Source organism: Prionailurus viverrinus, chromosome A2, assembly GCF_022837055.1.
Source record: "Prionailurus viverrinus isolate Anna chromosome A2, UM_Priviv_1.0, whole genome shotgun sequence".
Lineage (NCBI taxonomy): Eukaryota > Metazoa > Chordata > Mammalia > Carnivora > Felidae > Prionailurus > Prionailurus viverrinus.
The window spans coordinates 47,281,283-47,353,371 of NC_062562.1; the positions used below are offsets into that span (position 1 = coordinate 47,281,283).

The 72,089-nt window shown below is 39.0% G+C and overlaps 1 pseudogene; it reads right to left on the minus strand.

The window, feature by feature from the left end:
- Window positions 1-52,800: 52,800 nt before the first annotated feature.
- LOC125153253 (cytochrome b-c1 complex subunit 7-like) lies at window positions 52,801-53,165 on the minus strand (annotated as a pseudogene).
- Window positions 53,166-72,089: the final 18,924 nt, after the last annotated feature.

The following is a 72,089-nucleotide window of genomic DNA, read 5'->3' on the forward strand; positions in this document are numbered from 1 at the left end:
CATGGAAGTGGGCTACAGAAAAATGGGTGCCTCTCAGGGTAGTATAAGCAGAGTTTATGTGTGAGAAGACATGCAAGGGAGGGAGAGAAGTTCAGAGAACTTCTGAAAAAAAAGGTATGGCTGATGGGTCAAACATAGGAGAGAATACTTTCGTTTCATATGGGCTTTTCAGTCCTCCCTTCTGGCATTCTAATTTTGTCTGCAGTAAATTCTGGAGTCCTCTACAACCTAGTGGCAATCAAGTATTAGCGGTGCTTGAAGAAATAAAGGAAAAGCTTTGTCCAAAATGAATCAGGAAAAAAAAAAATAGAGACGTGTGGTGGCAATTATGAGATGGCCCCGAGTGATGAGAGAAAAAGTTGGAAGTAGAAGTGTGTCCCCAGAGATGGAAAAACAAGTGGGACAATGACTTGTTTTAGGGTAAGAGCCCAAAGCACTTTGGGGAGCATATGGACTTTAATCAGTCACATGGCAGGCAGAAGCTAATTGTGGGGTTTTTTTGTGTGTTTTGTTTTTGTTTTTGTTTTTGTTTTTGGAAAATTGAAGAGAATAGGCCACTTAGTGTGGTAGGTTTTCCCTCCTTCTTTGTTTATAGGACTCAAGATACAATGTATGTTCAATAATCGCTTGTTGGGAGAGAGATGAATACAAAAACATCAATGCTGAATTTCCAGGATGTCAAGGCAAGCTGAACAAACCTTTTAAAAATTTTTTTAAACAGAAAGGAAAAGGGTTGTATTCAAGTCCAAGTCAGGAAGGCTGCCCATGATACACAATCTTCACAAAGAAGAGGGTGCTCCAGGGGAGGAACATTTGGTGCAGGCTTGTATATGTTTTTTACATGGTTACAAATCATGACATTCCATAAAGTTACGTACTTTATGTTTTTAGTATAGGGCTGTAGTAGGGAACCAGGGAAGTTTCTTCTTCTTCTGTTCAGAATGCTCTTTTTTTTTTTTTTTTTTTTTTTTTTTGTTAAAAGCAGATATACAGTGTGTGCTCGGGGCAGAAATAGAACCCATGCTTTGAGGTTTTGCCAAGTCGTTTTGACCTTGGTTAAAGTATAGCTTCCCTCAGAGCCCATGAGCAGGGCGTATAAACATTGAAAGCTGAAATTTCCTTTTATCAAGAACTATTTCCAGTCATTAAAACACTGCTGATAGTGGGAAGTTATTTCTTTAGACTCATTGGCCATGTACATAATTGATTGCTTTCAGGAAATCAGTCATAATAAGGAACTAGGGAGGTTCAAATAGGTATTGACACTTACCAGGTTTTCAGAACTACGAATGGAAGAGGAAAGAATAAAATGGAAATAATGCAAAAGGCAAAGCAGATACTAAAGAAAAAAATGAAGTAATTACATTTTGGACTGATTTCTTGGACATCTAGAAAATGCAAAATTTCGTCAGCCATATAAAAAGTGCTCTCTAGGAGTGGGTAAGTCAAATGAATGTATCTTTAAAAATAATTTTTAAAAAATCAACAACAATAACAAAGAAAGAAAAAAGAATGTATGCTTACCTGAAATCAGCTGACTGTATCATGGATTGGATACACTATAAAATTATCACTTTTCTGTTTTGCTAGTGTGGCAGAACCTGAGAGACCAATCTAAGCTAATTTACATCAGGTGAATTGCTAAGCAGCAGCTAATTACTAATCACGTAACAAAATTAAGATGGCCCCTAGAATATCTATACATCATTTTACTAAAACTTTAACAGTTAAATACCTATAGATGTTTTCTACTTGAATTTCCTAAGGGAAGGGCCCATGTCTTGTGTGACCTTATTATCTAGGCCAGGAGTGAGAAAACTACAGCCTACCAGCCAAGTCTGTCTGGACTCCTACTTTTGTAAACATTTTATTGGAACACAGCCATGCCCATTCATTTACTTACTATAGTGGCTGTTTTTGCATGAGAAAGGCAGAATTGACTAATTGTGACAGAGACCATATGGCCCAACAAACCTTGAATATTTATAATCTAGCCCTTTACAGGAAATATTTTCCAACTCCTAGTCTGGGTTCCATTTAGTCCAAGTTTGGTTCATTGACCAACAGCATCAGTATCACCTGGAATCTTGTTGGAACTAAAGCAGCTCAGGCTTTAACCCAGACTGATTATATCAATATCTTTTTTTTTTTTTTTAAAATACCCAGGTGATTCATATAAAGTTTGAGAAGCTGTGGTCAGGAATAAAGTCTGGGTCTTAGTAGATCTCAAAAAATAATTGTTTAAGGAGTGAGTAACTAATCAGTATGCAGTCATTGAACTCAATTAATACATGCTTTTATTTACTGTGTATAATATACCTGACCTTTGGCTAAGTCTGGAAAAGGAGCCAGAGAAATGGTTCTTGTCTTCAAGGATTAAAATTTATTTAGGATAATAAAGTAGCAGATGTGAAACAATTAGAGAATGTTAGAACACAGCACACATGGTAATATGCTGATTGTATGTTGCAAATGTTAAGTGGTGAAGCAGAAATTATATTGGAATCTGAAAAGGAACCTAAAAGTGTGTCAAATATGAATGGCTTTGGACTCATTAGTGTGGTGTCTCAGATATGGTTCATTAATATGAAACTGAGGAATGAAATCCCTTCATTTATCCAAGGGCTTTTTGAATTACAAAATGTGATGGAGTATGCTCAAATGGTTCCAAAGCCCTCCCTGAAATAGATGAATGCATGAGCACACGTGTTTATGCGGCAAGTAAATTAGGTTGTAAATCAAAGAACAAAAGATAGAACTGAACATGCCAGCAGTTAAAATGTGACAAGAAATACCTGTACATCCTCCGATGAGTTAATTGACAATTACATGGTGAAAGGTAAAAAGGAGACCACAGGCCCCAAATGCAGTCACTTGTAGTAAGCCCTGCATCAGCACACCGAGACTTAACAGCTAACCTGACTGCAATTTCAGTCTCTCCTGGGAATGTAACCTTTACCTAGTCAATCGGGATTACCTGGTCAGCCCCAGTGAGGTAATAGAGGTACCCCTTTTGTCACCCATAGGAAGATGACCCTGTCGGAAACAACCCACTCTGCTAGAAACTACCTTTCCTGCCCTCTTCTGCCTCACTTTGTACAGCTTTCTGGAACTCTTTTCTGTTTGCTAGACGGGATGGGTGATGCCCTCATCGAATAAAGCCATTTAGATCTTTAAATTTACTCAGCTGAATTTTGCTTTTTAACAATTATATATCTACAGTGGAATTAGCAATGGTAAACCTTATCCTTTTTTCCACGTCACATGCTAATTTCATAAAAGTAAGGCAATTACAGAGTCACAATCCTGCTGCTTTTTTTTTTCTTTTGCCATTGGACTGTTTGTAAGCACTTAATTTATCAGTCTGATGTCCAGTCCTTTCCTATCAGAATAAATAGCATTTCTCAGAAAACCCAGATGCATTTTAATTCTCTGAAGATTATCCTCTACTAGATGCAATAAATAATATTCAAGGAAAACAGAACACCCAGTCTTTAGATAAAGAGGCCCCCACTAATCTATTTGTTTTACATTTGTTTAAGCACCAGGACTGCAACTTTCCATTTAGAGTTTCAAAATAAAAGAACGCTAATCAGTGTGACCTCCAGTTCACTTTCCGAATTGAGTGGCGGGGTGGGGGAGGGAGATGTTGCTTTCATAATCACAATGGCGGGAAAAAGTAATGGGTACTGGTAGAAAGACAAAAGCGATTCTTAATTACTTCTGTGGATTTGGCAGTTCCAGTGTTTTGATTCACAGCCTTCCATGTCTTGAAATTTAACATTCCAGAATTCTTTGGGGTACTTACTATGCCTTTACTCTGGTTTTATTTGCCACAAAAACACTAAGGCTGAGGCAACAAGGAGAAGGAGTCAATGTTTATAAATGAGGGGTGTGATTTTACACACTGAGTACTAAAATCAGGATGGGGTATCACAGTATCATCGTGTTTCAGTTTGACTTATGTCCCTCAGCCTTGCTCCGTGTGTGTGTGTGTGTGTGTGTGTGTGTGTGTGTGAGTGTCTGGGGGTAAGCGTGGGGATGAGGGGTTGAATATGGTGGCCTGAGACTCCTACTTCATTCTTATGACTGAGCTTTGAAGTCAGAGGGTGTGGCCTCAATTTGAATAGTAACTTTAGAGATTTAGAATCTTCAATTCAGGACGGGATCCAAGAGTTCTGCTTGTGCCATTCAGGTCTGTATTTCTTGCCCTCTGTGTTTGAACTCTGGAGAATAAATGGGTTGAGTGGACAGTGGAAATCATGTCGTATAACTCCTAGCACATATCCTAACCTACAAAAAGCAAGGTCTGAGTGTTTTGGGTACTGACCCAGAGTTTGGTAGTGTAGTATCATGGAGAGAACACTAGATGGGTCTGAGCCCCTGAGTTCTGATCCTGAGAACAGTAAAACCATACTTTATTACAGAAGCCAGCTTTGCCTGGGTATTGGTTTTCTTATCTGTGAAATTAAGATCGTAGATAAAATGCAGAGATTCCCAAAATGGCGATTATCAGAATCACCTGGGGGAGTTAAAGATACAGATCCTTTGGCCTCATACCTCTGCCCAGAGGTAGTGATTTACTAGGTCTAGGTAGGACTCAGGAATCTGTATTTTTAAATATTCCTGGAGTATTCTGATTTGCAGAAGTATTTGGGAACCCATGAATTAGATGACTTTCATGGTTTATTTTATTGATTAAAAAAATCTGACATGATTGGATTACAGTGAATTGAGTAGGTCTAATGAGTATAGCTTTTTTCTTTTTTTTTTTGAGTGTGGTTTATATTCCCATGTTATGTTGATTTCCATCCTTTTTCTTTCTTTCTTTCCTTCCTTCTTTACATAAAAGTTATTTACTAAACTGCATAACCTAGTTTCTTGATATTCGATATCATTTTATAGTTCAGACATTGTTTGACTTTCTTACATTGAAGAAATTAAAGAATGAATAAAACATGGTAGCTATAATATTGTGATTGCAGAGTAGCTAGTGGCTTACGTTTTCTATACAATTCTGTATCTTTTCATTTATTTAAAAATGCTTATTGGGTGCTTAGTATGTGCCAGGCACTGTTTTAGGCACATGGGCTATAGCTGTTAATAAAATAGACCAAAATTACTATTTTTACTGAGCTTATAGTTTAGAGAATTTAGTTTCCCCACATAGAGAGTCTATGCACAAAAAACATAGACGCTGCCATTTTGCCATGAAATACTCTTGGCCTATCTCTTGCTTACTTGTTTTAACCATGATTTGATTTTGGATTCTTTCAATTTCTATTCTCCCTATTTTCTACTGATTTTATTTTTCCATGATTGCCATGGAAGTCTCTCTCCATCTCTCTTGGGCTAAACTTGTGTTTCAGGCTTTTCCTAGGCTTCTGCTTCAGGGGACTGTAGTTACTTTCAGTCTGTATCTACCGAGTAAAGCAACTAATCGCATTTTAAAGTGTTAAGCTATATAAGCCAATCCTATCTGTAACCATAGTTACAGTTAAAAGAAATGTCAGCTCAAACTGATTTAAGCCCCTAAGTAAATTTATTGGCTCAGATAACTTAAAAGTTCAGAAATTAAATTTGACTTCAGTTACAGCTTGATCTGGGTGATCAGAGAATGCCAACAGGCATCTGTCTCTCTGCATCCCTTGATTGCTGTCTTCTGCATTAGCTTTGGTCCCAGGAAGACTCCTTCCATGTGTTGATGTATTGAGGGTCCGAAAACCAGGTCTGATGACTGATTTGCCAGGAGGACTCACAAATCTCAGCATATCGTTGTCCTCAAGGCTATGATCTATTATAGTAAACAAATACATAACAAATTAGCAAAGGGAAAATCAACATGGAACAAATTTCCAAGGATAACGGATCCAGTGTTTCCAGAGTTCTGTCCCAATGGAATCATACAGGATGCACTTGATTCTCCCCAGCAAACTGTAACAATACAAGTGAAATGCTCCCTATCAGGGAAGCTCTTTAGAAACTTAGAGCCTTAGATTCTATTAGGAGGTGGGAGGTACCACGAGGAAACCCTCTGCATAACATGTTCCAAAATCTCAGACTCCCAGAGGAAAGCAGATGTTGAAGATAAACCATATTGTTTTTACAAACAGCTGAAGCACTGGGAGCCACTCTTTCTATTAAGTCAGTGTGAACCCTCTGAAATTCAAGTTCCCTGATGCACTCCAAGTGTCAAGGGCCAGTGTGGCAAACGGGTCTTTCTAAGAATAAGCAGCCTCAGGCCTGCCATGTTAACTTTTTCTACACAAGTGGTAACAGTGGTTACCAGCTGTTCTGCATGTATAGTTTGGCCACTCCTCCGAAAAGATACATGCTTTTTCTGTTAAATCTGGAAAGGTCTTTGTCAGGGACTTACTAGATGGTCTCCAAATCCAATTTCTCTCCTTCCTGGGCCCATGAGAAGACTGTATTTCCCAGCCCCTCCTTCAGTCAACCATAAAGTAGTGTTCTGGTCAACAGAATGTGAGCAGAAGTGATTTGTGTCACTTCCACATTAGCCCATAAGATATTTGTACATGCAATTTTCCATGTTAGTTCCCTTTTTAAATCCAGCTTGAGGCTGCACATGATGACTGTGGATATCAAGTATTAAAGATGGCAGACCCAAAATGTGGATAGACCTCAAATCCCTGAATTACTATTTGGAAAGAACCACCCAACAATCAAGAATACCCATTTTGGACTTTATTTGTACAAGAAGTAAACTTTAGTTTATATGAATTGTTCTACATTTTTGGTTAGTTTGTAATAGCATTTAGTATTACCTTATTTAATACATTTGGGAATCCCTGTCAGTGCACTGGCTTGGGTCATATAGCGCTCCTACAACAGTTATTGTTTCCCTTATATGTGCGTATGTTGGGGTGGTTCTCTCATCAGCCAGGCTTAGGTCATGTGCTCATCCCTGAAGAAGGCTTTGCCCTTCTCAAGGCATCTGGACTGAATAAGACTGAGCAGGAAGGCTATTTTTCCAAAAGACCATTGGATTGTGTTACATATATTAAAAAAAAGCCAATTCAGTATAGGCTTAACAGAAAGTATCTAACATACAGATTATACATTCTCTGAGTCGCCCAAAGTTTAAGCTCTGTTCTGCCCTGCAGCCTTTAGCAATTCTGGCATTCGGTAAATTTGTTGAATGCATGAGTGCACGTATAGAAGGAAACCAGAAAATCAGCTCAAAAAAACCTTGTCTTTTCCTCAAGTGCAGCATTATTTAAATTATTTGAATTTTTTTCAACTCTCTCTCTCCCTTTGCCCCTGTTCAAGCGTAACCTGAACTGCACTTTAAACCAAGCATGGATTTAATGAGGCAACATAAGTCCCTTTGCAATCTGTTTACATTCTGGCTGTGTCTATAGAATATTCAGATCCTCAGGTGTCCTCTGAACTAAGGAATCAGGACAGACATTATAAACAACTACAACAGCAAATTATGGTAACAAACCTAATGGTGGTGTATAAAGCAGTTGACCAAAATATGTGTTCTGACAACTTATGGTTTAACTTGTAAAAATTATTATCATTAATATACTGAGGAAAATAACATTCGCAAACTCATTGCCATAAGTAAGTAATATGAACGTGTTAGCCCATTTCGTACTAGTCCTAATTGTGTGTGCGTGCGTTTGTGTGTGTGTGTGTGTGTGTGTGTGTGTGTGTGTGTGCGCGCGCACGTGCTTACTGTTATGTTCTACCACATCTGGGAGTTAAAACTGGCACTTTCTGTTACCATAAAAATTCTGCTCTCCCTAGGACCCAACAACTATCCTAGATCTCAAATTATGATACAAAAACATTTATTTACTCTTTCTTTCTGGAGTTTTTCAATTGATACTGAATTCTTTTAATTAGGTACTCAGGAGTCTTCTCCCAGCTGGTCTTCCTTTTCTACCTCTCCATCTTTCTCTTTCCCAAAGAATTCTTGGGATTCTGGATCTTTCTGATCCTTTGCTCTTCTCTTGTGTCCATGTAATCTCCTCCTGAAATGTTCCTTCTAGGGAACTAGGATGGCAGCAGTAAATATCAAGTTTTCAGAGTAGGGCGTCTAAAAGGTAAACATATCAGATAAAGATAGGACTGGGGCGCCTGGGTGGCTCATTCTGTTGAGCGTCTGACTTCAGTTTAGGTCGTGATCTCACAGTCCGTGGGTTCTAACCCCACATCGGGCTCAGTGCTGACAGCTCAGAGCCTGGAGCCTGCTTTGGATTCTGTGTCTCCCTCTCTCTCTGCCTCTACCCTGCTCATGCTCTATCTCTCTCTGTCTCAAAAATAAAAATAATAATAAAAAAAAACATTAAATTAAAAAAAGAAGATAGGACTTATCTCCTAGTTTATCTTTGGTAATTACATGTAAAGCGTATAGAATAGTGCCTGGCCCTTGTAAGCACTTTGCTGTTATTATTGTTGTTGTTATTACTCTTTATTTCCTTTTATAGCAATTTGAATGCATTATTGTTTTAAAGGCTCCCTCCCTATCTGTAATTGACAGTGATGAAACAAGGTGGTAAAAAGGTCAGAAACTATCCCGCTATGAATTTATATTTTTACACACTTCAGTTCACACTGAATACAAAAATGTATTTCATGTATTTTTATTTAAAAATATTTATGAGCATTTTCTCATGTCATTAAAAAAATTGCTATGTGAAGTGACAAAATCCTGCTAGCAACAGTGGTGTTTTAGATGTGTAGCTAGGACTATGAGTTCCTATCAGTTTGAGGATCAGATATTCTCTATTCCCCAGCAATAGGGATCCACTTAGGAATTATTCTTTACCTCAGCCTTAATAAAAAACCCAAAGCATTTGTTCATTTAATTCATTTTTTTCATGTATTCATTCAACTAATATCTATTGAGCTTTTATTATGTGATGAGTACCACAGCAGGTACTTAGTATATTAAAGAGAGCAATTTAAATGTGGCTTCTACTTCCATGAAGCTTACATTCTGGAGAGAGAGTCATCAAATAATTATACAAATATATTGGTGTAGTCTGCAATGAAGGAAAAACATAGAGTAATAAGAGATAATACTTTAGGGAGCTTATCTAGCCTTAGACCTGCCATCATGATGAAGGTGAGTGATAAAGAAGGAGATTTTGGAGAATTGTCTCCAGGAAGAGATTTGTGAACTGATAGTTGAACGATGAATATGTATTAAGCAAAGAAGGGTCAGGAGAAGATACCAGGTAGCGGGAAGAGCATGTGCAAGGGCCCTGGGGCGAGAAAAAGAAAACTTGTTTTGACAGCTGAAAGAAGGCCAGGGTAGTTGGGATTTAGAAAGCAAGGACAGGGATATGGGTGGATGAGGGGGATGCATGAGGAGGAAGAGTCCTTGTTAGCTCTATAAAGGATTTTGTACTCTATTCTAAAAGCAAAACAGTTCTCTGAATGTTTGGAGCCAGAGACTATACCTGTGCAAGACACTATCAGCAGAATTAGGAGGGGAGAGATCTATTTCTTTTGAGATTATATAGGTCATATTGGGCAAAAAGGTTATTTCCACTATATAAAAAATTCTGTAAGAAACTGTAAGCATTCATACATACATACATACATACATACTGTCAGCATACATGAGCTAGCCACACACACACACACACACACACACACACACACACACACACACCTGTCATTGTAAAACAAAATGCTAGGGGAATAATTGGTAACTCGTATGGATCAGAAGTCTGACTGACCTCTTAATTATGCCTTTAATGAATCTAAGAAAACAAAACTAGTATTGCTTAATAGACGTTGCTAGACAAAATACTGCAACATCTGAAGTCATTTGTCAGAATAGGAGAACATAAATAAATGGGATGCTCAATGATGAACAGAGTTTGGCAACTGCCAATATACAGTGGGAATCCATTTGGGGAAGGAGGTTGAACAATATTAGGGTTTGGCTTTTTTTTTAAGTGTTTAAAGGGAGGTCAACTAGTGGAAAGCAAATAGATGAGAGCTACTCATAGCTACATGCAATTCCCCAATGCCAAAGGATTTCGGGATTTTTCATAGGCCTGATTACACAGTTCTTTAAAAAAGAATGCCCTCAGGCCGAATTAATACAGAGGATGCTCATGGTGTGTACATGGTGACGGTTGTCTGTTATAATGAATAGATTAGCAAGAAGTAACTTCATTTATATGATTTATGATAGATGAAAAGTCCATACCATCATCCAGATGTCTACACTATCCAATTAAGAACACCTGGATATCTGGAAACATCTGGTAACAACATGTTGTACTATTTTCCTGGATGTGTGATTTACATACCTAAATATGCATGTTACCTTAGATCATTTTGCTGTGTAAGAGGACATTCTTGGAAGGATCCAAGTTCCTAGTTCCTTTCAGAGATCCATCTGATCCCAGTGGTTCACACTTTTTGGTGTGCATTGGTATTACCAAGAGGAGTTTTACACCACACATTACCGAGCATCAGCCCTACAGCTTCTGATATAGTAGGTTTGGGGTGAAGGCCAAAGACTTGCATTTTTAGTAAGTTCTCAGGTGATTTGCTAGTCTGAGGACCACACTTGGAATACCACTCTCCTAGAACAGACACCCTTTACATTTTCAATTAGGGGAAAATATAAGGTCCAGGTAGAAGCAAGCAGATAAAATCAGAGGGTATCAATCAAATGTTCCCATTAGTCTTAATTCTAAAATTCAGGGAAGTTATTCAGCACAGAAATGATTCACATTCTAGATCAAATTCTCCATTCAAATGTAATAAGACTTGTTTTACCAATTGCATTTGCTCTAAAAGTGTACATTTTAAAAATGGAGATGAACTGAAGTAAAATTTATTTTGAAAATTTCATGGAACATTACAGAGGTGTTACAACCCAAAGTCTGGGAATCACAGTGACAGTGAGTCAGCTTCCTGTTAAAGGAAATGAAATGCAAAACATTTGTCACACATGTCCAAATTTGGGTGATTTTTTTTGAATCCCAAAGCCAGTGTTTTTATTTAGAAGCATTTGGATTACTTTTGTTCTGAGGCATTGGACAGACAGCCCAGACAACATAGTTTTGGTTTATTCGTTAACTTGACACATGAGAAGTCTAAGTTAAGATGTATGGAGATGGACTGAAATAAATTATGTGTCCACAAGCTATATTGATTTTTTTCCCTCTGAAAAGCTCTATTCTAACATCATTTTAGACAACAGAGAAAATGAGGGAGACTAGGAAAATGCAGTGGCTTTGGAACTATAAATATACATCACTCTGCTTTTGCTATAGATTACAGAATATTTTTTTTCTTTCTTCTTTTTTTAAACAGCTTTCACCACTTATTGAGCACTGACTGGACTATGCCTAGAACCTGACATATGTTATCTTATTTAATCCTCACAAAGAAGAGCCATTACCTATGGGGAAGGGGGAGGCATTACCACATGTCATAGATTCTAAGATCACAATTTTTATAGTCTTACCATTTCTGAAATCAAGATACATTTGACCATCCCACTTGGCCATTTTTTTTCACATTTTAAAAGCCTCTATAATGAGGATGAGTCTTAAAATTGACATAGTCTAGTTTCTATGAAATAGGGTATTACCATTATTTTTTTTTGCTACAAAATAAAAATTTTATTTAACATTGTATGTTACATTAATTTAGATAAAAATTATGAGAAAGGTAGATTCCCCATATATAAACAATAAAAGTATAAAAAACAATTGGTCAAACAGACTGGGAAGCCAAAAATTAAAACACGTCTAATAGTTTTATTATGATAAATGGGCAAATGATATCTTACGTGGAATTTTTTTTTGGAAAATTGTTTGATAAATAATCTGAGACCCCAATTCTGTTGGCTAGTGGAATTAGACCACCCCCTCCCTAACATCTATCTGCACTGTAGCTGGATCCTTAGCTCATCCTTCTGAGTATTGATTTTCGACCACTGATTTACACACAAGATTCAGAGCCCACCTAAGGGGAAAGGATTCCACAGAGAAAGGTCACATGTCTGATGGAGTGACTGTGGATGGAGGTTAGATTGTATGGTATTATCATTATTTTACAGATTAAAAAAAAAAATGTTTCAGTGAGGTTGTCTACTAGCCAAACTGGAATTAAAATCCATTTCTGTCCAACTCCAAAATGTTTAATTAACTATACCATACTATCTCCATAAAGTCAAATTTATCTGACTTTGACATTTTCTTCTGAGTGTAAAATCTCACTAAATTGTTATTCAGTTTTCCTGAATGTTTGGCCATGATCCCATGTACACAGCAAGAGGCTCAGACTATACCCTAGCTCATGCATATATAGCCCAACCAGATTAAAAGGGATATTGTAACATGATTAACAATAGGTCATCTTTTGAACAATGAGGCTCAGTTGCATAAGCAAGTGGGGTCTGAAATACAGCCTGCCCTTATCCTCCATTCTGCATGCACCTGTCTTTGGGAAGGGGTGACTTTTTCTAGTTTGTAGGAAAGTGCACTAAGGGCTGCAAGTCCACATGTGTCCCATGTGGGTTTCAAGTATATATTTTTTTCTTCCTTTAAATTGTGTGTGTGTGTGTGTGTGTGTGTGTGTGTGTGTAGTTAACACAATGTTGCATTTGCTTCAGGTATACAATATAGTGATTCAAAATCTCTATATGTTAAACTATGCTTACCACAGTGTAGCTAGTCACTTTGTTTTATTTTTCTTAAGTAAGTTCTATTTTTGCTATTATTTAACTGTATGAGCTGAGCAAATCTGGGATTTGGCTCTCATCTGTACGTTGTTGAAATTGAGTTAGACAGATTTTTAAGTCCAACTTTATTCTTAGCTTTCTGTATTTCTTTTTTCTTCCTTTTAAAAATGTTTGATTGAAGTTAACTCCCAAGTACCCTATTGTTCTGACCACATTTTGTAAAGAAAAGTTAAACGTTGTTACCCTGGGGCACCTGGGTGGCTCAGTCAGTCAAGTGTCTGACTTCGGCTCAGTTCGTGATCTCCATAGTTTGTGAGTTCCAGCCCCTCATCAGGCTTTGGGCTGACAGCTTAGGGCCTGGAGCCTGCTTCAGATTCTGTGTTTCCCTCTCTCTTTCTGCCCCTTCCCCACTCATGCTCTGTCTTTCTCTCTCTCTCTCTCTCTCTCTCTCTCTCTCTCTCTCTCTCAAAAATAAATAAACATTTAAAAAAATTAAAAAAAAAAACGTTGTTACCCTTAGAGAATTTACAACCTAGCCTGATATTACAACTATGTTCTTTCTGAATATATTTTCTATAAATTCTCAAGTCGAACGTGCATCCTCTATATGGGTGCAGATCAGTGGTGTGCTTATAAATGTCTAGCAATTGGCTCTCTGAAATAAAGAGGTGGTAAAAACAAACACATTCTGATTTTCAGCACTTGATTTTCATGGCATAAATACCCCTAGTATGTAGTGGATTTCAAGCTACCAAAGTGACATCACTACCCACAGAAAGATGTGTAGTAAAACATGTTAAAAAGAAACAACAGGTCCAAAATGGAGATATTTACATTAAACCTAACCAAGACTTAATACATAACCTAACTACAGTTTCAGCCTCTCCGGTGAATGGAATTTTAAACCAATCAATCAGTCTGGAATATCCTGATAAGCACTGGTTAGGTCATCCGAAAAAACCCTCTGTGCTGACCCCTAAGGGGTGGTGACCTTGACTGAAACAAATCTTTCTTTTCTTATGCTGGGCTCCACACTGACAGCAAGGAGCCTGCTTGGGATTCTCTCTCTCTCTCTTTCGCTCTCGCTCTCGCTCTTGCTCTCGCTTGCTCTCTCGCTCTCATTCTCACTCTCACTCTCTCTCTTGCCCCGCCCTCAAAATAAATAAATAAGCTTAAAAAAAAAAGCTTTCCATTTTGCACAGCTTCTCAGAACAGCCCTCTATTTGTTAGATGAGATACTGCCCAATTCATGAGTTGCCGAATATTCAAGGCAATTAGAGCTTTAAATTTACTCAGTTGAATTTCTCTTCCTTAACGTATTTGGTGGCAATGTCAGGATCTGAAGAACAATTCTGACAGCTTTGGAGACAGTGAGAAACATAGGCACTGTACCCATGAGCGCTCTGAGTTCTCTGTCTTGCTGTTTCTGAGAGCCTTGAGAAGTTCCTTTTGGTTCTGAGCTCTACCCTCTTTAGTCAGGCTGGGTTTGCATGGGTCCCACCTTGATTGGAAGCCCTAGCTGTTGGGTCTATCCCCAGATTCCATGTTGGAAACTGCTGATGGGAGCTGTAGTTCCTCATTTGTTTGGAATCAGTCCCCACTCTTTGGGGTCTGCTGGTTCAGTCCCTTCCCTTACCCCTTATTCCACATAGAGAACTGTTGTTGTTTACCAGCTGGAGTTGGACTGCATGCAACTTAAAACCTGGATGGGGTCCCCAGTCTCATTAGGTCTGATGTGGGCCACATTGGACCCAGTGGGAGGCCTCAGGTGAAAATTAAATAAAGTCTAGTTGCTAATAAGAATCTCTGGAGTTCAAAATACCACAAACATTGGTGGGCACAGGTTGAGCATTGAAATGTTGTTAGAGTGCTCACCACCTTAAGAAGACCCCCGTGATAGGCTGTCTTATGTATCAGTTTAACTCCAGAAAACTCCAACGCCCAGCTAAAAGAAGTGGCATCCTTTATATCCAAAGAGTTGAGCATGCCACCGTCCAGCACACCTGCGTATTTTATGTTTAAGAACTACAGTCCTGGAAGCTGCAGATACCTAGCAAAATGGCACAATTTTACTAAAAATAGCCTAGAATTACAGTGGCCTTTATGGGGAACATTCCAATTAGACAAGATCGCTCATTTAAGAAATGCAGTTGAGAGCAAGGGATCCCAAGTTGAACAAACAGAATGGGATGCTTACTTTAATTGGTATGCAGAAGCATACCAAAAGTAATAATGATTCCAAAATAACTTCATTAAAAGAGTCATTTACAAAAGGCTAATGAAAAGTTAAAGACACAGAAGCACCTGAGACAAAAGATGATGGGACTGATATGACTCATGCTCTCTGCCTTTTTCACCTGAGTACCCACGTTTTACTAATTCTCTCTGCATTGCCTTGCCACACTGGAGAGACTATTAGTTTTTTTTTTTAATGTTTATTCATTTTTGAGAGACAGAGACAGAGTGTGAGCAGGGAAGGGGCAGAGAGAGGGGGAGACACAGAATCTGAAGCAGGCTCCAGGCTCTGAGCTGTCAGCACAGAGCCCAACGCGGGGCTTGAGCTGACGAACTGTGAGATCATGGCCTGAGCCGAAGTCGGGCGCTCAACCGACTGAGCCACCCAGGTGCCCCGATAGTTATTTTTTTAAAATAAAACTACCCAAGATTGCAAACAAACCTCCTCAGCTTATCCTTCACCCTTTGGTCAAAGACTGAACTAAGAGCCATAGTTAAAGAATTTCCTAACTTAAGGAGGAAACCCAAATGTTTTTAATTTAGATTCACTGTTGGAGATTATGACCCTGGCCTGCCAGATCTTTATCAGCTTGTACACAGGTTGGCAGGACATGATGAAGCCCAAAAAGGGGTAGAGGAAGCAAGATGGTTATACCCCAAGAATGATACTTGAGATCTTTGGTCTTCAACATCTCAGGAACCAGTAAAAGCTCACAAAATAGCAGCTGGATGTATACAAGGCATTCCTAGAGTCTTCACTGCATGCACTGATTTGTCTATTATACAAACTTGCAAACAAACAAACAAAAAAGATGAATCTGTGGCAGACTTTGAAGCCCAGGGGAGAAGCCCTTTTTCTACGGTGTTTAGGTTCCATGCAATAAATAAGGTCACTCAGCCTGCTCTGGTTGCCCTCTTTGTACATGGATTATCTCCTGGGATTGGTGGGTTGATTAAAAAAAAAAAAAGGCAGAAAATAGGGTGGAAACCTGCTGGCTTGATTGAACTCATGACTGTAGCTGAGAACTCTGGAGCAAGATTGAAAAAAAAAATCCACCAAACTATTAGCTTTATAGCTGTAACAGCTTCAAGAGACCCCAAACAACATCTGGGTGGTCTGTGTTTACCCTCCTAGGGGTCCACCATTAAAATGCTGGTCCAAAGATCAATGTCTCAGCTGTAATGAACTGCAACACTGGAAAAGATTGTTGTCAAAGCCTCCATGCAAATTCTTCTTCAATGCTCTCATACTTATTTCCAAAGGAGGGTACTATATGGGCCCCTTCCACACTTAATGGAACTCCAAGAGATTCTCCGGTAAACTATTACCAATAATTCCTTTAAACAGCCATGGGGAAACTAACATTAAAATTAATAGGAAAGCCTATCAAGTTTTAGATGATTCTGGAGCTACACTTTCTCCTTTAAACTGCACCATCATAGGACAACAAATCCCTCAGAGTAAAAATGTTTCCACAGTGGGGGTAACTAATAAAGTGCAGGAAGAATTTCCGTCTCAATCAGTACAGATGACTATGGGCCCTGTTAGTGGAAAACATTTTATTTTGCTGTGTGATATAGCCCCAAACAGTCTATTAAGTAGAGATGGCCTTTCTTTTTTTTTTTTAATATGAAATTTATTGTCAAATTGGTTTCCACACAACATCCAGTGCTCATCCCAACAGGTGCCCTCCTCAATACCCATCACCCACCCTCCCCTCCCTCCCACCACCCATCAATCCTCAGTTTGTTCTCAGTTTTTAAGAGTCTCTTATGTTTTGGCTCCCTCCCTCTCTAACTTTTTTTTTCTCTTTCCCTTTTCCCATGGTCTTCTGTTAAGTTTCTCAGGATCCACATAAGAGTGAAAACCTGTGGTATCTGTCTTTCTCTGTATGACTTATTTCACTTAGCATCACACTCTCCAGTTCCATCCACATTCCTACAAAAGGCCATATTTCATTCTTTCTTATTGCCACGTAGTATTCCATTGTGTATATAAACCACAATTTCTTTATCCATTCATCAGTGGATGGACATTTAGGCTCTTTCCATAATTTGGCTATTGTTGAAAGTGCTGCTATAAACATTGGGGTACAAGTGCCCCTATGCATCAGCCCTCCTGTATCCCTTGGGTCAATTCCCAGCAGTGCTATTGCTGGGTCACAGTGTAGATCTATTTTTAATTTTTTGAGGAACCTCCACACTGCTTTCCAGAGCAGCTACACCAGTTTGCATTCCCACCAACAGTGCAAGAGGGTTCCCGTTTCTCCACATCCTCTCCAGCATCTGTAGTCTCCTGATTTGTTCGTTTTAGCCACTCTGACTGGCATGAGGTGATATCTCAGCATGGTTTTATTTGTATTTCCCTGATGAAGAGCGACGTTGAGCATCTTTTCATGTGCCTGTTGGTCCTCTGGATGTCTTCTTTAAAGAAGTGTCTATTCATGAGATCTCCTTTCTAAATTCAGAGGGCTTAAACATTTTGCCTCCAATGGAGACTTCCCCTTCACCTACCTGAACCTGATCTTTTATGCTCCTTATAGACTGTCCTTGACATAGAAGAGGAAGAATTCCAGCAAAAGTCCCCTAATTTAATCATGGTGCCTCAAAATCTATAGGCTACCTCTAATACTGACATTGGAAGAATAAAAAGTACAGAACCTATGAAGATTCAGATAGATATAACTAAACCTTTCTCTAAATTACCTGAATAGCCATTAAAGCCTGAGACCACATAAGGCCTTCACAGCCACTGCAGAAGACCTTCTAGCCCAGTCACTAGTCATTCCTTGTACTAGTCTCCAAAACACAGATCTTGCCAGTCCAGAAACATAATAGGAGGGGTTGATGATTTGTCCAGGATTTGAGAGCTATTAACAAGATATTCTGTTTTCCAGTCATTCCAAACCAGAATACCCTTCTGTCACAGTTCCCCTGATTCACAATGTTTCACTGTTGTAGACCCATGTTAAGCATTTTTCAACATCTTTGTAGACCTCAACAGTCAATATCTATTTGTCTTTTCGTGGAACAGCTGACAGTACTCCTGGACAGTCATGCCTCAAGAGTTCACTGAGGCCCCTTCTTATTTCTCTCAAGTACTTCACTGAGATTCAAGCACCCTCCAGTTCCGTGGGAAAGCAACCCTTTTATTATATGTAGATGACCTCTTGCTGTGCTCAGCTAAGAAAGAGGCTTTCATAAAAGATCCCATTTATTTGCTACAAGGGTTAGCTTAAAAGGACTTGAAAATCTCTAAGGAAAAGTTACAATTGTTACAATTATCTCTAGACCCTGTTCATTTCCTAGGTCATGATCTAAGCACTGAAGGAATTCAACTGTCTCCAAAAAGAATTAAGCTAATCTAGGAATTTCCTAGACCCATAACTAAGTGACAGTTTTGTAGATTTCCTGGTTTGACTGGTTATTCTAGGTGATGGGTTCCTAATTTTTCTCTATTAGCTTCCCCACTATGTGAACTTACTAAAATTGCAGTTTGAACCCTTACCTTGGGAAGACAAACCTGCATAGACTTCTGTAAAACTGAAGTACTTGCAAGAACTGCCTACCTTAGGGCCATCTAACTATTCAACACTTTTCTCATTATTTGTGCATGGAAGGAATAATCAGGCCCTGGGAATGCTCATGTAAAAGCATGGTAATAGACGTTGGCCTGTTGCCATTACATCAGACAACTTGATTCAGTTGCTAGTGCCTATCCCGGCTGTCTTAAAGGGTATAGCCACAGCTGTAAAAGTTAGTGGAAGCTTCAGTAGATTTAACCGTAGGAAATGCCACTTATTTGCAAACTTCCCATGCTGTCCGAAGCCTTCTTAACTCTGCATTAACTCAACATTTCTCTGCAAAGTAGACTAACTTCCCATGTGATCCTTCTGTTTTCACCATCTGATCTACGTCTTACATGTTGCCATGTCCTTAATCTTGCTACATTATTACCTCTACCTGACAAAGATGGGCCCCGTACTGCTAGGTCGTAACGTTTCATTTTGTTTTACTGCATTGTGAAGTATGAAATACTCCTTTAATCCTGGTATAATAATGAGTCATACTGTAAAAAAATGAAAAAAAGGAATTTTCAGATTTTATGCTATTACTACCCATTATGTCCTACTCAAAAGGGGAAATCCCCACAAGCTAATCCACCCCAAAAATAGACCTCTACACTCTTACCTTAGCATGCCAGTTATCCAAAGGACAAACTAGACAATCAGTATGCCTTTGTGGTTGTCTCTGATTTTGATATGTTATGGAAACAAAAGAGTTTCTTACATGCTCTTGGACCACAATAAACAATGGGCAACATGTAAATCATCTTCTTACTGCTATTCTCTTACCTTGTGCAATTGTTGTTATCAAAATTGAGGCTCTCACTAAAAGGATTGAGCTAGAGCGTCAGGGAAATGACTCAGCTGGCTTTTGTGCAAAGGCAGCAACAGCAGAACCTATAAAGATTGTGGCACATGTGGATGAGGTCCATTCTGCTTCTGCAAAAAATGGCTCTTCATTGACAGATTGTTGCCACCCTGATGTCCCTGTAACATGGCAACAGTCTGCTCCTGAATCAGATAAATTAAGATGGGTAAACAGTGGTTGTAAGTTAAACAAATAGTTGGAGCTATGGGAAACCCAAGACAGCTGCTTGGTTTTTCCCAGCTCCCAAATCCCATTTTTCAGTTTTAGCATTCCTTCACTCGCCATAGTGCATTTAAAATGACTCAAATTATGAATAGACATGGGGAGATGTCTGTAAAATTGTGAAAACAGTCTGCTTGCCAGTTCCATAATCCTGGAAAAACTGTTGTTGTCCCCAGAGATCTCAGACCTCGTCCATCTGGATGCTTGAACACCTGCTAGACTTTAACTGTTACTTAGTATGGGTTATCATACTTTTGTTATTGTATGTGTGTTTTCAGCTGCAAGGCTGATGCACTGGCAGTAGCAAAGAAACTGTTAGAGAATGTGTTTCCCACTTGGGGTTTACCTTCCACAGTCTCCAGTGATCAAGGAGCCCATGTCACTGAGAAAATCAGATGAGCCTTAATCAAAATCTTGCAAATTTCTTGGAATTATCATTGTTTTTATCACTCTCAATCATCAAGCAGGATTGAGAGAACCAATGGGATCCTCAAACTTAAAATTTCTAAACTTTTCAAAACCACTGGACTCCCTTTTTTTTTTAATTTTTTTTTTCAACGTTTTTATTTATTTTTGGGACAGAGAGAGACAGAGCATGAACGGGGGAGGGGCAGACAGAGAGGGAGACACAGAATCGGAAACAGGCTCCAGGCTCTGAGCCATCAGCCCAGAGCCTGACGCAGGGCTCGAACTCCCGGACCGCGAGATCGTGACCTGGCTGAAGTCGGACACTTAACTGACTGTGCCACCCAGGCGCCCCTGGACTCCCTTGACCTAAAGTATTGCCTTTGGTCTTGCTGACTACTTCCAGTATCCCCTTTGGGAAAGTAAACTCACTGCATATGAGATAGTCACTGGCAGACCAACATCTATTGGTATACAACCATCTGCTGATCCCTTGTTGTCCTAAGCTAGTGTGATAAGCTACTGTAAATCTTGAGTGTCTTATACTCAAGCGTATCATCAACAGATTAAAGAAGCTTTCCTGGATCCTGTTGGTCACAATTTAGAATCCACTGAATGAGTATTCTGAAGGCATCATCAGAGGAAGACAGCCCTCAAGCCCTGTTAGAAGGGACATTACCAAATGGTCCTGACCACTGATACTGCTGCAAAACCAGAAGGCATTGAAGCTTGTATACATAGTTCATGGTTAAAGGGTTCATCCACCTGATATCTGATCCTGTACGGATGCTAGAGACCTTTGAATCAAATTGATGAGGAAGAGAAGTAGCTGACCTCAAGGTGAACTCCTTCCACCCAAGATTCCAGATCAAGACTTCATGCTTTAAACATGCAACAGTTTCTTCTTTTCTTTACTCTGGCATTGGCCTGAAGAGGTAATGCCCTCAGCTTTATCTCCCAGGCCACTGCCAAGGGTGTGGTAACCTTTCAGATGACTGGATTTGTCATGAAAGAACCCCCCCCCCCCCCAATCCCCAGTGACCAATTTCTCTTTTGTTGCCCATGTCACTGCAAACTTCAATCAACCCTTCTTGGAAGTATGTAGCCAATTAGACACACTTACCTACAAGAATTTTAGTGTATTTGCACCCCCATGTTCCCACAATTTTCCCGATCAAACTTGCTTCTCCTTACTGAGATCTCACCAGCAGTACCCATCTTTGTAAGGCATTCAGGGTGACTTTTTTATTTAAGGTTAAGACATTCTTTTCCCATTCACACTTAAAACCTGGCTGACCCTAGGATTAGGAGTAAATACAAATGTGAATATAATTAGAAGGCTCTTAACCCTTGGAGACATTGCAGATTCAACTGCTAAGACAAGAGCTGCCCAGCAGATCCTTGGACCCTTGGCCAAAGTTGTTCTTGATTATCTTTTAGCTGACCCTGGAGATATCTGTGCTGTGGCCAAAACCACCTTCTGTACCTGGATTAACACTTCTGGAGTAGCTGAAACTCAGTTACATAAGATCATGTGGCTTCAATGGGTGACTTCTCCGATGGGGTCTTTCTTTGATTAGTCTGAGTGTTGGGAATGCTCTGAAGTACACTCCAAACATTAGGAATTATAGTTACCATAATATAGTTACTGGTTATAGTTACCATAATGATCTTCCTGGTGCATTGCATTCTCTGAAAACCTTTAAACTTCAATTCACAGCCACTAACTACCAAGCAAATGATCTCCCTAAGACTGGAATGTCAGAAAAGTAACTGAAAGAATGACTGATTAGAAAACTGTGAGCCTGAATTCAGGGCCTATGAATACCACAGAGACACAGCAAAAAACAGGATCCAGGAAAGCTAGGAAAACTGGAGTGATATCTGAGAATAGTGCTAATGCCTTAAATTTTGATCACATCTTTTAGTTAGGCTGAGATTTTGATCAAAAGAAGAAAATTGTTAAGAAGTAACAACAAGACCAAAATGGAGTAATCTATGTTAAGCCCCACCAAGACTTAATACCTAACCTAACTGCAATTTCAACCTTTCCCAGGAGTAGAATTTTAAACCAATCATCTGGAATTCTCAGATGAGCATTTATGAGGTAATCTGCATGATAAAATCCTCTGCTCTGCCCCCTAAAGGAAGGTGACCTTGCCTGAAACTATCCTTTCTTTTCTTTTGCCAATAACTTCTTTGTTCCACTGTGTTCTTTAACAAACACCATTATATAGGATCTGTAGCATTATAAATAAGTCACTTCAAGAGTAAAAGTAATAGAAAAATAGAGTAAAATAATTAGAAAATGGTAAGTGTTGACTATTTGTTACTTTTATTTTTAATATAATTTATTTAATTGTAAATTTGTAATTTTTGATAATGGGGTGTTTGAAAACTGGCTTGCAAAATTCATGAATATTTAATTATTGGCTCTCATGAGCTTTTATGAGTTGGGTCCAGCACACCACTGGTCTGTCCTTTAAGTGAATGCCAAGACATGGTGTAATGTGCAAGAAGTTTATTAGAAGACATGCCCATGAAAGGAAATTGGGAAGGATCCAGGTAAGGCTGGGAGAATCATCAGACCATGATGCAGATTTGACCCTGAGTGAAAGAGAGAGAGCCTAGAGGTTGTCCAGAAGTGTCCTAGTTAGCATGGAATCTAAAATTAGTTCAACAAGCCCATCAGAGTCTGAAGCAAAGTGAGCCATCAAAGTTGTTAGTGTTTCCAGGAACAGACTTGCTGAGTATTCCTGCCAGGCTCATTCATTCATGAACAGCCTATGGGAAGGATGGATTCAGGTGAAATGCTGGGAAGGATTTCAAAGGAATCTGGGTCCTTGTCAATTCAGTTTCCTGTTCTTGGAGATGGTCCAAGAACAGTCCTCTGGCTGCCATATGCTCAATACTGCTGTGTCTTATGTCTTCCTCACCTGGTTTCTTTTTAATACCCATGTGTCATCACGTTATTCTTCCCCTCAAATTATTGAGTGGCTCCAGTTACTTTCACATCAATCTTCAAACTTTCCAACACAAAGAACACAAACCCTGCAATCTGGCCTTAGCTTTCCTTACCATCTTCTAATCTCTACACCTTCTATGCTCTAACTTCACCAGAATTCCCATTCTCCATTATACCACTCCCACTTCATCCATCCATCCCGTAACAGGACCGAGGTTGGCATAGAGAGTCATGACACCAAGGCTTTTCTTTCCAGGAAGCAACTTTATTTGTGCCTGCGCATGCTCAGTGGGTTCATGCCTGAAAAACTGAGCCCTGAGTGCAGCAGGTTGTAGCCTTTTATGAGATTTCTACTTATCTCCCACACATGGTAACATACAGACATACAGTCTGATTGGGTGGTCTTATGTTACAGTTGTGAGGTATGTTAAATACATAGCCAGGTTGCCTTCCCTTATGTTGGGGTTTTTCACCACATTCCTTGGAGGGGGGACTCAACCACATTCCCCCCTTTGATGCTCAGATCCCCCTATTTTGGGTCAAAGAGCATCATCTTGGTTTAGAGGTTTATATTTCCATAACATCTGCACATGCGTGGCCGTTTTTCTTTCAACCATTGTCTCAATAAGGCTGGAGATCTCAGAGGGTATAACCAGGAGAGCTAGGCAAGATAGGATTAAGCAAACTCCCAAAATGAAGAGGATAATTCCCATGAGGGATTTGAATCCCCTGAGAGTTGAAAACCATCCTCCAGATAACTCCCCAGGGTTCCAACCTTTCCAGGTCTGGACTGGGACATGAGCAACCTTTCTCATTTGATCTGTGTTCTCTTCTATGACTTTTTCTTTATCATCTATCTGGAGGCAGCAGTTGCTCAGGTTAAACTTTCCACAAACTCCTCCCTCAGAAGCAGGCAAGTCATCCAAGGCCAAATGATTTTGATACATAGCATTGTGCATTTTAGTTTGCTGCTTGGCTAGTAAATTAAAGAGCTCTGGAAGTTTCATTGGTTATAATCTCTACAACTGTTTGCAGTCTGTTTATGTGGTTTAGCATGTAAATAGGGGTATGATAGCACTAAGACCCATCCTCTGCCCAGGTGGCAGGGCCATAATATTGGATTATATGCTCAGAAGGCCATTCATCATCTTTCCAATTGCCAATTTGTAGGGCACAATATTTCCTTTGAGTTTCCCTGCCCCCATACACTTGGACTCCCAAATGTTCCCCTCTGGCAAGTGGGAGCAGGAAGAAAGATGGATGAATAGTTCCCAGCACACATGACCCTGACCAGCCTGAGGGAAATACTGTATGGGCTGTCCTTCCACATATCCCGTATAGTCCACCTGGGGTCTGCCATTCAATGGCTGCATCCACATTGTCCCAGGCCTTTCGGAGATGAGAGAAGTTACACAAGGGGTGGGGATCTGGCTCAAGGTGATTTGAGGCTCCCACCATTGGGTTTCCCTGGGCAGTTGAGTTATAAAATCTTTGGCCTAAATTTCCAACAGGGCTGGTGAACTTTCTTTCCCATCAGGCAAAGCAGTTTTTTCCTGATAATTGAGGTTTCAAGGAGCCAAACCCTGGTAGTAGAACTGGGATATTCTGTTCCATTATAAGGTTCGTGGGGATCTAATTCTCTAGCCTCCCATGGCCATTGATCCCCCATGTCGGTTCCCCTGAATACATAGCAAGAAGAGATCTTTAGGGTGTGGGCTATAGATTATACTAAGGCAAGGAATAGATTTCTTGTTGTGGCGGAGATGGGGTGAGGGCTACTTTTTATCTCCTCATAAAAAGAATGAAAGGCTTCATGAGTTGAGGCTCAGAGTGAGACAGAAAGCCTCTTGAAGTACAACACGGTTCTTGGATCAGCACCTTGCTGTGTGTATATATATATATATATATATATATATATATATATATACACACACACACACATATACGTATATATACACACACACACATATATATATATATATATATATATATATATATATATATATATATATATAGTCTTAAGCCCATTTTCCCATTTTGGGTGTCCTGGATTAAAGATAGTAAAATTAACAGGGTTACAGGCTTCCAGTTTACAGTTGGAGGTTGCAGCCCTCCTTTGAAAGAGTGCCGCCTTATCTTTTCCTTTCCAAGTGGTCCATGAGACAGAGCTCCGATAGGGGCAGTAAGCCCATTCGTCACCATAACATCTGGATTGGGCCAGGCCCTGTTCACACATATACTTGTCATTGAGCCTGTATTCTCATTCCCATGATAGACTTCCGCAGTTTATAACCCAAAAAAGGTTTTTGTTAATAGCTGCACATATGTCAAAAAGTACTGATACCGACAGGTAGGGATTAGTATCCTGGGTTTGGCTGATTAATTCCCCTACTTCCTGGGAGTGTTGGACCTCCAACAATTTCTCCACTGGGGAGTACTGCAGGTCAAAGCAGGTGTATTGACTCCCCTGTTGGCAGATAGAATAGGTGGTCTTAATGTGTCTGCAGGTCCCCAGGGACTTTTCCTGGCATGAGAAGTAGGTATGGCATAGTAAGGTCCAAGTGACTCCCTGACCTGACCTGGTTATGCGAATAACATGGGTCACATGATGAGGAATCTAGGTCTACAGAAGGGGTCAAGATTAGAAGTAACCAATACTAATGAAGGTAATCCTATTCACAAAAGGAAGGTGGGCGCTAACAGAAACCTCTCACCACATTTCTAGCCGACCAGTGCAGCCATTGCCCATCCTATGGCAACAAGTAAAACGAGAATCACAATAACAGTGAGAGACAAAGGATGACAGTGCATCACAGTAAGGAAACATATAGAAAAGGATACTGGACCGTCAATTCCTCAAGCTTCTGCTGTGTGTAGATTAGTCAGCTTCTGGGGTGACTAAGACAGGGCTGCAATCTCCTGGAGCCTCTGGAGTTGCACCTTGCTTCTTCTGTATGGTCATCTTGCATGGCAGGGTTGGTGGATCAGGAATGCACTCCCGATTTTGAGATGCTGGCCTCACTCTGCTGTAGTGAATCCAGGGACCCACCTTGTCCACCTTTACTGCAGTAGGGGTGGACAAAATGACAGTGAATAGGCCCCTCCAGAGAGGTTTTAGGGGGTGGACATTCTATTAATTCACCCATATAGTATCTCCTGGTTTAAAAAGGTGAGCATCTGTCATCAGACTCACAGGTAATTGCTGTCTAACCCAGTGGTGTGAAGTGTTTCGGGTAGAGCCAAGGGCCCACATCTGTTGCCTTAGGGTTAGATTGAAGCCTTGAGGCAATCTGGTCCAAGTCAACTGGACCTTGTCACCATTTTCAGGATTCTTCCAGTGGAAGGCAAAGATTGGTTGGCTCTGGGGGGCCAGGTGGATGCAGAAGAAGGCATCTTTGAGGTCCAAGCAGGTAAAGAAGGCAGTTTTGGCAGGAATGAACCCCAAAAGTGTATAAGGGTTTGGGACTACTGGGTGTATGGTGACAGTGGCCTGGTTTACTGATCGTAGGTCCTGAACTGTGCCAGCCTTTTGGTTAGGTAAGAGGGGTGTGTTCCAAGAAGACTGGCATGGCCGGAAGATCTCGAACTTTAAATAAAGCCGCTGCAAGTGCTTCTGGATCCTGATCTGTGCCTTGTGGGAGATGAGGTATTGTCTCTGGCAGGTGGGTTCTGCCTTGGACTTCAGCTCCACAATCACGGCAGGTATGTTTTAGGCCAGTCCTGGTAAGTTGTCTTCAGCCTACACCCCAGGGATCCTAAAGAGTTCAGGAAAAGGCTGTGGTTCCTCCTTGAGACTGGGGAATCGTGACAGTCATAATCTTTGCTTCTGGTTTCCGTTGTGTCAAGGCAGTTTGTCCCCGAGAGTTGAAAGTTCTCTGGGACTGCAGCTTTCCCAATAGGTCATGGCCCATTAGAGCCACGGGCCTGTCGGGGAGGTACAAGAATTCATGGATGACTTCATGCAGCCTGAGGCAGCAGAATGGGTGATGGCATGTCTGACTGCCTGTGGCCCCCACAATGGTGGCTTGTCTCTGTGAGAGGGGGCCCACGGGTTGGGTCACCACTGAGTGTTCTGCCCCATTATCTACCATGACATCAGTGGGACAGCACCCCCACCCCATTCACTTGGACTATAGGCTCTTAGGAGCCTAACAAAATAAAGCCCAGTCTGTCCTAGTCTTCCTCATAGTTCTCCATGGTGTCTAGCCCCAGAAAATCATCTTTGGGGGCCCCATGAGGCCATGATGCTGGTTGGTATCGGCCCTGGACCACATGGTCTTTTTCTTTCTGCTTGGACCCTGCTGGGAATTACCCAGCTGCAGGGGGCCCTCATTTTTCCAGTTGCCCTCCTGAGGACAGTGAGCACACTGGTTCCATCCTAACTTTGGTCCTGGGTGAGATGATCCTCCCCGCTGTTCCTCTTTATAGCCCCATCCCTGTTCCTATGGGCACCTTTCTAGCAGTGTTCCGACCACTCCACCAAAGCAGCAGTTAACAAGTCTGCCTTTTTTTTTTTTTTTGCATCTTCTGGCATTCTTCCCTCTGCACCGCCTGGTCACGGTTGACAAACACCTGACAAACTGACTGGCATTCATGCTGGCAAAACCCTCTAGCTTTTGCAGCTTGCGTCAGATGTCCCCTTGGGCCTAACCTACGAAAGCTGCATTGACCGTCTGCTGGTTAACAGGGCTCCTACAGATCAAAAGGAATGTAGAGATGAAATGTCTCATATAGTGTCTCATAGAACTGGCTCGGCCTCTCCTTGGGTCCCTGAAGCACTTCTGACATTTTACTTATATTTATGGCCTTCTCCCCCCTTCCTTCGTGCCATTTAGAAGGGCTTCTTGAGGGGCGCCTGGGTGGCGCAGTCGGTTAAGCGTCCGACTTCAGCCAGGTCACGATCTCGCGGTCTGGGAGTTCGAGCCCCGCGTCAGGCTCTGGGCTGATGGCTCAGAGCCTGGAGCCTGTTTCTGATTCTGTGTCTCCCTCTCTCTCTGCCCCTCCCCTGTTCATGCTCTGTCTCTCTCTGTCCCAAAAATGAATAAACGTTGAAAAAAAAATTAAAAAAAAAAAAAAAAAAAAAAAAAAAAAAAAAAAAAGAAGGGCTTCTTGATACCCTTCAGTCCTTGCAAGCACTCCATCTACCACTGAGTCATTTGGATCCCATTTGGGGTCCTCCCCAGGGAAGTGAGCCTGAGGGTGTCTAGCATCCCAGCAGGGGCATTCTCCTCTAACCATTTTGGGGCTGCCTGGGTAATTTGGCGATGCTCCTCTGTGTTGAAGAGGGTCAGAAGGAGTTGGCAGCAGTCCTTCCAGGTAGGTTTATGGGTTTGGATTATGGACTGCATTAGTTCAATCATAGCCTGGGGCTTCTCCATATAGGAAGAGTATGGTGCTTCCAATTTAGGAGGTGTGTAGTGGTAAAGAGTTGGTACACAAAAAACGCTGGCCTCCTCAGATCTGGCCTTCCTGATCATAATAGATGTGTTCCCTTGGTTTCCCTCAGTGGCATCTGAGGGGCTCCCTGGTGTTGCTGCAGGGAGGGACTGCCTCCACTGGCCTGATCTGGTCACCTTCCAGGAGGGATGTATGTGGTTAGGACTGGTGGTCTGGGTGAGCTGGTCACATCCAGAGAGGTCCGTGGTGCTAGAAGCAGCAAGGCCTCGGGACTATGGGCAGGCTCCGGTGGGGCGGCTGGGGCACAGGTGGCAGAGCAGATACAGTGGGGCATATGCTGGTGGGGTTTCCTCAGGCTCTCCCGACAGTATGGGTTTTTCAGTTTCTGGCCGGCATTTGGAGGATGCCATGAGGCGACTTTACATTTCTCTTCAATACAGACTTTTAACCAAGGCAGCCACTATAGGACCAGGTATTGCCAACAGTCAATGTAAGGAAATTGGTTGGGGTGGCCTGGATCCCCCACAATGACCCCAAACAGTTGGCCAACTAGTTCCTTATGAAATGAGCCTTGAGAGGGCCAGCCCAACCCAAATGATGGCCAATCAATTTCACAGAATGTCTGGAGCTTTCCTTCAGTTAATTTCACACCATAGTCTGCTGAATATCCCTTTTTGAAAATCCTCAACATACACTCTAAGGGAGTCGGTTTACTATGCTTTCCACACACTTCCTCCCCCTAAGGGACAACTTGCATGCACAAGAGAGGAAAAAAGAGAAGGGAGGGGCTGATTTGGAGAGGGCACAAACTCCCTTCATCCACTTCCAGCCGTTCTCTTTGGAGATATTTCAGGCACCTCGTAGCATTGGCAGGTTCAGTTTTAATCCCTGACCCCGATCACACTCCTGAGGAAGTCTGACACAGCTTTAAACGGTATGAGGTCGACGCCCCCATAAGCTATATGTGGTCGCTAGGGAACTGAGCATCAGGACTCAACACTCGCTTCAGCTCTTGGTAAGGTCAGGACCTTTCCGCTGTCTGTCTCATTCACACACAGTCGCACTAAGACTCCAACCCACTGCCCAATGCCTTAGAGTTGCGGTTTTGTACCTTATTCCTTATGGAACTACTAGGGCAACTGTCGGAGGTGGTCAGGCTCCCCTTCTGTGTCTTAGGGGCAGGTCTACCAAAACGAAGCTGGGTTTTTGCCAGTCTGATGGGCGGCGCTCCCTGAGCTGGTTCCTGGGCCTCGCCAGTCCTTTGTGCATCCGGGACCCTCGCCCTGGCGCCCTGGGAGGGGCTGGTCTTCTATGGATCAAGCAGTCTGCTGGCACCAGGCAAGGTAGCCACTCCCGGTGCCCTGAGGTTCATACCCAGGTAACAAGAGAGGTAAAACACCCGTCTCTGCATCCTGGATGAGCCTCAATGTCATGTGATGGGATTTGAGGCTCATACAGAGTCTTGACACCGAGGCTTTACTTTCCAGGAAGTAACTTTATTCACGCTGGCATAGGCTCAGCCTATGGCTCAGTGGGTTCCTACCCAGAAATCTGAGCTCCGAGTGAAGCGGGAGTAACCTTTCATACAATTTCTAGTTCTTTGTCTCCCATACATGGCAACATACAGACATATGGTCTGATTGGGTGGTCTTATGTTACAGAGTCGTTAGGTATGTCACACACTTAGCCAGGTTGCCTTTCCTTATCTTGGGGTTTTTCACCACATTCCTTAGAGAGGAGACTCGACCACAATCCACCTATCCATCCAAAGACTATTTTGTCAGCATTGCATATATGTTAACACCTTGTTAATCACATGAGCATCTCATGGGAGAGAAATACAAGCAGATAAATTTGAGAAATGTAGAAATGTAGAAACATTGATAGCCAACAGCCAAAGTGATTAGGATGGATGCTTAGTCATTTAAGTAAATTTTAATTTTTTTAAATTTTTTTAATGTTTATTTTTGAGAGGGAGAGAGACAGAGCATGAGTGGCGGAGGGGCAGAGAGAGAGGGAGACACAGAATCCGAAGCAGGCTCCAGGCTCCGAGCTGTCAACACAGAGCCCAACGCAGGGCTCGAACTCACAAACTGCAAGATCATGACCTGAGGCGAAGTCGGACACTTAACGACTGAGCCACCCAGGCGCCCCATCATTTAAGTAAATTTTGATTAGAGAGTGTATTAATAAAAGTTATATATATATATATATATATATGTGTGGCATTTTATTTCAGGTTAAAATAAACATGTGAAATCATTTTTTGAATATGAGTCTATTAATTGGGATTCCATGTCATTTCCAGTTGTCCCACTCTTATCTAACTTTAAAACATGTTTCCAGCATTCATCTTTAATTATAATATCATGGATTTGGCATTTTTCTTTTCACATTATTTTCTGTTTTTTTCAGTTTATCCCTTGAGTCAGTTAGGTAGAGGTTGGCTAGAGGGAAGTGTTAGAAAATACAATATAGAGAAGTGGCTGAGAGTAGACACTGGAGACCATGTTTGAATCATGATTCTCAGTTATTAGCTGTGTGACATTGGGAGAGGTATATAATCACTCTATGTGCAGTTTCTCTTCCATAAAATAAGGATGTGCTACTAGGAGTAGTTACCTCACAGGTTTAGAAGGATTAAATGAGTTAAGGTATATAAAGTTGTTTTAAAAAGTATTTGGCACACAATAAAGCCTATGTAGTCACCAACACCATCCTAATTGCAATACAGAAAAAAAAAAACACAAATTGCTATGGAGATACAGAGGCTGAACAATTTTAGAGTGTCAGGGAAATCTTATGGAAAGAAGAGACATAAGAGCTGAGATCCTGAAACATCACAGCAAGAATAAATGTTGATTGCATCTGTGGCTGCACAGTGCCAAACAAAGAGCATGGCACACAACAAAATGTGTGTGAATGCCTATAAATTGTGAATTGACCAAAGCTGGAAACCCAGCAAAGGCTACTGGATAAGACAGGACCAGAAGAAAACACAAGTCCTAAACAGCAACACAGAAAAATAAAATAATGAAGGAGCAGGAGACAAACATTGCAATTATTCTGTAGTACCAAAGCAAGGCATTTTACTCAGGTGTTTTCAATACATTTTCTCTCTTTTGCTAGATGCATTGTTAGACATTAATTGGTGCCATACACCAATTAGAAGCCAAATTGCACAATGCCACCTCCTAAGAAAACTAATTTTTCACATGGATAATTGCCATCAAGCTGGATTTGTTCTTTTTAGCACAATTAGTTGGCCTATATTAGCAATTCAAATAATATTTCATAATTTCTTTGCCTGTGCAAGCATATGAAATGAACAAAAGAGAGAAGAGGTTTAGTGCTTGATTGAAAAAAATATGCTTTTAAGGGATTTGGACTGTAGTTTTATTGTTTAATGGTATCTGTTTGACCAAAAACTTTATTTTACATTTCAAAGTAAATCCAATAACTGACAGTAAAATTTATTTATTTTTCCCACTGCCTTTTTTGTGGACACACCAAATGGGAAAAGTTATCTTTTCTAAATTTAGGCAACATAAGAGTAAAAGATGATTTTCTTGTACTTCAAAATATAATCTTTCACACAATGTTAGATATTAATTAATTTCCATTTTAGAGTCAATCTTCCATATCTTCATCTCTTGTTCTTAGTTAAAAGAGCTTAGGGTGGAATTAAATGGAAAGAAGAAGTCGATAGAATCTAAAGTAGCTGAGTAATGATTCTGAGTAATCTTACCAATAGAACAATATCAAGAATAGGTTGCAAAATTATAGCAGACCATTGTCACAACTTACTTTAAATTTTTAAATTTCTAAAACTTTTTTCTGGATACAACAATTGTATTAATCTTTAAATCACTGAACACATAGAGCCTCACTCCATTTGCTGTGGTCAGGATGTGTATTAAGGGTAAAATTATGCCCTTGCCTTTGTAAAATCTTATATCAGAGGCTGGTTTAGATAGACTCTGTTTAAGAGTGAGTTCTCTTGTCAAATGTTCTGAGTTTTTACCACAACTTTTTTTTTTTTTGCCTTCAAGAGCCTAGTTTATTTACTTTCAGCGAGTATTAAAAGTAAGTTGGCCAAGGGGTGCCTTGGTGGCTTAGTTGGTTGAGCATCTGACTTCAGCTCAAGTCGTTGTCTTACTGCTGGTGAGTCGAGCCCTGCCATCAGGCTCTGTGCTGACAGCTCACAGCTAGGAGCCTGGAGCCTGCTTGAGTCTCTGTCTCTCTGCCCCTCCACTGCTTGCTCCTGTGTGCTGGTGCTCTTTTTATCTGCTGTCTCCAGAGCATGGCAAGTTCTCTCATGTTTCGGAATGGCTGTAGTAAATACTGATATAGTTCAGTTGTGGCTTCTGCAAGGCTGCTATATGCTTCATCCTTCATTTGATACAAGTCCAGAAGCTCAACCATGCTTTCTATATTCTTGTGCTTATCCAACAGCTCCTGGATGCGCTTCCTGGCCCACTGGGTGGCCCTATAAAACATTATGTAAATAAAAGCTGGTATTATAAGTTGTTATCATTATGATTCTTGTTATTTTAGATCAGATACATAAATGTCTTAAAGCAAAATGACTGTGCATTTAAAATATATTGAAGTAGTTGTGGTAACATAGCATCTAGTCAGGGTGGGAGCTTTAATTTTTAGGGCATTTAATAGTCTAGAGCATATTTTCTATTTTGAGCCTTGCCACAACTTTGGAGGATATGTGGAGCACTTGTTGTCAATGCTGCCATATCATAATTGAGCAAACTGGCATCAGAGAACTTATGGATTAATGGAACTCTTGGTTTCAAGTGACAAAAATTAAACTCAGGGTTCCATAAGGAAATTTATTGGTTATGTAGCTGAGAATGATTCTGAGGCAGCTCTAAGATCAGGTAAGATCTGTAGACATGAGTGCATTAAGGTCTGGAATTGGAAAGTCAATTCCTTTCAGACTCTCTCCTGCCTCTGTGATACTTTGTCCTACAGAAGGAACTTTTCCACATGGAGAGAAATTCTTCCAGCACAAGGTGTAAATCCCAGGGAATGGTGATGACTCACCCTGCTTGGGTCACATGAGCACTGATGCCAAGTAGACATGGTCCTGTGATTGGCCAGGCCTGGGTCATGTGCTTCCTGTGTGGTCAGGATTGGAGATCTGGAGCTGTTAGAAGTGAAATATAAAATTTCTGGGAAGAGAAAAACTACTGAGTATACAGTCCGGCTGACCAGCTTATGAGCTGTGGTGAAGGCAAGACTGAGGTCCTTGTCTGACTTCACACCTACTGCCCTGTCCTCTTCATACTGGCCCATCCTCTCAGAAACTTTTAAAACCATCATTTTTTTTCTCTTTCCCACTTCTATGTCCCTAGCTTAGATGTCAGTTATTTTCCCCATGGTCTAGTCTCTAGTTTAATAAATGAGGCTTTTTTCACAGTAATCCTTTGTAAGCAATGCTGCCATATTGTTTTTCCCAATTAACAATTCCTACTTGAAAATCTTTCGGTGACCATGAAACTGAGCATTGTCTTATCACCGTTGCATTCAGGAACCTCCAGAATAGGACTCTCTGTTAACTTTCTACACTTATTTTGCTCAGCAACTGGCCACATCCACCTCTGAAACTGGGCTACCTATTGAGATCCAAATGTAATTTAAGCTTTTTTGTCTTTGTTTTTCCCCTGGTTGCTTTCTTTACCCCTCAAATATAATTTCTCTTATTAATGCTCACTTTAAATTTTGCCTTAATGCAAAGGATGAGCACAGTTTAATCCAAAATATCTTCTTGTTAATGTAATCAAATTCTCTTGAAAGGAAAATTCTTGGACTTGAAGATATGCCACAATCTGTAAGCAATCATTTCCAAAGTCATAAAATTGGTATTTATTCCATTTTATAATTTTTATTTATTTATTTATTTATTTATTTTTTAAATTTTTTTTTCAACGTTTATTTATTTTTGGGACAGAGAGAGACAGAGCATGAATGGGGGAGGGGCAGAGAGAGAGGGAGACACAGAATTGGAAACAGGCTCCAGGCTCTGAGCCATCAGCCCAGAGCCTGACGCGGGGCTCGAACTCCCAGACCGCGAGATCATGACCTGGCTGAAGTCGGACGCCTAACCGACTGCGCCACCCAGGCGCCCCATCCATTTTATAATTTTTAATGATTTTCCCAGTTAGCTTTACCAATTTCTTTGTATCACCTTTGATGGAAAGTTTCAATTCAGTATTTCTAGAAAACCCATATTCCTTTCTATTATCATAATTTCGTCTGAAAACATTATATAATTTATTTTTAGAATACTTTTTACTTAACGTATTATTTATGGTCAACATAGGTGCCTGTACAGATGGTCACTGCTATTTTACTCAGAATATATTTATGGTATTTATTTATTCAGTGAATATTTAATTAGTGCTTTAAATGTGTCAGACTCTGTCTAAAGTGCTAGGGATATGACATGAACAAGATGGACAAGATCTCTATCCTCCGGGGGAAAAGAAGACAAGAAACACACAAATGTATTATTTTCTCTGATCTTTTAAGCTGACCTACTACCCTTCTGTGTTAATACAGCTAATAAATTCTATCAGGCTAGTTTAAGTTGGATATTATTATTTATAACCAAAAGAATCGGGGCATGCATATCTTTCCTCAATTATGGCATGCCAAAGATGTTAAAGACTGCCCTATATATCTTCAGTTTGATCAGATTGGATCAGAAATTATACCACAATGAATGGCTAGGTCATTTATGTAAAAAATATTGTATCATTACCAGTCATAACGATAACATTTATTGGCTCTATTACTTACTTATTATTTAGCTGTAATATGAATAAATACAGTTAGGTCATGCTTCTTGAAAATATATAGAGCGTCACATGAGTGACTGCCTGATGAGTGAAGAGAATAATCTTTTTATCTTCCAAGCTGTAGTGTCTATTAACTTCAGGATATCATAGTTAGGGTTGGCCTGGGAGACTATCATCCTCATTTTTTCATAGTCATTTTGTGTTAGTTTCCATACTCAAACCAGCTCCCACCCCAACACCAACCAGCATTTTTGGATCTACTTTCCATTGGCACTGGCATTAGCTCTCACTATGATAGCATGAGCCTTACAACTGAAGCAGGCCAGCCTCATCCCAGCTTCCTCACTGTCACCTCTGTGACATTAGACAATCTTTAGGCTGTCCCAATTTACTCAAAGCCTAGATTAGGTCTTTACTCATCTCCAGAGCCACCTTGGGCTTCTTTGTCCTGATTAACTCTCTACTCTCCTTGAACAGTCAGCACATTGCCATACTTTATTAGCATTTTCCAAGTAATTTTTCCATGGGATTTTATCTTAGATTTGAATGGGGATTAATAGGCCAAATGTGTGTAGTTAGTGCTCCATTTTATACTTGGAGATTCATGATACACATTTGCCTTAAAAATTCTTAGATGCTTTATAATAAAGGCACACCTCTTTGAAACTGCTTAGCTCAATCATCCACGGTTTACTGATCATGGAAACCTATACCCTTTTCACCACTCAGTACACATACTAGAACCCTTGGAATCCAATTTGGGGAATGTTAGATCATACAGAGACTCTCTGATTATTTCATGGATATTTGTTTTGTTTATTGGTTCAGTTCCCAAGCTCAGTAAAGGTGAGGACTGCATTGTATTGTTCTTCTGATTTCTAACAGCGGTTAGTTCACTGATTTAAATGCAGCATGCAATCAGTTGATTATAATTTGTAATTAAAGCATGAAGAAGCATCTTATTGATTGAACAGAAGTATATTAAGAATGACCCTAACTTTGGAATTTAAATCAAACTATTGTATGGATTTGTCATATTACTTTAGGTAAATGACCATTAGGTCATCTCTCATAATCACCTAGTCATCTGTAGAATGGGAAACCTATTTATAGCACTCTATTTCTGTCTAAAAAGCTACTTAGCAGAAGGCTTAGGGGCTTGATAAATGTTAATTCTCTTACTTTTTTGTCTAAAACTTAATGAAAATAATTTTTAAGTGCAATGAGATGAATTCTTAGTCTGTAAATTTCATGACTAAATTCAGCAGGGAATTTTATCTTATTTTAAATGACCTAAATCAGTGGCTGAACATAAAAATAACTCAGGAATTTGTTAAATATACCAACCCTTGGATGTCAACCAGGTGTTCTGAATTCAAAGCTGCAGAAATTTGGACCTCTATTTCTAACAAATTGCCTAAATTATATTATGTAATGGTCCATATCTTGCTTTTGGGATTCCCTGATCTATGTGTTGGAATGGATATTTCTCCATTTTACCTCATTGATATCCCATGTGTGACCACAGTCATAGTTCAATTCTTTAATAGTCTAGTCATTAAAATATACAAGGCTGTGGTTTGGATTGAGTATGGTACAAGAACACATGCATTTATCTCCTCTGGTTACTGCTGATAACCCAATGAAATGAGAGTAAAGGCATGAAATAAATATAGACCTACCAGGATGAGAAAGGAGAAGAGACAATAGCAGATGAGAGCTGTCAGTGTATGTTGGAAGATGGAGCAGAGATAAAAGAGTGGACCCTGATGAGAATGAAACTGAGGAGAGAAAGCCAGGAGACTAGGTGCTGGCAGAGGGGGATCCTGATGAAAAGCGGACAGTTCAGTTATCAGACACTCAGAAATGCTCAGCAATTGGAAACACCAGTCTGTACAAAGAAAATCAGTTGTCAGGAAAAATTAAATGCCAAGATTCTCACCCCACTTCTTCATGTTAACTCACTCCTTTTCTCTTCTCCTCTCCCAGAGAAGTTCTGGGACACCAGACACAGCAGGCAACATGACTGAGGCACCAGTCTGAGAAAAGAGTAATTAAGCATATACCCAGCACTCTGAGTTGCTCTAGTGCTCTTTTCCTAAATGCATGACTGGATTCATATTCCCTAGAGATACTTCTATCCCCTCCTATGGAAACACATTACCAGATCACCCTAACAGTGTAATACACTAGTCTGTAGCTTGGCCCATGTGCAGTGGGGATCCCAGTAGCTAATGCCTTACTATTAAAATTGGCGGACAGCAAAAGACCCCCAAAATATGTGTGTTAAGTCTTCTGTATGAAAGTGAGATCAAAGCACACAAAGAAATAAACACAAAATGTAAAAGAGGAATTAAGGCAACAACATTAGTTGCATTTAAAATTGACATTCTTGGAAAAGTAAGAAGAAGACCTCTTGAGAACAAAAAAAGAACACTTGGTAATGATAATTTTAGTAAGTGAAATTTAGGATAGTAAGAGGATTAGAAGATAATGTCACAAAACGTACATTAGGACTGCAAAAAAAAAAAGAAAAAAGGAAAAAGGAAAAAAAAGGTGAGACCATCAGAATGTTTATCTGGGAGCTCCAAAACTCACCCAATAGTGTTACAGAAAAGGAGGACAGAGAAAACAGTATGGGGAAATGCCACAAGAAAATCTCTCAGACATGAGACTAACAAGGATAAAGACAGATCCTACTTTACAGAGGAAAGGACAATGCAGCAGCTCATGTACAAAAGGTTCGGTATCAGAATTACATTGAGCCAACACTGAAAGATAAAAAATACAGAGAAATGCTTTTACTAAGGGAGAATATTAAACTCTGACTTAAGAAATTATGTTTAAAAATTGTTTAATCTTTATTTATTTTTGAGAGAGAGAGAGAGAGCTGTGAGCTGTCAGAGAGCTATGAGAGACAGCTCTAAACTATCAGCACAGAGCCAGACGCGGGGCTCGAACTCACAATCAGTGAGTTCATGACCTGAGCTGAAGTCAGACGCTCAACCGACTGAGCCACCCAGGCACCCCAAGAGATTATGTTGAATAAGGACTTTATGACAAGGAAAATATTGTACATTTTTGCTTTTTGAACCTTTCCCAGGAAGCTGTTGCATATATGTTCTACCGAAATAGGAAAACAAACCAAGTAAGAGAGAAAACTTTGGAATTTAGCAAGAAACAGAGCATTCTTGTGGAGAAGTTCCAGCTGAGAGTGATGGGAAATTCCAGGATGAAAGCTTTGGATAGCAGGTTTAGAGAAAAAACAACCATTTGGAATAGGAAGGCAGAAGTCTCTAAGGGAAGTTGCCCAAGGGGAAAAATGGAAATGATGTATTTGGCCTCTTTGAAAAAACATGCAGAGGGGGTTTTTGTATGTTGTAGGAAGAACCATATTAAAAAATATGATGGCGTGGGGCAACTGGGTGGCTCAATCGGTTATGCGTTGACTTCTGCTCAGGTCATGATCTCGCGGTTTGTGAGTTCGAGCCCCACGTCGGGCTCTGTGCAGACGGGTCAAAGCCTGGAGCCTGCTTCGGATTCTGTGTCTCCCTTCTCTCTGCCCGTCCCATGCTCATGCTCTGTCAACCTCTGTCTCTGTATAATAAATAAACGTTAAAAAAATTGAAAAAAAACCCCATGATGGCCTTAATATAGACAATACCCAAATTCTCATGATTTATTTAATTGGTAATTACTACATAAATAAATTAGAAGAATGGGTCTATAGCAAGCAGATGTTGATGGAAATGGTGGAGAATGACGTAAGGAAGGTAAAGCCTTATGAACTACATATGATGTTTACAATTGGTAAATTCAGAAATAGCAATATGGACATGCTGTGATGATCTCTGGCAACAAATAGTAGAAGGGTTAAACATGGTTAACTAGAATAAGGAGAGTGATAGAGGGTGGTTGAATGAAAATACATACTTGTTTCCAATCTATCTTCTGTTATTATTTCTTACTATTAAAAACTCTGTGTATTACTCTGGCTGTAAATAAAAATTGTTTTTATTTTATTTTATTTTATTTTACTTTATTTTATTTTGTTTTGTTTTATTTTATTTTATTTTGAGAGACAGAGAGAGCAGGGGGGAGCAGAAAGACAGGGAGACACAGAATCCCAAGCAGGTTCCCCACTGTCAGCACAGAGCCCGGTGTGGGACTCAAACTCATAGAACTGTGAGATCATGACCTGAGCCGAAATCAAGAGTCTGATGCTTAACTGTTGACTGAGCCATCTAGGTGCCCCTAAAAATTATTTTTAAATGTACAAGTCTGTTAATTGGTAGCATCACATACTCTCCCCACTCTCCTTCCTGGAAAATAGGAAAGGGAGACAGAGAGAGAGAGAGAGAGAGAGAGAGAGAGAGGGAATGAAACATGAAATTTTACTTCTGCTGAGAGGTTTTCCAAAACTTGCTAGTGTGTTGATCTGCATGACAGTTCACAGCATTAGAGAATCAGAGAATTAGGTTTCTGTGCTATATTTATTTTTAACTATCATAAGATCTTGTTATAAATGAAAAATACTTCAATAGGGACTCTTAAGGCAATTGTTCTTTAGAGATAGTATCTACAAAATGTGATTATCTCTAATGGCATTATCCTAGGAGGTAATAAACCAGAGCAGGCTCCTACTGAGAGAGTCCTTTAAGGTAATTTAGAGAGGAAGATGTGTGTGGTTATCTCCAAACTAATGGAGGAAATTTTTTTTTAAATTGGTCATTCAAGGCACATAATGATTCTCTCGTGTTCTGAAAAGCAAGATTGAAAACTAGGTGAGGAAAACGAGAATCAACGGGTATAGAACAGCAGATTCTTTTTAAATGTAGGTTTTGTTACTATTCAGTTATGGTGAGGTTGATGGGCCAGGAGACAACTGCCATCACAATGAGTTTGTTATTCACAGTTCCCAAGAAGAGGGGGCATGTTACACCACATGGGCCACACAGGGAAATACCAGTGTCAGTCAGAAGGCAGAGGGAACGAGGGGAAATCATGAGCCAGACCCTGTATTGTCATTTTCATGGGTAAGGGAGGCAAAACAGGGCAAGCACAGTTGGGATTGGCTGGTTTGACTAATTCCCACAGACTTTGGCATACAGGGTATCTCTAGTTGTCTGGTACCTGGTCCTGGATAATTAGGACAGAAGAATATTGCCTCCTGAAGTAGAAGAGCCAGGGAGAGGAGAGGAAATGGTTTAGTTTGGAGTGGGCTCTAGATTAGTTTGTTTGCGTATGAAAGACATGTTCCAAGAGTGAATTGTTTGTTATTTCTAAGAATTGGCTAGCCCTGGGGGCATAGTCTTTTCCCTGTCAGTAAAGACCCAGATGACTCAGAGCATCAAGAATACAGAAAATAAGAAACATAGGCAATATACAAGTGAACCAGAAGGAAGACAAAGATGCAGGAATAGGACAAAAAGGAAAGAGGAGTGAATATTAGTTTTAGGAGGCTGTCAGAAATAATTAGGTCTTTAGCCTTTAAGGCGCCAGTCCAAGCAGAACAGGGTTGCTGATGGAGGTAACATGGATCCAGCCAAGATCTCCTGAGTAAAACCTTACTAGCTCAGACATGAATCAGCCCCAAGGTGACATAAAAGGTGAACTTATTTAAAAAAGAGAACGTGACATTGGACAACTCAAACTAATTGAACAAAATTTGGGCACATTTGGTATACCACATTCTCTGCTGGACACTGCATGGCACACAGACATAAGTCAAATGGAGGCTATTTCTTCACGGATTATGATACAGCTTTGAAGAGATGTGACATAAAACAGCAGTTAAATAATTCAAGTGCTTTGGTGATATTACACACAAAGGAAACAGGGCAGAGGTGGCAAGTAGGTGCCATCTTCCATCCTGGCCTTCCTGGCAGACATCACTAACACCCCATGATGCTCTTAATTTCTCAGGTCTCATCTGTGCTTTCTTCTCCGTGGAATCTCCATGAGCCATGGTCAGTAAATCAAAGTTAACTCACTTGCTATTCTTCAGTAGATGTTCTAAGGAGGGAGTTTGAAGACCAGGAGCACCTTTCCAGAAGTTATATTTAAGTGACCTTAAGGATGGTATCCTGAATGAGATTTGTGGGTAAAGTGGTTTTAACAGCTCAGGCAGCAGGAAGAAATGTATGGTGGCTGGGAAGTTTGGAAAACTACATAAATAGTAATTACACAGTCTGGATGGAATTTAGGCTATGTGTGAAGAAAGGATGACAGATAAAACCAAAAAGAGTTTGGTTGGGCCACACTGAATGCCAGATGCAAAGGTTATAAAATTAAAGTAGCTGAAATTCCCTGTGTGGTACCAATGTTCCCAGCAATGTATTCTTCTAAGTGAATGTTAAGATATATATGTAAATCTTATATATATGTATGTATATATATACACACACACACATATATGTATACATAAACACACATATATACATATGTTTATATTCAAATACAAATATTTCAGACATTGTATATAAGCAACATATATTGTGCATCATATATTTATTGTATACTGTTTGTATATATTTGTTAATATGTTTATTATATAGTATGTATTAAATATATCTTATATGTTTATATTAACATGTGTATAATATTTAATACACATATTTCTTATAATATGTGTGTTATGTACATAAAATAAACATTTTTATAATTTCCTACATTATAGACAAAAAACAGAGACATAAAATAACCTGCTTAAGTGTCACAGTCAATTAAGGGCAAGGTGTGGATTAAAAAGTAAGTAGTCTGACTCTGGAGGCTAAACTGTTAACCATTATACTGTACTGCATTCTAATGTTTTGTATTTATATTTAATTTGTAGATACTGAGGAGCTATCAATTTCTAAAGTAGCTATTGAAGCAATTAGACATGGGGTTTAGGAAGCCCTGTCTGGAAGTAGTATATAAATAATTAGGTAGTGATAGTAGTGGAAGGAAATCACCAGACTGTGTGATTTTGCCAAACTGTAATATAGAAATGGTTTTATGAATTGTCTTATTAATAATTAAGAACCTCCAAATTCCATTTCCCCCAGGGATACTATTGCATGCATAAAGATAGGAGTAAGAACTAGCAGCAAATATTCGAAAAAGGAATTGAAAAGCATCTGTCATATCTATATGCAGTGTGAAGTGAATTTCTGAGTCTCTCAACTTCTAATCACGAGCCAAATTTGTGACTGCAGAAGTGACCCATTAACATGCTTCATTCAAGTAGATGAGGAATCCATGGGGGGAAGAAAGGTGATTCAGCCAGTTTTTGAATGACAGTGTGTCTGCCCTTGTGAATTTAAATAAAGTAGGACAATCACCTTATCCTAATGCAGGAAATCGTTGCTTAGATTTTCTGTGTGGAATCGCACACAGGAGCTCCTTTTGTTTTACTGTCTAGAATTGTTCCTTGATACCAGGTAGATGAGCACAGGAAGTTGTCTTCCTGAGTAGTTTGGGAAAGCCTGAATTGATCTTTCTGAGGCTGTTAACAAGTCTCTACTGCCAGTGCCATAGGCGGATAATAGGTCAGGCAATATTTCTGATTGGTGAACAAAATCACCCTTTTTATGAGAATGTCACAAAAGCTACTATAGTGGGAAGTTCACAGGGTCTACTTGACTGTTTTTCTTGCCCCAGGACCTTAAAAATGGGATGTATAGATCAAGATTTCAATTCTTGATGATGATCTTGCTTGCTCCTGTCAAGATAGATAGGAGAAGCCTGGGCATCAGATGGTACTCGCTAAGCATTTCCATGGAAATCATATGATAACCCCATTTCTGTATGTATTCAGTGATCTGAAGAGCAGAAGTTAGCAGGAATTAAGGCGTGGAGATGGCAATTTATGGGGCAGAGCATATTGATTTGGGTGTTACAAGTGTTAGACACAAACTTGTGAGAAATGTATGCCAGATGATATGACCAACCTTTCTAATTAATCATCTCTCAGTAACTATACTCATACCCTCAATACCATGAAGAAATTGCACTCTGGGAAAGATGACATACTCTGTCTTTTCCCCATCTGTATACTGAAGGAATTTCTAGCATAGATTTTGTAAGGATGTAATGAATTTGTACATATCTCTCTCTGAACTAGAATTCCATGAGAGTAAGTATTGTGGCTTGTTCACTGTTGTACCCGTATAGCTTATCATCAAGTCTGTGTGCTCAGTGAAAATGAAAACTGACATTAATTCAACATATGCTTTTTGAGAACCTATAACATTCGCTTAGCCTGCTCTTATGTCCTCGCCTTCTCCATTTCATTTAGTTAATCTTGAACAAAATATACCACCTTAAAGTGCTTTAATTGGTTTGTAAATTGCATTTTTGAAAATTCTAAATGCAGCTAAGTAGTAACTACATGCTCATTGCGCAAAATCTAAATCATACATGATACGCAGTTAAACCAGAAAGTCTTTTTTTGCCCTTCCTCTTTATCTGTCCTCCTAATTCCTGCCTCCCTGGTGGCCTCTGTGATTGGTTTGAGGAAGGTATCTTTCCAACAGTGGCTTATTTCGGACAATTTCAAGTTACTGTCATAGTCCAGGAAGTTCCAGATCTGTCTACTCTATGCAGATGTAGAGCATGGAGCAGTGAGAGGCTGCCAACTCTTGGTTCCTGGTCTGCAACAAGATTGCACAGAAATAAAGAATCCAGAAAATTTTAGAGCAATTTATAGTCATTTTTGTGTCTCTTGAATTTAATAAATGATTACCTAGAGTTTTGTTAATTTTGTATATCTTTTTTATTTCATTTTTACTAGTAACTTATGTTTATTATTGTATTTTTTAAAGGTTCAGTCCATAATAGATTAGGAAAGAAAAAAAATAGGATCTTCTATCATTGCTACTCTGAGAAGTATTGTTCCAGATCATTTGTATCAGAAATCACTGCCTTAAAAGCAATTTATAGTAGACATTGTTCTTTGTATTTTTCACTCCTGTTGGAGGCAAATAGTAGTTTGATTTGATTTATATATTCAGAAGTCAGAGATTTGGAAGTTAGGGTTTTCTCAGAAGTAGTTTCTATAGCTCACGTACAGAGCACCATAAAACAAAATAGGAGTCTGATACTTGGGACCAAGTTATGGCCTCTCTGGGCCTGATAACTTTGAGTACCTTAGGCATCAAGTTTTATATTATTACCCAGAACACTGCATTAATGTGATTTGGGGATTATTGATTTCAATGAATATTTTCACTATATTTTTTTTCTTAGTAGCTTTGCTGTGGACCATTAAGAACTCTTACACTGTTTCTAGACACCCTAACTTACCTTGTGCTCAATTTGGGTGTCACTGAGGCAGGAAACTGCATAGTATTTCACTTCTAAAGATAAGGAGGAATTTCTCTGGCCATGACTATGTGGTAGACCAAGAAGGAGAGTTGTGTGGGTCAGACACAGGCAATATCTTATCCAGAGGTAAGGGAATAACTGATGCTGTTCTGCATAAATGGCTCTCCATTCCCTTTTCCCATCAAAGAGTATCTACGTGAAGGAAGGCATAAAGAAGGAAGTTATTACTTTGACCTGGACATCTAGCTCCCTGTGATAATAATGTAGGATTTCTCATTATTAACATTAGCAACAAGCTAGTATTTAATGAACACCTACTCTTGTCATACATCATGTTAAATCCTTTACATATTTTATTTCACTGAAGCCCTACAACATCCCATGACATGTGTTCTCCCATTTTACTGAAAAACAGAATAGAGGTCAATAGGAGATCTAATATTTAAAAGGAGATCAGTTGGACTCCAAAGAATTCTGTTAAACATGATTATAATCCTAGTGCTCTACTGTTTTTTTTTTTTACATCTTTGGGGGTACTATCTCATATTTAGGTGGGGGGGGCTGTGAATAACTTTAGAGTGACATGTTATAGCATAGGAATAATTGACAATCTTACAGACCTCATGACCTAATTCAGGGGTTGGCAATCTTTTTCTATAAAGACCCATATAGTAAATATTTTAGAGTTTGCAGGCCGTATAGTCTCTGTTGCAACTACTGAACTCTGATGTTATAGCTTGAAAGCAACGATAGATGATATAAAAACGAATGGAGGTAGTAGGCGTGTTCCAATAAAACTTTATTTGCAAAAACAGGTGGCAGTCCGGATTTGGCCCATTGGCCATAGTTTTCCAATCCTGGAATATATAGTTTTTATGTTTATTTAATTTTAGAGAGAGAGTATGTGTGTTCACGAGCAGGGGAGGGACAGAGAGAGGGGAGAGAAAGAATATTAAGCAATCTCTGCACCATCAGCACAGAGCCCGATGTGGGGCTTGAAGTCAGAAACCATGATATCTTGACCTGAGCCAAAATCAAGAGTCAGAAACTTAACTGACTGAGCTACCCAGGCACCCCTGGAATATATAGTTTTATAAAGGATATTCCTTAGACCAAGAATGGGTATGGACTTGTCATAGGCCAAAGAGACTGTAATGATAGTGACTGATGCCTTTCATACTTCAAACTCCATGTCTTCTTGTTGATCACCTGACTCCTCCCTCTGATGATTCTTAAGCATTTTTTTAATGATAAACAATATATAATATTTTTTGATATCTGTATATGTAAAGATATATACCCCTGTTGGTACATAAGGTTGCAATGTATTTTTTTACCTCCTACTCAGAAAAGGTTATTTGTGTACAAGTGAGCGAGGACCATGATAACACAGAAATAACTTTGAATTTATTCTGATTTATTAAAAGATGGTAAAGCACTCACACACTTCAGAAACTTGTCATGAAAATTACTTGGAGTGCATTTTCCAACTGATTGTGATTTTTGGACACAATAGTGAATCATGATTTGAAGAGCTGCTATGGTCTTCTTCAGTGTCAGGTGTAAAAACATATTGATTCTGTCCATTCATGTCTACTTCTATCTACTTTTTCCACCATCATGTCAGTCAGCATCTTTACTTTTGTCACAGAAACTGGTTTTTCAATTACTAAAAATTCTCCTTTATCAAGCCTACAAACAATTATAGCAATCCCTTCTAATTAAAAAATATGAATTTTTAATCTTAAGTGTGTCTTTTCATGGGATGTCCATTGTAAGTTTTCAAAGAACCTAGCCTTCTTCTGGGCAAGCATTAACAAAGGTACTAGTATCCTTTTTTCTTAATTTTCAAAAGGAAAATTTATAAAGAGTAGAGATCTTTTAACTATGACCTTTTTAATTCTGAATCTGTAAAAGGAAATAGGATTTTTTTTGTTGCTTTGTTTGCTTTTCTTAGTGAATAAAATTAGGAGGAAGTCTGTTGCAGCATAAATTCTCACTAAATCCTGTGGGATTCAAGGAGAGTACTCCTTGAGTATTTACATGTTTTTATCCAGAAAAAAAAAATGACTTCAAACACATAAAAATACAGTCACAATGTATGCTTTTCATTTTAGGTTTCACATTGTAGTAAAATTCTAGTGAAGATGCCATCACTGACTATACTTAAAAAAAAATAGTTTTCCATAAAGTTTAACACAGAACGTTTATAGTCAAAGACCAAAAAAAGCACAATGTCTTTCTAATGGTGTCATTGATGAATCATTTTCCAATAACCACCTCCTAAATGGGATTCAGCAATTGTTTTTTTCGGGGTAGGAGGGAGTTTCATAACAGATTTTATTTATTTACTTATTTTCCTCATTTTTTAAAATTTAAATCCAAGTTAGTTAACATATAGTATAATATGATTTCAGGAGTAGAATTTAGTGATCCATCCCTTACATATGACATCCAGTGCTCATCCCAACAAGTGCCGTCCTTAGTGCCCATCACGCATTTAGCCCATCCATCCACCCAGCACCCCTCTTGCAAACCTCAGTTTGTTCTTTCTATTTAGGAGTTTCTTATGGTTTGTCTCCCTCTCTGTTTTTTCTTATTTTTGCTTCCCTTCCCCTAAGTTCATCTGTTTTGTTTCTTAAATTCCACATGAGTGAAATCATGATATTCATCTTTGTCTGACTTATTTCACTTAGCATAATACACTCTAGTTCCATCCACATTGTTACAAATGGCAAGATTTCGTTCTTTTTGATAGCCGAGTAATATTCCATTGTGTGTGTGTGTGTATATATATATGTGTGTATGTATATATATACACACACACATATATATATACATATATATATATATATACACACACACACATATGCATACCACATCTTCTTTATCCATTTATCAGTCGATGGACGTTTGACTCTTTCCATACTTTGACTATTATCTATAGCTATTTTTTAAATAGTCACATCTGCAGCAGCTGGCTGGGCCTTAATTGTCTGTGCTACTTAGATGGGGGAAGATCATTTTTCTCCCATCTTTCCAAGAAATGAGAACTGAGACTTTGGCTACCATGATATGGAGAGTAGTATTCCAAACCTTTCTAGAGAAAATGGACTCAGAAAAAAATGCATATTAGCATTTGCAGGGATTTATTTAAGTTGTGGTTGTAGCTTCTTAAAGATTTGTGATATGCAGCTGATTTATGGTCCCTGCATTTTCCTCTTTGGTCCTAAATAGGAAACTTGAAAATCATAGGTTTGGAACTACAAAATTCTCTTTTTTGTTTGTGTTCCCCCCCCTCCCCCCGCCATGCCAACCTTACAACCTCATTTGGAGTTAAATACTTTAATTTTTTTTACTTTTGTGTTTACCTGGTTTCTGGACATCAAAATATTTTGCCAACATGTTTTAGTGCCTCTGAGTGACTCCGTGGTACACTTTTTATACTAAAGAGGTGATTTAGACATCTCTAAATACTCAAAGAGTGTACCTGGAGTATTAGAGGCTATAATTGTTGATTAAATCATATTCTGGGCACTTATTTAGCCTATGCTGAAAAAAAAACTAATTTGAGAGAGAGTGGCACATCTGTTTGAATGGAATGAGTTTTCAAGCTTAGCAAACGCCCAAGGGAGGGTGGTGGTAGAAACTGTAGAGTATACTTTCTGGAGTCAGATGACCTGGGTTACAATCTAATCTCTAGCCTTTTCTCCATTGTGTGGCATTAATAAGTTACTTTCTGTCTCTAAGATTCCATATCCTTTTAGGTAAATAAGGAATGCCAGGAATGTATGCACATCAGCTAGGGTTGTTCTGAAGATAAACAGGCGAACCATATAATGTCCTTAGAGTTCAATAAATACTTGTGAGTCTAAGGTTCAGGAATCCTCAAACATATTTTCTTTTTCATCAAGAGACTCCATTGGAGCTTAGAAATATAGTCACTTAAAATTAAGCTGCTACTCTTCTATTTTATGAGCATAAAGTTAACAAATTTTGAATTAGATAATACTCTAAGATATTTAGAAGTAAAATAACCTTACTCTTTTGACTGGTGTCTTTTGTTCCTCTAAAGGTATTTCCATTTGTTTAGATGTCTTTCTTTATATGGTTCTCCTAAAAGTGCTAAGTGCTCCTTACACCCTTGTATGTTTTGCTAATATAGTTTTTTGAAGTTTTAGAAAGTTAGTGCTGGTAAGTAGTAGGTCTAGGGAATTGCTGGTTAAGAGAATAAATTCCTTTGTAGATCTAGAAGTAAACAAAAACAAGTACACTAAAAAGGACATACTGGCATGCTCCCAGTAAACATGCCTTTATCACATGACTTTAATCTAATTGCAAGGGAAGCTGAGAAGTGTTCCACTGTGCCCAGAAAAAGGAAAAGGAAATGGGGTGTAATGAATACTTAACATTGTCACCTCCACCCATTAAACAACAACAACAACAACAAGCCAAAAAACTGTACCATATCCTAACTTGTCATTCTGCTCTGAGTCTTAGGTTTTAACTCCCAGCAACTTATCAATTAAAAGATTAAATTTTTAAGAATCTGTAGTTTCTAGGTCTTATGTAGACATTAGTTGCTATCTTTTTAAATTTCTATATGATCTTTTTTTGGCTATCACTGAACAAATATTGTGTATTCATGGTAGGCAGGGTGCTCTGACATTCATTTCATAAAGCACAAATTGTCAGTGGTTATGAAATATGAGATTGAAAGTTATTTGCTTCAATACATACTTTTGACAAGATGACATTTTGACTTTAATGACACCAAAAGTCCTGATAAAATCATATTAAGACAAAAAAAAAGTGGACTTGACTTTCATTCCCCCAGTCTTTTCTCTGTTTATCTTTTCACAGGCACTTAAAAATTCTTACATTATGTTTAAAAACATCCATTAATTTCCCATTGCCTCTGTATGCCTAAATTTGTTTATAAGGCTTTTCCTTCCCCTTACCGAGCTCTGGTTGTTTCTAAATCTGCATTATTCCCCCTGCACAAAGTTTCCCTTTTAGTTGTGCCTGTGTTTGAGTGATGCTACCTACTCTACTAGGAATGTCCCCTCCAAAGATGCCTCTCTGATAGTGTCCCACTGAATATGCAACTCTCTCTATGCAGTTCCTCTCCAGAATTCTCAAGCCCATGTTGCTTCCTTACTTGTGAGATTCTGGAACTCTGATCTGTTTGTCCTTGAAGATAAAGTCCTTGTCTTCTTCATAATTCATACTCAGAACTGAGGACAGGCTGCATATAGAGTGTGTTTGATAGCTCTTAGTTGGGCAATTTAATGCATTCATATATTTGGTCTTCATTGTTGTTTCACTTATTTTGTTTGGCATTGCATCATTCAGGACACAGTAAATTATTCTGTGACACCCAATTATCTCAATGGCTTATAAAATGAAAGGACACTGTATGTTCTTTGGGGGTGGGCTGCAGCTCTGCTTCATGTTGTATTTACTGTAGGACCTAGGTTGATGAGCAGCCTCTATCAGGAACATTTTGATGGTTGTGTCAGTGGGAGAAGAAACCTGGCACTTGCATCCTGGCCCTAGAGCTTCTACTTAGAAAAGATAGATGCCACTTCTGCCTTCTTCCAATTAAGCACAATGAAACATCTTGATTTCAGAGTAGTAACATATAATTCACCCTCAGGGAGGGATATGCTAAAGAGGGAATTTGGGGCAAATAGTAATACAGTCTACCACTGAGAGATGACCATATATCATCTAGCTAATGTATTTAGTCACTTTTGGTTGCATTTATCCTATATACCCAACTATTGTGTAAAATGATGTGTAAGAGTAAGAAAGTTCCTTTCAAAAGTTAGCAGCAGGATATCTACAATGAATGAATAACAATAATTTATAGAATTATGAATTATAAGAACACTTCTGATAGCCTGGACAGTAATTTTTATATCATCCCTGAGATGAAATATAGACACATGGGCATTCTTGCTTGTCTTTTGGTATGAATACCTTTCTGTTTATTTCGTATTTTCCTAAGTCTGAAGAACAGGGTGTTAAATGAACTCCCTCCATTGGTGATGACTTTCCAGTCTGGTGCATTTCTCCACAGTCTAGTCGCTCTTTCGATTCTTGCTACATGTAGCTCAGGCTATTTCAGAGATCTGAATATCTAAGCAGAAACTTCCATAATATAGGGCAATAAAGTAATTACATCCCATCATCATTTGTCCTTCCCTTTTCGATCTGGGTTAGCATCATTAGCTTTAATTTAATAATACCATCTCTTATTATTGAATACATTTAGAATTCACTGTTGGTTATTTTTTTTTTAATTTTCACTTTAGTATAACCTCCAAAATGTTTTGTTCGAATTACCTATATTTCTGATGTACACTTTGCTTCCTCTGTTTATTTTCTCTCTTCCTCATTTTCTTTTTCCTTCTCTTCTCTCCCTTTCCTCCATGTCTTTACCTTTCTACCTCTCTGTCTCTCTTCTGTCTTCTCTCTCTTTCTTGTATGCCCTCCTTCCCTCCCTCCCTTCTACATTTCTTTTTCTTTCTTTATCTCTCTTATTTATTTATTTATTTATTTATTTATTTATTTATTTATTTATTTATTACATTTGTTTATTTTTGAGAGAAAGAGCACAAATGGGGAGGGGCAGAGAGAGAAGGAGACAGAATCCAAAGCAGGCTCCAGGCTCCGAGCTGTCAGCACAGAGCCTGACGTGGGGCTCGAACTCACAAACTGTGAGATCATGACCCTAGCTGAAGTTGGACGCTTAACTGACTGAGCCACCCAGGTGCCTTTCTCTCTCTCTTTTATTTTTCAGTGGCACACAGATAGTGGTTGGGCTTGATAGAATCCATTTCATTTATTGAATGTCTACTGAACACCAGGTACTTTTCTAAGGATGTTGGGGCTTTGGTAACATTAGATAATAATAAGTATGGCACATTTATGCATACAAAATATTGGTTCTGCCTATGGTACAAAAAAAATGTAAATTAGTGGCTTAAAGGCATTTGGAGCTTTATCTGGAGAATTCAGACATACCTATTTCTCTGACTTATCCCCAGCAAGGATAAAAAAGAAATGGCTCTACCTCTCCATATGTACTTATTCTGAATGCACCTGAAATAACTTATCTTTAATAGGTCCAAGCAGCTCACACATTTGCTTTCATTACTGATATTACAGCTCTAGCACCACCTTGGGCCCTTTAAATAGTAAAAAGTACCAGACTCTGTACAGTTCTACTCAAGGCTGTTTTAAAGCAAAGTAATATCAGTTGTCCTCCAGTGGGGTTCAGGCTGATTATTAGTACCCCAGACCCCCCTTCTCTTCAAACTTGTAAATATACTAGTGTCAGGATTTATGTGCAATTGCTCCCCATTGCCAGATGCATGTCCTTACTCTCTCTGCCAGCTCAGTACAGTTTATGTCATAGGATGAATTCATACCCTCATCCATTCATACATTCCACAGATAGTTATGGAGCATCCCTGTGAGATACCCTGTTAGGTGCTAAGGTCCTGCAGTTGAAGATTTAGTTCCTGCCCTCAAGGAAGTGGGTCTGATAGAAGCAGGCTAGGAAATAATCACGTTTAATACAGAGAGATAGATGCTGTGATCTAGGTAAGCCCTGTGGTCCTCTGAAAGTGTAGGAGGAGGTCACCAACTCAGCCTCGGGGAAGTGGTCCTCCAGCAGATAGGGACCCTCTGTTAGTCTATTACGTGTTCTATTATCATCATTGCTCTGGCTTGGGGCAGCATTTCTTAAGGTGTGATAGTGAATCTTTAGATTACATCTAGGAGAAAGAGTCTGTTGCTAGTGTGTGTGCTTGCAGAGAGGATGTTTTTTAAGCAAACGTTTCTTTGACATGTAACAAACCTTAAGAAAAGTATGATCTTAAATGTGCAGCTTGGTACATTACACACAATAAGTATGCCAGTTTGCAGAACCTGGATTAGGAAGTAGCACCTTGCCAGCCCCCGCAAGTTCCATTTGTGCCCCTGCCTAAGCATTGCTGCTTTTAGGATGGACACTGTCCTGACTTCTGGCACAGATTAGTTTTGCCTGGTTTTGAACTTTATGTCAGTGCAGTGCTGTCTTACCTCTAGTGCTCTTTTGCATCTGTCTTTTCTGAGCTATCTTCCACATTTGTGAGATTCATCCCTGTTGTAGGATCAGCTATAAACATACATTTTTAAAAAATAATTACAGTAGACATTTATTTAAAGTAATACATTTGCAGCTCCAGTAGTTCTAAATCATACATTTCAGGTTTACCCAACTTCTTAAAAATATCTGATAGCATCTGCAACCACAGATTTCAACCCCACGATTATTTCTTTGCCCATTTTTCTCTCTCTTTTCTTTCCCAAATAACTTCTTTCAGAAGTTCAAGGTAGAATTTATCCTCCTCATATTTTAGGATATGCTCTTTAGGCAAATCTGCTGCCTCCTGGTCAGGGCCATTGCTCACTTAATGAGAAACATCCTGTCGTTATACAGATTCTCAGGAAGACTTCTTGTGGCCTCTTTCACATTGTCATTCTCAGATATGGTATCACCTTGCATTAACCCCAATTTATTGAACCCTGCAGCCCTGTCACACCATTTTCGAATACCCTCTAGCCACCAGCTTGATGCTGTAACAGCAGGCCTAAACGTTCTCTGTGATTTGTAGCGTTTGATCTCGTATTCCATTGTATGTCTATACCACAATTTACTTATTTATTCTGTGTCAAGGAATATTTGGGTTCTTGGGCTTGCAATACCAGTCTCTTCTCCCTTTCAGCTCAGAGTCTTGGCAAGCAGCAATAACCACCTCGGTTTGAATGACATTGTTTTTGTTATCTTATCTTTACCTTTTTGGTTACTTTCTATTTATGGCAGACTATACTAGTGGCTTTCTTTTTAAGTGCTGATATAAAGTTTTCTTTTAAAATAATTTTGATTGAAATAAATGGATTGATGTAAAAAAACCCTTTCTTTTTTTAAATGTTTATTTTAGAGAGAGAGAGAGAGAGGGCACACATGAACAGGAGAGGGTCAGAGGGGGGGGGGGGAGACAGAGAATCCCTTTAGGGATTCTCTGCTGAGAGCTAAGAGCCCAACATGGGGCTGGATCTCAGGCACTGTGAGATCAAGACCTGAGCCAAAACAAAGAGTCAGATGCTTAACTGACTGAACCATGCAGGTGCCACTAAACAATCTTTTAGAGATAATACGGGTGTAATATTATGACAAATAACATGGAGGTGAGAATCAAAAAAGCTTAGTTTAGGATAAATGTGTTTAGAGATTTGGTGTTTTTTGTTAGAAGGTAATAATTTACATGCCCAGGTGTTTTAGCAATCAACATCCTCAACCAGTTGGTTTAATAATTTATGAGATTGTTTGGGATTAATACAGGCTTGCTTTGTTAAGGTCTAGGGAGTATTTGGAATCAGCATGTCAAGAGTTTGAACAAACCCAGGTATGACCTGTAGCAAGAGACCTGGGCACTGGGGAGAGAAAGCAGTTTGATAATGGTAACCACTTGGGAATGGGCTTGATCATCAAGTGGGCTGGAGGAGCAGTGCTAACTCTTCACACTCTTCTCTCTGGATCTCAAGGCCCTGATCCACAGGTTGCATAAGGAAGATCAAAGAACCAACTTGACTTTCACATCTTTCTCACTTCCCTGTGACTTAATAATAGGAGTTGCAATTTATAGTGCATGTATTATGTGCAAAACACTTTGCAGGGTTTATACCACTTAATTCTTACAACAAACCTGAAAGGAGAGGGCATGTTACTGTGGTAGTCAGAGTATGGCCCCCCAAAATGTCCATATCCACATTGCTGGGATCCAAATACTTTACACTGCAAAGGGGAATTAAGGCTGCAGATGGAACTAAGTTTGCTGGTCAGCCGACCATAGGGAGATTTTCCTGGTTATCTGGGTGAACTCAGTGTAATCTCAAAGATCCTTAAAAGTGAAGGAGAAGGCAAAAGAGAGGGTCAAAGTGAAGTGATGTGAGCAGGACTCAACCTGTTTTGCTGCCTTTGAAGATAGAGGAAGGGGAACAAATGCTGGAAAAAGAAACAGATCCTACTCAAAGAGAACAGAAAAGAACACAGCCCTGTGGAGGCCTTCCTTCCTTTTGGGACAGTGAGACCCATATTAAACTTCTGAGCTATAGAAATATAAGATAATATGTTTGTGTCCGTTCAGCTCCTAAATTTGTGGTAATTTGTTGTGAAAGCCAAAATAAATTAGTCTGGTTACATAAAAGGAACTGGAGCAGAGGCCAGGTAAGGAGCTGATAACTAAAACCGGCTCTATTGGATGCCAGATCTATCTGCCTCCAAAACCAATACTCTTGATTGTTACCTCTTATGATTCAAGACTAGAACACAGGTTGGGTGGTTATATAGTTTAGATATTTTGCTTTACACCATGGATGGGCAAAGGAAAATTAGGTAGGCTCCAAAAGGCTGAGAACCGGAAAAGGAAGTTCATCACACGTACAAAAGGACTTAAGATTGATGGGTCTTTCTAATACACTTAGTGTAAGAATGTTCATGAGGCACTTAACAGAAAAGCCAACTCAAACTGGTTTAACAATAAAGGGGAATTTGGGGCAAAAAATAAAGAATGTGCTGTGGCTTCTAGCTTCATTTTAGATTTGATCCAGCATTGCAGTGAGGTCAGAATTTCCTCGTTTCTTTCTCCATCCCTGCTTCCCTTCCCTCCTTTCTTCTTCCTTCCCTCTCTTTCTCCCTTTCTCATGTCCTTGTTTGTTTTCTTTCTTCCTTCCTACTCTGTCTTTCCTTGTGTTGATTACATTTAAAAGTGATCTCTCCCCTGGTCCCAGGATGGCTGTCTGCATCTCCTGGGACCATGTGTTCCCTTTGCACAAAAAGCAGGAATGAGAGTGCTTTTGCACCAGCGCTCACAGCAGCAACAACAACAACAACATGAGAGAGAGAGAGAGAGAGAGAGAGAGAGAGAGAAAACAGAATTGTAAAAGAAATTCTCAGTGACTTAAATAGTTTAGATCCCATGCCCACTGCTGTCCAGTGGGAAAAGAAGCACATCTTGCCTAGGTCATACCCTCCTCTGGAAAATAAGGAAATTCCCTTAAGCCACATTGATTCCCACACAGAAATCAGGAGCCATCAGAAGGAGGACTGATTCTTATATGAGGGAGAGGCAAACCCAGAAGGGAAGAAAAGAGATTCTTTCAAGGAAGCCAAAGAGATACATAAGATCATAAGGTCAATTCCTTCTCATTTGGGAAAAGATAAAAACTGAAATCCATTGAATTTACAAATAGACTATGTTAGAGCAATTCAGCCATGTGGTAGTCACATTTTTCTATTTGTGTTTAAAGGTTTATAGAAACATTGGGTGTAAACGTTTTACAGGATCTTGATCTTAGCAATATGCTGCAGCCCATGAAATTCTCAGTGAAAGGACTTCAGGGTTTGTTTATAGTATTCTTTTTTTGTGTCCTTCTATTTATGTATTTTTTTGTCTATTTAACAGAGTATTAAAGGCATTTCTTAAAAAATATCATTTGTCAGGATTCCATATAGGCAGCCAATCCCTTTATTAGTAGATATCCTAGACCAACGTCACAGATTTTTTTTTTTTGCCATTTCCTTAATAAAACTTGGTAATTGAACAGTGAGAAGGTGACAGGCTTCTACATTCTATTTATAAAGAACTCACAACTCCCCAATAAACTCACAGCCAAAGAAATATTAATCAGTTGCCAATAAACAGCTCTGTGCTGGAGTTCACATATGTTTCTTCTCAAAAATTGCATATGCTTGAATGAAAACTGCAGAACTGCACCCAGTGGAGACAACATTTTTGTTACTAAGAATTTCATTATGTGTGTGTTTTTTTGTTTTTTATTTTGTTTTGTTTTTTGGTCATGGTTGAAGCATCAGTTAAAACATAAAAAGTTGGAGGAGGGCGTCACCTGGGTGGCTCAATAGGTTAACCATCTTACTCTTGATTTTGGCTCAGGTCATAATCTCATGGTTCATGGGACTGAGCTCCACATTGAGCTCTGTGCTGACAGCACAGAGTCTTCTTGGGATTCTCTCTCTCTCTGCCCCTCCTCTGCATGTGGTCTCTGTCTCAAACTATATAAACATTAAAAATATATATAAAAATTGTTGGTAGTTGGGAAGGAAAAAGCTTGGTTACTCTTGCTAGTGAATGTCCTGATTGTTGATGACATAGTGGGAGAAATATGCTAACGTCTGTCTTGGCACTCCTTACTTGGTAAAATGACCTAATAGTAAATAAGAGTATCTCTAAACTCCTCTTAACCAAGTTCAAAAGCTGTCATTATCTCCTACTGGCTGTGTGACCACAGTTAACACTATAAAATGACAACACTGATAAATATTAATTTCACCTTTTAGGATTGCTGTAAGGGGGAATAAAAGAAAACACTGGCAAAGTATTTAGTACAATGCTTGGTATATGGAGAGCACACACTGAGTGCAGTACTTATCTCCTATAAAGTAAAACATTAGTGTTTCTGTGTTTTTGTTTTTGTTTTTGTTTTTGTTTGTTTGTTTTAATCTGCACCTCACTCCTACCTTTACAGATGAGGAAACTGAAGTTTAGGTAGGTTAAATGACTTATCTAAAGTTTCACAATTTAACGAGTGACAGGTTCATAGTCATTTCTCAGGCACTTTTTGTTTCCTGAAGTGGGCATTATGCACTTTGGCATGAACAATTTAGTTTCTAGTTGTAGCTATGTCTGTCTCCCACTGAAAGCAAGATTTATGAGGAAAGGATCTGTGGTTATTTTTTCACTGTTATATTCCCAGGACTGATAGCTATGCTTACATAAGACATCTCCAGGAAGAATTTACTGAAAAATTAAATCAATGAATTTTACAAACACGATTTTCTAATCAGAGAAAACCATGATTGATCCCCATAATAACTACATAAAATGAGAGATGTATTAATTTTTGAAGTATTTCTTATGTGACTTGTAGGTACTTTCCATTTATCATAAAATTATTCTTCAGTCATGAATGGGGTATATGTTATACAAATATTTGCAATCAGTGGATGCCATTGTGAATTAGAGCCCTAATATTAATGAACTCGGCTGCCCCAAATGTTAGCAGTTTACTCCCGAACTGGATCCCTGGAACTTTTTGCCAACAGACTATCTGACCTAATATATTGCTTAATTCTCGATCTGGCAAAGCAGAGAAAATTGTCACTGGTATGTGAAAATTTGCGACATAACATCATATATGCAAATGAAATAAATGTTGGCAAAAATAATTATTGTTGCTTAGGGGAGGATTAATAGTTACAGTCTGCCCTGTTTTCTGTTGAGGTTTAATTTAATTCTGTGGCATGTATTAACTGAGGAAATTAATTTCAGTTTAATTATTGTGTGTGGCTGTTAATGTGCACACTTCTGATGAATATTTAGCTACACTGAACCACCACTCCAACAGCTATGCTTTGCTCATCTGCTGATAGGGAGCATCTGATGGAGGGGATGGTTTATACTGGATGGATTCCAAGTGCAGTGTCATCATACTGGATAGCTGTGATTCAGGGAGGAAATCACTGGGCTTGGGGTTGGAAGAGCACAGGATTTGAGTTCCGGGTGTGCTGTTAACAAGCTATGTGCGTCCCTGATGCTCAACTGGAGAATGGTAGGAGAAAAACCAGTGTACCCTAAGGATTTGATTTGAGAACTAAATGAATGAATGCAGGTGAAAACAGATTTGTGAACTGTATACACTACTGCTTTAAAATGCATGGAATGTCTAAAGTAAACTTTTCATGCATCCATTTAATGACAAAATTATTTAAAAAGTCACATAGGATTAAACTAGGACCTCAGAGGCACTCAAGAAAGCATTTTTTGATGAATAGAATGTAGGTTGATTGAGATTAAGTGGCGATGAACACCTCTTCACCATAAATAATACCATGAACAAAAATTCCATGTAATAATAAAGATGGTCAAATCCTTTGGAGGTTTGCTCATTTCAAGTAGTAATTACCACCACAAAATTCCTGTATGGCTGAAAGTTATAAGATAAAGATATAAGCATTTTGGAGCCATACAGACTTGACACAACAATAGCATGGTTTTCCCATGAGTGGTTAGGTTTCTGAGCCTCATCTCCTCATCTGAAAACTGGGGCCATACCACTTCCGAGGGCTGTTGTGAGGATTGAATGTGGCAATGTATGCAAAGTGATGCGTACAAACGCTGGCCCAAGGAATTTTCTCATTAAATGTTAGCTTTGCCTGTGGTAGAAGCAATGGCATTTTAATACAGTCCTTTGCAATGGCGTATTAACGCTTGAAATAGAGCAAATGAAGGTAGCTAATATCTCTATAAAAACAATGAGGATTATTGACTCTGCACCTGGGCTTAGTTCATGTTCACACACTCACAGCCTTTTCTCTTCCTGTTCTTGTCTTTCATCTGGTCCCATGGGTTTCCTTTAAGCAAGTGAGATAATAACCTGAGCTGTCTCATTACACACTGGGGTCCTGTTGGCTCAGTGAGGGTAGTTACAGCTCTATTTCTCCTTTGTTTGTTCAGCTCATCCACACAATGTCAGGGAAATAAATGTCTGGGGAGGGGAGACAAACAAGAGGTACAATGAGGGAAGCTGACCTCAAGTTAATGGAATCTGGGTTCTTTGAAGGAGAACACATTGCTAGAGAAGTCTGCTGTATTCATTCCGCACAGCTTTCTAGCGTTTCTTCACATGTATTTGATTCTCATTTTCTCACACCAGAGTGAAGGCCCAGCCCTTCCTCACACAAAGCAGGTCAATTTGGACAGAGACTAAGCCTTCCATGCCTTTTACATTTGTCTTGCAGGAGGGGATTGACATGGAGGGGATTTATCTTTACAGGAAAAAAAAATTGGAAGAGAGAATGATACATTTAAGCAATCAGTCAGCAAATATTTATTGATTGTGTACTTTGCTGATTACTATTCCAAGTATTGGAGCCAGAGCAGCAGAGAAAACAGACAAAATTAACACCAAACTTTTACTGAGTGCTTTTGTATACCCTAGTCACTGTGCTCAGGCTTAAATAGTTAATCTTCACAAATCTTATGGGGTAGATATCATTAGCTCTTATTTATAGTTGAGAAGCTAAAGGCAGCTTACGTAACTTGCTCAAGGACATATAGTTCATGCATGGTCAAGATGGGATTTCACACCAGCAAGTCCACCTGTACCATAAGCATCATTCTGCAGCCTCCACAACAGGAGCTGGAAAATAGCAAAGAGATGTTGTAAACCCCACATAAACCTTTGTGACTACACGGGGCTGACAGAAGCACATTTCACAGAATTCATACTATATATATTTATACACACACACACACACACACACACACACACACACACACACACAGATTTTCCAGGGCGTAATCTCTTGTCTTTTAAAGGTTTTGTAATATTCAGTTGACACAGTGCATCCTGCAAAACATTTGCAAAACATAAACAACTCAGAGTGTCTTTTTATTTATTGGTAAATGGAATGTCTTATCCACTCACAGTATGGATAAAAAAAGGTGATAATATGTATCAAGTGTCAGTGCTGTGTCCCACACATGGTTGTCAATTAAAGTTATTTCCCTTTCCTGTGTTTCAATACAGGGGTGTTATTTTCCCCTGCTGCATTTAATGCAAATCCCTTATAATTATTTATTAAATTATTTATTAAATACTATAATTATTTATTATCATCCCAGCATTTCCAGCCTCTTTCTTCATGCCCATACTCCTCCAGTGCCTATTCCAGATATTGGGTTACTCTGTGAAGATTGTTTTATTTTTTTTTTAATTTTTTTTTTAATTTTTTTTTTCAACGTTTATTTATTTTTGGGACAGAGAGAGACAGAGCATGAACGGGGGAGGGGCAGAGAGAGAGGGAGACACAGAATCGGAAACAGGCTCCAGGCTCTGAGCCATCAGCCCAGAGCCCGACGCGGGGCTCGAACTCCCAGACCGCGAGATCGTGACCTGGCTGAAGTCGGACGCCTAACCGACTGCGCCACCCAGGTGCCCCTGTTTTATTTTTTTATGATGCTAAATACTACTTGACTACATTTTCACTTTTACAACGTTTGGTGGAAATAATCTTGTTTGTTTCAAATTTCTAAACACCAGCTTAATACCCTGAAATGTGATATTGACCTGCATGAAGAACTGGCTTTATTATTTTGACCATTAAGGATAATTTCTAAAAATCAATTTTGGTCCCTGAATTTTCTGATCTCTCATTACCTGCAGAAAATTCAGCATTACCACAGTTTCTCCTCCCACTGTTGTGGAGGCAAAATTCCCCTCATACTTGAGCCAGGAAGCACAACCAAGGTTTGAATGTCATTTCCATGACCAGCCAACCTTTTTTTTAACCACTTGTTGAAGTATCATTGAAATGCAATATGTATGTATGTATATATATATATATATATATATATATATATATATATATATTCATGTTTATAGCTCAGTGAATTTGAGTACCAAGTGTACACATCTGTGAAACCATCCCTGCCATTAATGCCATAAACATATTCATCACCTCCTAAAGTTGTCTTCTGTCCCCTTTATCATTATTATTATTGTGTGTGTGTGTGTGTGTGTGTGTGTGGTGGGAACACCTATCATAAGATCTACCCATTTTGCAAATTTTAAGTACACAATACAGTATTATTGTCTGTAGGCACTATGTTGTGTAGTCGATTGCCAAAAATTGTTTATCTTGTAACTGAAACATTGTGCCCTTTGACCATCGCTTCTCCATTTTCCCTTCCTTCCAGCCCTTGGCAACCGCTATTCTATGCTTCTATGAATTTGATAATTTTCTGTTACTTCCCAGGGTACCTTTCTGATCCTCTGTGGATCTTCTTGGGGGGTTGTCTGACCAAGTGCTAAATTTTACCACCTGCAGCTGGTAGGATGGATTCATAATAATAAAGCAAATGTCTCTTCACTTTCCTGAACATTTAAAGAAGAATTCTCTCTCTCCTTTGCTTTTCTTTTTTTCCAGTGAAAGTGCAGACTGAGCTTGTCAAGAGGAGTAGGCAGCAGCTTCAAAAGCTGAGTCCCCCTGGGCCTTCAGGAACGTGAGCTTTGCAGACTAGGAAGTTACATTGTCTTATGAATTCTGATAAGGCCTTTGAATTTGGGAAAACTAGGAACCAATTTTCTCTTAGTTTTTTTTTTTTTGCTTTTTAAAAAAACTTTTAAAAAACTTTTTATTCCTTTTAGTTTTTAACACTCTGCACTATACAGATTGCTATAGTTTTTCTTAGTAGCCTGCTTACCTAGATAACACAATGAGATAGACATTTTGAGAAGAACTGAGCCTGGATTCTCAGAGATCTATATTCTCCCATTCGGAAAAGACATGCACCCTTTAACCTTGAGTGTTGCTATACCTATAAGCAAATTAGAGTTGTTCCCAAACATTTCCTTAGTGCCCACCCCTTCATGCATTCTTAGAGTCTTCTGACAATAAAGCTCATCATCAGGGAAATACAAATCAAAACCACACTGAGATACCACCTCACACTGGTCAGAATGGCTAAAATTAACAACTCAGGAAACAACAGATGCTGACAAGGAGATGGAGAGAGGGAGACCCTTTTGCATTGTTGGTGGAAATGCAAACTGGTGCAGCCACTCTGGAAAGCAGTGTGGAACTTCCTTAAAAAATTAAAAATAGAATTACCCAATGACCCAACAATAGCACTGCTAGGAATTTATCCAAAAGACACAGGAGTGCTGATTTGTAGGGGCACATGTACCCCAATGTTTATAGCAGCACTATCAACAGTAGCCAAATTATGGAAAGAGCCAAAATGATACAGAAGGTGTGGTAACAATGGAGTACTACTTGGCACTGAGAAAGAATGAAATCTGGCCATTTGCAACAACATGGATGGAACTGGAGTGTATTATGCTAAGTGAAACAAGTCAGTCAGAGAAAGATATCGTATGTTTTCACTCATATGTGGAATTTGAGAAACTTAACAGAAGACCGTGGGGGAAGGGAAGGGGAAAAAATAGTTACAAACAGAGAGGGAAGGAGGCAAACCATAAGAGACTCTTTTAAATATAGAGAACAAACTGAGGGTTGATGGGGGGTAGGGGAGAGGGGAAAATGGGTGATAGGCATTGAGGAGAGCACTTGTTGGGATGAGCACTGGGTGTTGTATATAATCAATGAATCATGGGAATCTACTCCTGAAACTAAGAGCACACTGTATACCCTGTATGTTAGGTAACTTAACCGTAAATTATATTTAAAAAAAAAGAATCAACCATAAAAACAAACAAAAAACTCAGAAATGGCATTTGGGTGCTTGGAAACTTAATTCAAAGACTTGGAGATAAAAATACAGTATACTGAGACAATCTGAAAAGAAAATAGTATTCATTTGTATCCTTTAATATATCTAGTACTCTCACTCATCTAGTTATTGTGACAATAATTTTTTTCCACAGCCCCTTTTTCCAACTTTATTAAAAAGAAATTCCAGGTAGCTACTCATGCATTTTAAACTTGAAAGCAAGTGATATGAAAACATACACCTGGTTATTTGTACTAAGGGAACTGTTATCATGTAAGTCATATAAATGATGCCTTTCTTCTTTCTTCCATTTTCCCCTTCATTCCCTCCACAAGTAATTCTTAAGAACTTCATATAAAAACATATAATAAACCTGAAGATTTGAGCAAGGCATGAAGTACCTTAGTATAGGCTTATCTGGGAGATTTGAGGGCTCTATGGCTTTGCCAAGACCTCTCCTTAAGACAGGCCAAAGGAATTAGTAGTGGATTCTCATTTGCCACAATTTCCTCCCCAAGGGAGCAATCAAGTCAGGGGGAACACATCCCTTCTTTGACTTTAGCCTTGTTGTGACAGCAGGCACTCTTGCAGGTAGCAATCTTTGTTTTGTCCTCTGCCACCAAAGTTCCAAGAGAACTCATTTATTTTAGGTAGTTGAGGGTTTCAAACTTCAATTAAGAATAGGGAGTATGGGTAGTAATTGGCCATGAATTTGCAATGGGTATTGTGAAGTATAAGGGCATTTTAAAAAGTCAGCATGAAAGAGAGAATGACTGGGAAATAGTTTACGTTTGGGGGAATATGAAACATTTACATATGAGTACATCTTATGAGAAATGAGTAATGAAAATTAAAAATTGTTTTCCTAGCTCTTCCTGAAGAAACATAGGAAAGGAACGCATTCCAATGGTCATGGAACAGACGTTTATGACTTAGTTTTACTTGGTGGCTTAAAAGAAGTGTGGCTTTTTGTTTACCATAGGACAAAGAGATGAATATGATAACACTAGGCCTTTAAGAGTTAACAACAGACAATGTAGGAGCCAAATGTGGTTATTTGGCCCATCGCTCTGCCTATTATCCTGAAACTTAATTCCCTGGGATTAAATAATTTGAGAGAAAGTCTCACCCAAATGGGTTTTTCATGACAAATTTCGGCAGATCCAGCAACACAGATTTAGGAAAGGAAAATAAAAACAATTATTCAGCTTGGAGGAGAAGAGAACTAGGAAATAGTTAATAATCAAATAACTGAATCTGCTTTTGTAAGAGGAATAAATAAATAAATCTATTTATTTGTTTATCTTTGAAAGAGGTTAAAATGAAAATGTATAACAGGCACAAATTTGTTTATTTACTTATTTGGCAAACTGAAAATGTATAATAGGTACAAATAAAATCAGTTAACACTGATGAGATTAGAGCTGGATTTAAAGGAAGAATGATGACGGCTATTCCAGCTTCTTTCACAATTTCTGGACCCTTTTGTCAACAGGATATAATGGTATTGAACTTTCTTCTCAATAAGGAGAGCAACATCGGTAGCACCTTATTTTTTCTGTGAGAAGAACAAAACCCAAAACTCTGAAAGATGTCAAGGCTTTCTTTGAACTCTGAGGAGACCAGGAGTGTTGTCTGCCAGAGTGAAAGGACTGATTTTAAGCTTTTGGAGAAGCTCGGAGGCAAACCGTTTATAACCCTGGAAATATTTAATTTGGGGAGGTTTATGTTAAGATAATAAAATAATTAGCTTTCCCTCATTAGAGGCGTGCGGAGCGGTAGGGTTGCATGTTCTGGAAAATTACATTTCGGCTCTTTTACTGACTTAATACGTGTGGATTGATGCAGATCAGATAGCTAACTGGCAGGCGTTTTACACATTTACCTTGTTTTAACTAATTGCCAGTTTAGAGTCGCTGGAGGTTCCATTTTAAATTAATGACTGTGAGGTATTAACTGCGAACATGTATCTAGTGAGAAATTAGGAAAGAACAACAAACTCCACATTGCGTCTCATCAGTTCTCAGTTCTTGGTTGCCTAATATATTAAAGAATCAGGGGACAGCAACCTGTGGCCCTTCTATCAGATGCAGCCCACTGCCTCTTTTCATAGTTTTATTGGCACATAGCCACACGCATTAGTTAGCGTTGTCAGTGGGTGGTTGTTTTCTGGTTACAAAAGCAGAGTTGAGTTGTTGCAACAGACACCACAGGCCTGCAAAGCCTAAACTAGTTCCTATCTGATCCTTGAAGGAAAAAGTTTGCAAACTCTGGCATTCAGAGGATACCTGCCCCATTACAGCAGTCTGTAGTAGTTCTTAGGGGAGACATTGTTTTAGCTAGAAGTCTGTTTTCATGTTCTCACTGACTACCAGTGGAAAGTACAGGTTTAGAAAATAAAATGCAACTTTGGTGTTTTAATTCAGTCCTTCATTTTAATCTGTGTGCCTCCCAGAACATTTCTTTGGACACAGTCTGCATGAGCTGATGAAATTCAGGATTAATTTTGGTGACTGATGAAACATGGCTTAGTTTGGCATTGCATTGCTTTATGATTCATGCTTTCTTTGCCACTGGACTTTATTTAGATGATTTTCTTGGCTCATATTTGCAATAGAGAATTGATAGGACACTACATTTTCCATTCTATCATAGCAAAAATATTGTTAAGGTGGCATGAAAAAAAGAATAAATTTTAATTCACTCCTAAAATTAGAATCTTTGTATGGCCAGTTTCCCCTCGGGGTAGAGAAAAGCACTGATCTCACTGGTCCTTAAGGTCTCTGTACAGGATTCAAATTTTGAAATCGAAGACTGGCTGAGAGGGGAGCCCTCCTTGGCCAAACAAACAAACAACATAGACTTCTACTATAATGAATTAGTAAAATGTCTTATTTAGTCTTTCATGATGATTTTCCTGCTACTTCCAAAGGAACTTTATTTTTATATGATTGACCTACTCTTTTTAAGGTAAACTTACTATTTTGGTTTATATCATTCTTCCCTCTTTGCCCCCACCCCACATCCAAACTAGCTAAGTCCAGAAGTTTTAAAAGTTTTTTTTTTTTTTAATGTTTATTTATTATTGAGAGAGAGACAGAGACAGAGTGCAAGCAGGGGAGGAGCAGAGAGAGAAGGAGACACAGAATCCAAAGCAGGCTCTAGGATCGAAGCTGTCAGCAGGGAGCCTGATGCAGGACTGGAACTCTTGAACTGAGAGATCATGACCCGAGCTGAAGTCGGACGCTTAACCCACTGCGCCACCCAGACGCCCCAGTCCAGAAGTTTTAAAGCACCTGGGTCTTACGCACAGGTTTTTCTCTTTTCACTTTTTATTTCTGACTCACTACACAACAGACCCCTCTACTGAAACCCTAAAGTTAATCAGTGCAGTAAATACACAAGAAGTCCGTTTTCATTTTCTAACCAGTAACCAGAGTTCAAGATTTTCAGAGAAAAAAAAAAGGAGAACACTTACTCTTTGAATCAACTCTGTGTCTAACTTTGACTCCAAGGAGGAACTAATTGAAGAGTTACAGGTGATTTGTCTCCTGAGAGAAAGTAGAGCTGCCACCTAAGAGTTCTTCCGAGTTGATATTAATTCATTTAATTGTTTTTAAAAATAGCAAACATTACTATCACAGGGCCTTTGCTTGGTGTTGAAAATAAAAGGACTTGGGTGTCTGGGTGGATCAGTGGATTGAGCGTCCAACTTCAGCTCAAGTCATGGTCTCACAGTTCCTTAGTTTGAGCCCCACATCTGTGCTTAGCATGGAACCCTCTTGGGATCCTCTGTCTCCCTCTCTCCACCCGTCTCCCCCTCCCTGCACTTTCTCTTTCTCAAAAATACACATTTAAAAAAAGAGAAAAGGAGAAACACACTGAGTCTGTTTTTAGTGACTTCACAATCTGATGAGGAGATGTGCATTCCAGGCTGAGAGACTGACCAGTGTGATAGCACACATGCATTTCGAGAATGCATGTGGGGCAGAAGGAGGAGGGGAGGTTTGGGAGAGTAGGTGGAGGCTAGATCTTGAAGGAATAGATAGACCCATGAAAGCCATCTGTTGTATGTAAAAACAACTGTGGCTTTTTGAGAGGTATTGATCATTTTGAGAGTGGATAATCAGGAAGGCAATGTTCATATAAAGTGTCTAGAGACAGAAAAATAACATTTATAGCCAACACGTGATGCTTGAGTAAAGTATACAATTCATACGAAGTTGTCTCTATCACTATGAGAATGATACAACACAGTGAGAAGAAATATATATTTATATTATATATATATATACATATATATATATATACCTATATATATATACCTTTTATATATTTATTTGTGGACTTTATTTTACCAGAGTCTGATTTCCTCCCTGAGAGTCTAAGTCGCTCAAGGAATTATTCTATCCAAAATGTCAATAGTGTTAGGGTTGAAAAACCCTGATTGAGAATTATGTTTTCTGATTCTATCCTGCGCTCTGCCCTGTGTATATGACTCAGGAAATGCGAACAGGGCTAAAGTCTTATAGAAGATACCCAGGGAAACCTACAAGATTAGATGGGATTGGAATCCTCTAAATGTACAAGCCTGATAGAGAGTTGGTGCTTTAAAGCTTCAGTCCTCATTGGCCAAAAGAAGGTGAACCCTGTCTGTGTCTGTGTCTTTTTATTCTACTGTGATTAGCATATCAGTTGTGAGACTCTTTGTTACAGATAATCACATTCATGCTTCAACTGAGCTCCCTTTCATTAAAAAATACAGTTCCTGGGGCGCCTGGGTGGCGCAGTCAGTTAAGCGTCCGACTTCAGCCAGGTCACGATCTCGCGGTCCGGGAGTTCGAGCCCCGCGTCAGGCTCTGGGCTGATGGCTCAGAGCCTGGAGCCTGTTTCCGATTCTGTGTCTCCCTCTCTCTCTGCCCCTCCCCCGTTCATGCTCTGTCTCTCTCTGTCCCAAAAATAAATAAACGTTGAAAAAACAATTAAAAAAAATACAGTTCCTGGAGGAAGATTCCACTTAACCTTACATTTGCTTATGATGTACTTCTCTCACCAAAAATATCCACAGGGTCTGTCCTATGTTACACAGTGAGTTTTCCAAACTATCCCTGTATTGCCCTGTTTGTGGTCTTATTATGAAAAGATTTCCCTGGATTTCCTTGCCACAATGAGAAGTTGCTTTGTGTTTTTATCTTTCTCTGAAAAGAAATGGTGCTCACAGTATGTAGAAATTGAAGAATTGTATTTTTAATGCCCAGGAAGGGAAGAATTGTTAGTATTCTGGTTCACACGTATATTACATATATTTAATTGCATTTCTGATTTAACTCAAGCCAGAATAGGGGAATGCTGAGCAATTATGAACAGTGTCATAATTAATGAAGGCACTGGGGTGATCTTTCATAAGGACCTCTTAGGGAGGGTGCTGTGAAGGGTATGAATTAGTCTTGCTAAGTTTGATAAATGATGATGGCAGAGCTGTATCCTTTTGCTGTCTGCTACCCACCCCCACACAAAATAATAATTAATGAATAAATAATAAAAATAAAATACAATTTATGAAGCAAAAAATTTTAAAAACCCCAAAACTTGAGCTATAACAATTACATTCAGCATTGCATCCCTTAAATGAATGCAAATATATCTTTTTTCTTACATGTCTGTGTATTTATAAAAACATATAACATTTTTCTTACATCTCTGTGTATTTTAGCTCCTTATAAATGCATTAAAATCACTTTTCCCCACAAAAGAGGCCAGTTCTTAATTTTGGAACCCTGTGGGTGGAACAAATGGTAACCTCCAAAGAGAACAGCAGGAGCCTTTAGAGAGGAGGACATCCCAGGGCACACTCTCTTACCTCTTAGGAACTCTCTGGAAGACAGCTGTCTCCCACTCCCATTGTCTATTTAATTTGCTGTTGTTGTTCTTTTTCTCTCCTTCTTGGGGAGAATGGTAATAAGTGAATGCTTTATAATTTCTCTGCCTCACAGGACATTTTACAAACAATGACGTCATACTTCTTGTCTTTGCATGTAGTTCAGACTCTTACAGACTACTAGAATCTAGAAATGTACAGAGGAAAGGGTCCTCAGAATTCAACTAGTCCAACTCTTTTCCCTTTGCAAATGAAGGAACTGAGGTTCAGCGGGGCCAGGCAACTTAATAAGGGTAGCAGAACCAATTACTGGCAGACACACTTGTTTGGTACTACAGCATTCTCCCAGTGGAGACTTTGTTTCTTTAAAACTTGGTGATAGGCTTGCCAGATAATGCCAAAGCCAAGCAAACAAACAAACATACAATGCTTGGGACATACCTATCCTAAGAAAATTATTCGTTGTTTTTCTGAAATTCACATAAACTAAGCATCCTGTATTTTATCTAGCCAATCAGTCTGAGACTATGGGAGCCTCGTGCTCTTAGTTAATTGGAATATTTGAATAAATATATACCATTGGCGATGACCCAAACCAAAATTTCTTGTGATACTTATATGAGAATTTTTGTTGTTTATTTGTTTGTTTTGTTTTGGTTCCAGAGCTTGAGCACTAGAAGTAGAGCAAAAATTGGAAAATTAATTAAGGGTGCACAGGGATGTGTTTTCAATTAGAAGCATTGGATTCATCTGATGAATCCAATGAATGAATCACCATTGCATGAATGCTCCATTCTCCAATCCCATGTCGAGCAGAAGGAAGCAAACAGGGTGGTATATCCTGATATACATTCTTAAGACATTCTGAATTCTTTTAGGAATGGTGTAATTGCTATTTATTTTGCTTCAATGAAAACTGTCTAATTCCTTACAAAGAATATCAATAATTGCTTAAGAAAATAGAAGTTTGAAAAGAAAAATTAAACCATGGTCATTCGTAGTTCATTCATTTATGTATTCATTTATTCTATATCATTATCCCTTTTAACGCCATGCTTGATCAAGATAAATATGATACTTGAGCGTCTACTCTAGGGAAACTTGTATCCTCAAAGTTGCTGGAATTAGTTTAATATGGATCTGACTTTTATAAATCTCCAGTGCTTCTAGGTTAATCAATGTGTCTCCAGAAATAAATGGTTTACTTCCTATGTAGGCAAGTCAGTACCAATGCTCTATAAATGAAAACCTGTTTTATGTTCCAATGGCTTAGATAATCTGTCTAAGCCTAATATTGTCCAGCCCTTATACATAGAAAATGAATCTGTTTGCTCCATTTTACTAAGAGCACAAACTGTGGAGCTAGGCTGATGGATGTGATCTTGGGTATGACACTTTGTTCCTGGATCTCTAAGCCTGTTTTGTCACTTATAAAGTAGGAATAATAAAAGCACTCCCTTCATAGCCTTCCTGTGAAGTTTAAGAGAACTGTTACGTTAAAGTTAGAACTGTGCCAGGATCCATCCCACCTGATGGAATCATTTTCTTTTGTTATTCTTTTCTCCTTGTTTTATCTTCACATCATACTATGTAGAACCTTGGGACTTTTTTTCTTTGTTCTAATTCAAGGTTTTCTGAAGTTACAACATTCCATTTGACCTCGAATGCTGATTTTGAAAATTTCCATGAGTCTCAACCCCATAGCCATGAGCCAACCCACTTTTGTATCAGTTCCTAGCTTATGAGACATAAACCCAGGTCAAACCCCTAAGACCCTTTCTTTCATAAGAAAGGAATTTAGCAACATGAACTCTTGTCTATACTGTTTACCACTCTGTTCTTAGCTCCTCGACTGTGCACAGTTGGGATGTAATACATATTCACTGAATGAAATAAGAAACAAGCACTTCTAAGCACTTAAGATTGAAACCATATTTTTCCTAGGCTAGGAGAAGCTATTACAGTTAATTGGATAGGTATCATTAAAGAAAAATCTTAAAGTAGATGATCAAACTCTTTAAGACATAGAATGTGGTAGGTACACATGGGAAGACTCTCTTCACTTCCCACAACATAAAATCATATGACATCACTCAAGTGATGGGTCCCAAAGTCATTAAGATTCTCATTTCCCTTTACCAAAATAAATAGTAACATTGAAAAATAAAGTTTTCTTTTGCAGGCATTATTGCTTATTTTCTAAAGCAAGAATGGGTTGAGTCTTTTTTCCTCTCCCATTTTTCATCAGAGGCCACCCTCCACACTTCTTCACTGGGCAATGTCTTGAAACTCTTCTTGTGTATTAGGCCATTCTACTTCTCATTTATTTTTATGTATTTTCTCAATGGATTCTCAAGATTTATTTGTAAATCAGAATTATAGAGCTTAAATTATTTTGGCCAGGGTTTCAGAAAAATTGTTGTTGTTATTGTTGTTGTTGTTGTTGTTGTTGTTGGAATGGAGAAAAAGATCTATGACAATGCACTCTGACAGCATCCAAATAAGTTTCTTAAATCTTAGTATCAGTAGTGATTTTAAGTGAAATTTAAAATTAGTCTCTGCTTTTTTCTGATCATATCTCTTCCATTAGCTCTGGAGTAAATGGAATGCTTGTGAGTTCTAAAGAAATGTTAGTCAGGTACTTGAATTTATTGCCCAGCCATACAACTGAACATGGAGTATTTTTATGAATTAATCCTAGCACTATATATTTTCTTCATTGTAGCTGATTCTCCTGGTATTAACTATGTGCTGCAACTATTATTATGCAATGTAAATATCAGTGAAGGAGGCAAGAATTCAGTGGGTACCTGAGAGCAATTCATCCTCGTTCCCATTTAGAGAGGCCTGTGATTCTTCAAGCTTATACCATTGTCCTCTTGAAGTCCTTTGGTGGTGTTACAACTCAGAACATCTCTCTTTCTCTAACTCAGGGTAGACATGGTGGCTGTTTGTTGGTTATTTCTTGGAATGTTTATGAAGGTTCCCCACAAAGAATCTAGCTTTCCCCTTCCATGAACATAGTAGCATTAAACTTCCCTTCCTCCTTTGAAATTACATGACCACGTGACTTGCTTTTGACCTTTGATCAAAAGTGAAGACTCATTAAGATTGGGCATATTTCTCCACATTCTCTTTTCCCTCACTATTTGACAGTGTTCCAGAATGTGGCTGTCCATTCAACCTGGGTCTTGAAGTGAAAGCAATGATGATACAGAGTAGAACTCCTAGCATTTGTTGTTTTAAGTTACTAAGATTTGGGGATCACTTGTTACTACAACATAATATACCCAATTCTGAAATATCTATCCCTCTTTTTGCTTTTTAGTGTCCCCTGGTCTTTATTTGTGGGTCCATGTAGCTTCCA